Here is a 71,228-nt window from a genome sequence, read left to right on the forward strand (position 1 = left end):
ACACCTCTCGAGGTGACCGCCTTAGCCATGTGCCTCACCTTGCCACGACAAGGCGAGGGAGAGGGAGCAACCCCTGTTGCCTGAACCCCCCTCTTCGGGCTAGACCACGAGAGAGAGTGCAGGCGCCCCTCCAATAGGGGCGCCTACACTCTGGTCTGCACGCGACGCAGTCGCGGCTGCAGGCGCGACCTGCGCCACCTCCTTGGCGCGGACCAAAGAGATCAGTTCGCGCGCTCCTCCCACACACGCAGGATCCACACCACTATCCTCCAGGATCTCGCTCAGGTGGTCATCAGAGAAAGATTCCAAAACAGTGAAACGGGGGGGTGGATTACCTGAGATCTCCACGTTGTTCTAGGCCTGAAGGAGCTACGCCCGCTGCAGGGACGGCATGTTCCCCTTGGCACCCTTGGAGCGGGAGCTTGTGCGAATTGGAGCTACCATCACCATCTTGGTTCGCCTGGCCTTCGAGACTGGCCGTCTTGGTGGCCTCCTGTAGCAGTGGATCGACAAAAGGTGGCGCGATTGGGGCAGCCAGCGCCATGACGGTCTGACGCAGGGTAGCAGGCGCGCCCAGTGGCTCCATCAAGCGGACCGCCGACTTCTTCATCTGCTTCACCGAGCCGCTCAGGCTGTTGCAGAGCCCTCCCGACGCCAGAGACCTCGAAGAGAGGAGCTGCGAGGGGTTGGGGGACAGACCTCGCAGAGAGCAACCACCAGTCGCCCCACTTGAGCGTCAGAGGCCGCACGAACAGGTGGCGATGTCACCGAGCCCAGGTTGGAGCCGTACTGGTTTGGGATCGACAGCTCCACTCCCTCGGAAGCAGCCTCTGCCGCCGCCTCCGCCAGCCTGGACGTCGGCGCTGCTGGGACCGGCACGGAGATGCCCAGCTTGTCCCAAGCCGTAGTGTCAATGGACTCGTCGTCCATGCTAGCATCGTGATCATTGTCCATATCCTTGTCCTTAAACTTGTCGTGGTCGTCCGGCCCCTTGCCATTGCTGGGAGGAGGAGGGGGTGGGAGTGCAGGAGCTGCCTGACGAGGGGGGTCCAACTCCGGCTCCAGCTTGATGTTGTAGCCCGCCCCGTTGAACCAAATCTGCACCTCCCCACGGAGCTTGGCTGGCGTGCGGCAAGCAAAGCGCATACGCACCGGCCCCGAGCGGATCAGCGAGAGCTCGTCCACCACAAGGGGCCTGCCGATCATGGTAGTAGCCGCCATCAGACGATCCACTCGTCGTTGCTTCGGAGGAACGCCCCACATCTTGATCCACACCTCCGGCATGGTCATGGCCTTGGGCGCATCGAGGACCGCGTCACGGATGTCCGCCATGATATTGTTGATGGAGAGGAACAGCATGCCGCTGCGCGTCGCCATCCTCAGCATGGGTCGGTCGGTTCTTATAGCACACCTTAGCTCATTTTAGGACAATAATAATGCATGGCATCTCCTGTCCTAATCCGAGTAAACAGCCTCACTACCGGAATAACCTTATATGCCTACGGCCTTATCTATGCTGACGGCTGCCATAGGCATAGATGGAGCTATGCCGACGGTAGGCATAGTAAGGCCGTCGGCATACATCGATCTATGCCTACGGCAGCCGTAGGCATAGTTAGGCCGTCGGCACAGAGGTGGCCCTGTGGCCCAGGGACAGACGGCGGGCTGATGCCGTCAAATCTATGCCGACGGCCCTGACGGCGGCCGTCGGCATAAATATTATCTGTTTTTTTTTTCACTAGGAGCTGCCACATTGCAGAGCTATGCCGACGGCAAAGCCGTAGGCATAGTTTTCCATCTATGCCTACTAGGCATAGCCCCGCCACGTGGCGCCTCCTGGTAGCCCCGAGAACTATGCCTACGGCATGGCCGTAGGCATAGATATCATCTGTTTTTAATTTTTAATTTTTAAGTTAAAATTTGAATAATTTAAATCTAACTTATCTAAGCTTAAACATACACAAATTATACATCGACTTAGGGTAGAATTTTTCATAGATTATGAATATCCAGTTTGTTTTCGTTTTTGAGTATGTTAGAAATGTGACCTCATGTACTTTTGCATATAGGTCATTATACTTTGTTAAAATCATAACTAATTGATACTTGAATCGATTTTGACAAATTTTATATGGTTGTATATACTCTTCCTGGAGCTGGCAGAGCAGAGCAGGGCTGGTAGTTAATTAAACGGATCATGGATGCCTTCATTGATTTGATTAATCAACAGGAAAACAACACTGTTTTCAGATTTGGGGATCTAGAGGAATAGTATAACATTACACATAATGCATGCATATGCAGATGTCATGTTGCTACCTATTTTTTCATGTTGCTATAATTCAATGGGTCAGCCACACAATAACTATCTGCGGTATACATGGATGAGATGAAGTGTGATGATTGATTGTTAAACAAGAAGAACTATCCCAGTAAGTAAGTAAGTAAGTAAGTAATATATAGACAGGGCTCAACGCAACTCAAATAAAAATAGTCAGTGCTTGCCTAGAGCTAGTATTGACCAGCCTTGCCGACCGTCAATCAGAAAACGATGGACGTGGTCTGGTTGATCTGGACGTGTCTGCCCATCCATGCATTATTGCATCTCCTAGCCAGTAGCCCAGTATATGAGTGATTTGACCTGGATTAGTCAGATCATGCTCATCCAGCTAGCAGCTAGAAAAAACGAGTAGGCTCAAAAAACTAGTGCAATTTAGAATCAAAACCTATTTTCAGTTGTGTAAACTCAGCTCATGCGACTAGATGTTGCCCTGTAGTTCAGTCGCTAGCTCATTTCATTTTATCAGGATTTTGTAATCCATGTTGTAAACTGTTGTTGAGCTGAATATATACCGCCTTTGGCACCCTTCAACTTTCAAGAAAAAGAAGAGAAAAGGAAATATGATTTGTTTTCAGACAACAACAACAACAAAAGAACACACACTTTCTGGTAGCATGCATGCACGCTCATGTTATTGTTAATACTCCCTCCGTTCCTAAATATAAGTCTTTTTGGAGATTATAATATGAACTACATACGAAGCAAAATAAGTGAATTTACACTCTAAACTACGTCTATATACATCAGTATATAGTTTATATTGAAATCTGTAGATAGACTTATATTTAGAAACGGAGGCAGTAGTAGTTATTCCAAGTCTTTTGCGATGAACTACCTCATGTATGACTGTACGTCCTGTTACAAAAATATATAACTGTACGTATGTCGTATGGCGGCGTTACATAGAGTGTTTTTACAGACAAGCTGCAATGTGTCCCTCGCATCCCAGGCATGCATCTTTTTGTCGTCGGCAGAGAGATAAACAAAACTAATTCTCTGGATTTGGTCGGTTCTTACAGCGCGACCTCGCCCCTTAATCCACATCACAGGACCCTAATTAATCACCCTAGACTGGTCTTCCTGCAGCATCTAGCAGTACTACCAGCAGAGACAGTTAATTAATAATAATAATCAGTTGGTTATTAACAGATCACAAATGCCTCGATTGCTTAATTAATCAATCAACAGGAAAACAACAACAGCTTGAATATTTTTTCTGGCAGGGAACCGCTTGAAGATTTGGGGATCTAGATGAATGGATTAATAATGTTGCACCAAAACATTTTTTTCCTTCCACATGCATGCATGCATGGGGCAGTCAGACCCAGACAATAATGCAGACGCAGTGCAGTGCGCAGGTGAGATGATTGATTGTTGAATATGACCACGTACCCTTGTTAAAAATAGAACAACCATATGTGTACTTCATCTCCATGACATATGTATATATACAGTGTTGAACACTCTGGCTTGCCGGTTGATTGTTAACCAGGATTCAGGAACCATGGATGTGGTCTAGTCTAGCCAGTTAACATGTTGAGCCTGTCGAATGATTTGATTATGATTTTGATTTGACCGGTCTGAGTCCAGGCCCAATCACACTCTCAGCCAGCTAGCCACGAACGTGTGTGCATGTGTGTGTGCACTGCATTTCACTTCACACATCCAGCTGATTAACCAAACCGGCTCTGTCTAATACATCCAATTAATTACTGAAACCTTGCAATGCCCAATAGAGGAAAAAACAATTAAATAGTTAAGTAGAAGAGGTCAGAAGTAGACCGGGTGCAAAGCAAGGTACATACGTACGTAGCATTGTAGCCATGTTCCCAAGATTTGGTGCCCTTAAACAACTAGATTTGATCCGGGCCTAAACTTAATTAGCAGAGGAGGAGGCGGCCATGTGAGCGATGCCCTGCCTGCCAGGTCAGGCCTGCCTGCAGGTCAGTGAGACACTTCTGCATGCCATGCCACAACAGCTGATGATGATGATGATGATGATGATGATGAGATCCACAGATTAATTCCCTTGCGCTGTTGTTGGAGCAATTAAGAAAAACCAGCACAGGCTCTTTCTGCTCCTTGATTAAATAGCAAGCGATTAACCAAACATGGTGTCGTTTATATTTGTAGTGGTAGTGATTAGTGAAGAACAGATGGATCTCGATAATTTATTGTGGCTGGAGAGGAGGCATGAGCAGAGTGTTTTTATTTACTAACACAGTGTACTAGACTTTAATCTTAGGAATAAGTAACTTTTTTCACCAATGACTCTTGACTCTTGACATAAGTAACTTAATCTCAGGCATAAGTGGTTCAGTCTTGACTCTTGACTTCTTGGTTAGAGAATATTTATGCATAAGTACGTTTCCTTTTTCACCAATGAAGGCACTGGAAGATGAGCCCCCTTTGCCTTGTAGTCCAGATGAATGATGACTTTCTTGGATGTTAATTGTAGGTCAAGGATTAATCCAGTGCTTTGCATCATCAGCCTAAGCATGGAAATTAATGCCTACCCATTTGAATGAAGGGCAGGTAAGCAAGAAACAAAAAATGATTGAGGTGGCCAGGCTGTGTGGCTTGGTATACCTAAGCCCATGGAAATCTAGCTAGCCCCAAGAAGACACCCCACCAAGCATCAGCAGGAGCTGTCAAGCATGGCAAGAGCCAGGGAACAAGTGTGTGTTATTGGACAGTGGCTGCAGTGCAGGAGCATGTGAGCTACTAGCTTAGTGAGTGTTGAGCTTTCTTGAACATTAACATAAATGTTGTTGGGGGAACAATCCTGAACCCTAAAGGAGTGGAGAAAAGCAGGTGGGGGGTGCATGCACACCTGTCCTCCTTACTCAATGCACATATGCAGATCACTCACTCACTCACCACCCCACCTGTGATGGCACCATTATTTATTCTCCTCCAAGCTCAGATGCTTCACACACAGCCTTGGGAGCAGAGAGCCACACATAAACATTGCTTCCAACTCAAGGCCTGGCTGTACTTTGTAACCTGTGATGCATGCTCCACCAGCCAGCAAACCCATATTTTGTAATATAATCAAGCAGCCCTGCATGACCTCAGATGACACCAGCAGCATCATGTGATGGATTAATGTGCATCAGGATGCATGGAGGGTCAATTGGTTCTTAATTAACTGATATAAAATGCAAGGAAGGGGTAAGCCTCAAGACCATAAAACAAGGGTTGGGTCGTCTGTGGTGAGCTGGTTATCCTCTTGTTTAAATTTTGTTGTCACTGTCAGATGATTGGGCCTCAAGGGCCGTGCAGGGAAGGGGATCCGATGAAACACCGGAGCAAGATCATTGGCCACATCAGGATCAGATTAAAGGCTGCATCCTGCATGCATGTGCAGGTTCAGTCCGTGCTCAGTCACTAACTAGATTATATATCATTTATCTTGATCTTGCATCCAGTAGATGGAACCAAACTGAAGTACTGAACAAGGGCATAGGACATAGCATAAAAATCAGCAGGGACTAGTTAAAAGAACAAGTAAATATGGTTTGGGCTAATTACTCCCGGATTAGTTGCAGCTAGCTTTTCAGTTAGCATGTCATGTGTGGTACTGTACCTATCCATCAGGGCTGTGAATGTATTATGTATCATGGTGACATGACTTGCAAGCACTAGAATAAAATGCTGGGCAGCTATCAAGCAAGCTAGCTAGCTACCTCCAAGCCCCCAACTGGCTTGTCTGTCTTGTTGACATGTGCATATCGTAGTAAAGTGGCACACTGAAAGTTGGAGGCTTGGCCTTTTCCTACAGATCTAAGAACGGTCGACATGACATGTTCCTCTCTCCACTTTTATGTATGCCTTCTTCTTTTTTCCCTTCAGATTTCTTCCCTGAAGAGAAAGAAAGGCAGTGCAATTAATGCTCGGTGGCAAACACAGAAACCAACAATGGACGGCAGAGAGAAAATGAAAGAAAACATAATGCATATCTCATCAAGAAACTCTAGGGCGAAAAACTCTGTCAAAAAAGCAAGCGCAAGTCGTTCCGTATATGCATTATCAGGTCGCCTTCAATTCAGATATAATTCCAGGGCAAATAGGTAGACGGATAGGGTTGCTTTTGGGGCTGGTCATGTGCTGGGAGCGTGCGTGCGTGCGCTTTGATCTCAAGGTTAATCATGCATGCAAGCAAGCAAGCAAGCAATGGGCATTGCATTGGCACGTGACTGGGGCCACGTGCATGTGTTTTTCTTCATAAAACACTGCTTGTCATTGAAGCCTGAACCCTGCAGTGGTCAGAGAGAGAGAGGGGTTAGGCCATCTCCACCGCGCGACCCCAAACGGACGTCTGTTTTTTGTTCGGATTCTGTCCGTTTGGGTAGGGATTTGGGGTCGTGTCCGGACGTGTCCTGGGATGCGGTGGCCGTGCGCCCAGCGCGCGGCCGCATCCGTTTACCCCATCCTGTCCGTCAGGGCCAGAAATGCGCATATTCTCATCAAAACTAGTTTGCACATTTAAATATTAATTGTCTCAAATAAAAATAGTTTTACAACCCAATCGAAATTATCTCTAATAAAATAGTTTTACAACCAAATCAAAATTGTCTTGAATGAACATAAAATGAACCAATACATCTATTGGTTGCCAATGTGATCCCACACGTGTTCAACCAAGTCATTTTGAAGATTCAAATGGCTGTGCCAATCACGCATCTCACGGTAGAATTGCACAAATTGTTCAAATGTGGCCGGGTCTTGGTGCAGGGGCTCAACATTTTCACCTTGATAATCAAATCCTTGGTCGAAGATACTCTCATCACGCTCGTCCTCGACGATCATGTTATGCATGATCACACAAGCAGTCATCACCTTCCAAAGCTTCCTTTCATCCCATGACAGTGCAGGGTTTCGAACGATACCCCACCGGGATTGAAGCACACCGAAAGCACGTTCCACATCCTTTCTAGCACTCTCTTGCATTTGGGCAAATCTCTTTCTCTTCTCACATTGGGGTTTCGAGATTGTCTTCACAAAAGTTGACCACTGAGGATATATACCATCAGCTAGATAGTATCCCTTGTTGTACTGGTGGCCCTTGATCTCAAAGTTGACAGGTGGGGAGTGGCCTTCTGCAAGCCTTGCGAAGATTGGAGAACGCTGCAGCACGTTGATATAATTGTGAGAACCTGCCATGCCGAAGAAAGAATGCCATATCCAAAGATCCTGCGAAGCCACCGCTTCTAATATGACAGTGCACGCGTTGACATGCCCCTTGTACTGGCCCTGCCAAGCAAATGGACAGTTCTTCCACTCCCAGTGCATACAATCTATGCTGCCTGGCATGCCTGGAAAGCCTCTAGCTGCGTTGGTCGCCAACAATCTCTCTGTATCAGCGGCAGTTGGCTGCCTCAAGTGCTCTGGGCCAAACACCTCGATCACAGCCTGGCAAAACTTGTACATTGACATCAGACATGTTGTCTCACTCATACGCACATACTCATCCACCAGATCGCCTGGAATTCCATATGCAAGCATGCGGATAGCCGCGGTGCATTTCTGGTAAGAGGAGAATCCAAGCTTGCCAAGGGCATCCGTCTTGCACTCGAAGTATGGGTCATGAGCAACCACTCCCTCTCAGATACGATTGAACACATGCCTTGCCATACGAAAACGGCGACGAAATTTATCTGGCTTGAAGAGCGGGGTGTTGGCAAAGTAATCGGCATAGAGCAGGGCGTGACCTCTCTCCCTGTTGCGGTTCAGGTTGGGAGCACGGCCAGGGAGTGACCCCCTATACCGAGGAAGCTACCTTGAATATGGTCGTGAACGACCAGTGCAGCCACCACAAGATCTTCATCATCCGATTACGAATCGTCCGATGAACAAAGGAAGTGATGGAAGAAAAACTCGTCTCCACTGTCCATACGTTTGTTGGCAAAATGTCGAACACCTTGCGGTCGTGGTGGATCACCTCGACGCAGCAGGGGTGGTTGCCGGCCGGCTACTGGCCGCTCTGGAGCTCTCGTCGGAATCTGCCTCGGCCGCCGTGGTACGTCGCCGGCAGTCGTGTCCCCTCTGCCACCGGCAAGGACGGCGACGGCCAAACCTCCTCCGATCGACGGCCAAAACTACGGCGAAAGCGCGGGCGTGGTGGCGGCCATGTCGAGACGTGGTTTAGTATGGACGGCGGGGGGCTGCGCGGTGAGGAGGCGGCCGGAGAATAGCGGCGGCGCCGGCGGCGGGGCGGGGCAGGGAGAGAGGGTGAAGCGTTGGGAGCGGAGGGATTGCTAGTGTCCCCGACAGGCGGGCCACGGGGGGGGGGGGGGGACAAGGGCGTGCGTCCGTTTCACCCCAAACCGAGCGGAAGTTTGGGCCGGGGATGGGTCGAAAACGGACGGAATCCGGACATTTGTCCGTTTAAGGCCGCGCGTTGGGCCGCGCTATTCGTCCGTTTTACCCCAAACGGACGCACCCGGACAAGACAGGGTCGCGCGGTGGAGTTGGCCTTACTATAGCTAGATGAAAAGTGATCGATGTGGATGTGGTCAAGGGAGGAGGAGGATGAGAAGAAGATGACAAGGGAGGAGTGCCAGTGCAGTGCCTTTGCCTTTTCATTCACGCACGGGCACGGGACCCCCTACCCCTACCCCAACCCTTATCCACAACCCTTCTACCTTCCTATGCCCACTCTACTTTATCTATCCTGGCATGCATGCTCATGCTTGCAGACAGTCTCTCACTCACTCCAAGCTCATGATGCTGAAACTTATGTAGATATATGCATGGGCATTGATGTGTGTAGCTCCAAACTAACTGTACGTATTACTGCATCTCTGTGACTGCGTGTGTGCTTGCTTTGAAATCAGTACATTGTACGCAACAAGACTGATTTCCCATTACAACTAAGACGCACATCAGATGATCAGCAGTGCAAGTATGTACACTTGTACATGCTCATTGCCCTGCCCTGCACTGCATGCTATCTATGCATCTGTGCGTGTGTGAGCCGAGGTCACACCCCATACCTGACGATGGATTTGCACCGATCACTCGTCGCCATGTGACACGACAAACCAGCTCCTTGCCATGTTCGCCGTGTCTGTCACATGAAACCAATGCACTGCACACCAACAGCAACACACGTAGGTAGGCTTAGCTTAGCATCAGCTAGCTGGTTTCGTTTAGGTAGGCACAAAGGTCCTCTCGTCCCTCCGTAACCATAAGCCTTGTAGGTAGGAGGAGTAGAGTGGGCAGGGGCTGCACTGTAGCATGGTCAATGTCCCGCGTGCACAAGCAAACGATTCTCCAGCACAGTGCGCAATGCATGCACTGCACGCCCACCCTCGGCCACAACCCAAAACTCCATGTACGCTGGCCGCATTATTTGAATTATTATCTCCTTGCTCTCATCTCACACTCTCGTGTCTCTAGCTAGCACCATGCATGATGCATGGGATGTGAGGGCCGGCCATGCCATGCCATGCGTCCATCTCCATCCCGCTGTCCCTGTCCGGCCGGCCCGTGACAAATGGCTGGCTGGCCGGCCGGCCGGATCAATCATCCTCCCTGTGCCGTGGCCGCGAGGGCACTGCCTCCTACCAGCTCGACGAGGGGCCGCAGCCGTCGGTGACCCGACCGACGGCCCAGATCGGCCGACGGCAGCGTCCAGCAAGACCCTCATCGGGAGAAGAAACTCATTGGCAGCGTCATTGTTTGTTGCTATTCATCGTCTTAACGACACAGGGCATTTCTTTCTGGCCAGTGAAGAAAAATCGTCGTCGTCGACGATTCGATCAATCAGGGGCGGAGCCAGGATTTGGACATAGATCGGGTCAATGCGATCGAGGAGGCCCCGTTTGGAAGTTGGAACGCGGGAGCTTTCCGCGACCACTATGCCAAGTTAAGCTGGAGTATGGATCTGAACTACTCCTTAGCAAGATATGGACGCATACGCCCAGTTGCAACTTGCAAGGCAAGGTCAACCTCTCACATCAATGCAGACCTTGGCTAGATGCTGTGCCATGCCATGCCATATTGCCATGCATGGATCAAGGTGAAGACCTGCAGTGCTAGGAGTTTGACCATGTGTCCATATCTGATCTTAGTGAGGAAGAAGCTGGCTGCATGCTGCATGCACTTCCACTTGCACTAGAACTGCAGCCACAACATGGGCATCTTGCTTGGCCTTCTTTCTTCCCATGATGGTGGACTGGAGCAGAGCAGAGGAGAGGAGTGAGTGAGGTCCAGCCCTGCTTGGCCATCATCTTCCTCTCTGCATGCCCATCCCCCTTGGTTGCTTCTCATGAAAACTGGCACCAAGATTAGGAACTGCAGCCCTGCCCACCACAGGAGGATTGAGTGATCAAGTGACATATTTTGGTCATGTCATGTGCTCCACTGCGTAAGCCACACAACAGCAAGTGCTGCTGCCACATGTCGTCTTTTTTTTTTTGGCAGGACAACAGCATTACAAAAAACATAGTAGTTAAGATTGTCACAGGAATGAAGGAAACATTACTACATTCTAGGATAGAAACTCTTCAGTGATGAAGCAAAGCACCAAGCAGGTACCATCCATTGATGGGCACTCTCTGGTTACAGGCCTAATCAGCTTGTAACAAGGAAAGGTTTGGGCCTTGTACTTGGTATCTGAATGGATGAGTCCCATGGTACAGAGCAGTTGAGTGCTACAGGCTGTGATGTCCATACACATGACGCCCATTTGTTACAGGCTGCTCAATCCATCAATTTTCTGGAATCAACTGAACTGCCTTTGCAAACACAAGGCATCAGAAACATACAGAGAAACAAAGCCATTACTAAAAAAAAGTCCACAAATTTGAAGCCGCACTGGCCTAAACCACGCCGAGCTAAAAGAGGGGGCACGTAACACGATCACGCCTGCAAACCCGAAAAACCTATACAACACTCATCCAGGTCCAGTATCCTACCTAGCCCTAGCAACTGAAAAAAGTAAGCCCTTCTTTTAACACTGAGCAACCAAGGACTAAAACTGAGGGGAAAGAAAAACGAATCAACGTAACATTCTGCAAAGACCCTAGCACGTGCGACGAAATCTTTTCCTGTGAATCCCTTGACAACACCAATTTGCTAGCTACCTTAGCCCTAGCAAATTGCGCCTTGTAGCGAGCTTGTGGAGTAGATCCTACAAGATGTTGGGCACCTGCGCCGAGAGCCTTTCCTGCAGCTCTCTCATCTTCGAGCAGAGCTCCACCTTCTGCTCCTTGTAGCTCTGGAGCAGGAAGTCCTTCCCTTCTATCACCTCCTTCAGCTCGCCGACCTCTCTCTTGAGCATCTCCACCCTCTCTGCCTCACCATTCCTCTTCTCAACACCGATACAGTGCAGCTCAGGGTCATCAATGCTGCTATCAGCGTAGCCATTCGCATGCCCATTGGCAGCATCTGGTTGCCAGTTTCCAGCCTGCAAGGGCTTGTCGCGGGAGAGTGCTTCTGCCACACAATGGTCCGCGATGATCTTCCTTAGCTGCTGGATCTCCCTCTCGGATTCGAACAGATCTCGATTGGCACCATCCAGCTGGGACTGCAAATTGGCGGCCTGCGTTTCCTCGATGCTGAGAGAGTTCTTGAGATCAGCTATCTGTGCTTGCATCTCCATGATCATCTCATCACGTCTCCTGAGGTGCTGTCTCAACTTCTGTATGACCTCTCTCTTGATATAAATGTCAGATCCTGATTCTGAAACACAAGGAGAGCCAGAACTGTTTGAGTACTGCAATGGTCTGCGATGATCTTCAAGCCGGTCAGGAGATGATGTCCACATGACGCCACTGTTCTCTTTGCTTGATTCTGGCCCTGGTATCTTTGCAAGAGGAAGGGAGGGTTCATCAGGTTTCGATAAAGAACTTGCAGGTCCTTGCTTGATTTCCACTCCACCATCTGCAATTCCCGCACATAACAACCAACGGTTAACATTGTTTCTGCCTTTTTGCAACAACTGTTAAGTCATAAATAAAAATAGCAAGACAGCATCCTGTGTTAGCCCAGTCAAGGGTGTAACAGTGCAATTTAACAATGCTAAACTCGCTATATAGCCACTTTGTCAGTATACTGCCAGTTTGTGGATTAATTTTTTGCTTCATGGCTAGTACTCATGGATTATGTTCAAGGTATGGAAGATTACATAACTGTAATCTCATAATCCAATGACGCAATGATAGTTAATGACATCAACTGCGTTACTGTATTTACAATGCCAGCTGAAAAAACTCAAGACTGCAGACTGCAAAGTTTGCTGCAACCTCATGAATACTCGGCAACAGAGCATAAATTAAGCTGTAGTACAAGTTACCTGAGACACAGCAGTAGCAATTGGTTTCATCATCAAACCGGTACAGATTGGAGTGTAGTTCACAAGCTCCAGGTCTTCTTTTGGCTGCAAATTCAGATAGTCAGCACTCAGCAGACTGCACATATGACTGCAATTAGAACTAGAACTGCAAATGGGAGCATCAGACCTCTGGATGTACTATTTTGCTTCTTGGTATCAAACATCTGCTTCAGCTTGCACCCAAGTCTGACCGAGAGCGTGCTAACCAGAACTCCTCCTGCGACAAGAACCCAGCTCGGCCCTTCTCCCTGGGCATGGCTAACTCTCCCCGCCTTCTGCACGCTCCCATTAGTCTTGGAGGACCTCATCCTAAGAACAGCTTGACCTAGACAGACATGTACGCATCACAACATGTTCGGCATCATTATTTCCATGCAGTATAGGAAAAGGAGTGGTACATTTCGCCCACACAAATACAGGAAAGGAAGTGCGAAGGCCGCTATCCGATCTTAGTCTCGCCCATACAAATATGGATCACAGTGGCAAGAAAAGATCATGCTGCTGCTGCTACTTCAGCAGCAACAGCAATATGCAAATATGGATCACAGGGGTAAAACAGCATCAGCAACAGCAATTTTTGTTGCAGTGAACTGAATTACACGACCCAAGTGAGTGAACTGGGCAGATAACACGGGCATCTCGCTTGGCATTCAAGTCTGAGGGTGGCGTGTACATGAGTGAAATGGAGGACCACACCACACATGTACAAATGCATCCTAGGTTTCTTTTTTGGGTGCATCCTAGATTTCTGACCAAGAGGGGTTGCATCTAAGCAAGAGGAGTTGCATCTCCGTCGAGTCTGGCGGCTCGGGATCTCACTGCCACAGTAATAATCCATCCATCCATGGAGGGAGCTAGCTCGAGAAACGACGGCGGCGGCCAGCTAGCTCTAAGGATAATCACAGCCATCCCCGCGGTTCCTAGAACCCTAACGGCGCCGACTCCTGCTCCTCTCGGCGGCGCTAATGGCGCGCCCCGCGCATCAGCCGGCCATTTCCAGCCAGACGGGACCTGGCGCTACTGGATCTGGGGAGGTTACGGGGCGAGGAGGGGTCTCACCACTCACCAGACGGTCGGCCTATCGGTCGGCGGCTGCTCCGGCAGCTCCCGTGTGCCTGCCCGGTGCACAGACGCCGTGGACCTGCCCCGCCGATCGCCCGCCCGCCGCCGCCGACGCCGCCACCTGGCGAGAGTTGGGGGAGTGAGGGCTCTGAGCGGAGGGAGAGACGACTGGAGGGGCTGGTTGGGATTTCGGCCTGCGTTATGTTGGGCCTGGGCCGGGCTGAGGAGAACCATCGAGCCCTTCGCTGAAAAGTAGGTATCGGCTAGCTTTTAGGCACCACCCCTCAAAAAAAAAGGCTGGCTTTTAGGCCAGAGAAAGATACTAATCTCACTAAAAAAATAATGGTGCCTCACTAAAAAAATTAAAATATCCTAAAAAATTAATGCCCCTAAAAAATTAAAAAATAATTTTACTAAAAATTTAAAAGACATTAACCAAAAAGATGCAATTCTCTCAAAAAATAAAAGGCAAAATAATTCAATTCACTTGATAACAGAAGAAAAAGAATAGAATCATCAAAGAGTAGGCGAAAAGCGCCTTCCAAGAATGGATAATGGTTAATGATTGGTTAAATAAAATATATGTCTCTCTTTGTAGAGAACTTGTAAGAGAATCTTATATTGTACTCCCTCTGTCCCATAATGTAAGACGTTTTTTGACACTAGTGTAGTGTGAAAAAACATCTTACATTATGGGACGGAGGGAGTAGTACATTTGTACTACTATATGCGAGGCTATATATTGTCAATGCATGAAAATGCATGGTGATTTTTGTCTGTTCAGCTCAAATCATGGCAAAGAAAACACACAAGTTCGCAGTCTGTTACACATCATCACTTGACTGATCATCCACACAGAGGGGCCAAAAAAATAATGTAACCAGCCTACACAACACAAGAGCTCACAGCCTGTTACAGACACCATCACTTGACTGGTCATCATCCACAGAGGCCAACTAAAGCAAGACATCATCAGCATCAATGTAAGAACTCCATGCATGGATAAATGCTACCCTGCTGCCTGAGCTCAACAGTGCAGGTTCTTCAGGTGTCACCGCAGGGGAGCCCATCCTTGCAAGGCGAGTGAAGCTCCTTCATCCGGCCTGGGGGAACCCCGGGCTCCGTCGCCAAGTCCACCTCGGCTCGCCTCTCCACCGCCCTTCTCCTCGCGACCGCCGGCTTACGCAGCCCTCCTCCACCTCTTGTCCGTGAGCTTATCACGATCTCGAGCTCCTTCTTGCGGCCGTGCCACTTCGATCATGAAAAGAGAATAAGAGTTTGGAGTTGGTGTCAGGAAAAGATGAAGATAAAAAAAAATTGTGTAGCGTGCAGCAGCATGCTTCAATGGGTGTAAGGAGTAAGACCAAAGGGTGAATGGATCTACATTTTTGGGGCATTCTAATAAAACAAAAATAATTTAAATAATTATGACAGTGGCTGATGGACCTTTTTTCTAACAAAGGAATTCAGATTATGTCACCAACCATCTCTGTAAGGCGGGAGTACTGCAAGCAAAAAGTAACAAGCCTAAAGGCTTTAGGATCAATCAGAAATGTATTAGGATGTAAATGTCTATATAGGCTCGATCACAAAAGTATTAGGATGTAAACGTCTGTACTTATCACATTCTCATAAAACAGAACCGATCTAAATAGTTAAGAAAATGATGAACCTGTTCCAGATCAAAACAAAAATAGCTTCAGATTATGTAACTAACCATCACTGTAAACAGAGGGTCAGAATAGTATTAGGACATAAATGTCAGAAACGTATTAGGACGCAACGCAGACAAATATAGGAAATGTCCATTACCTTGGTTAGCCTCTCTTTAAGCTTTTGTCTTGTGGATGCCAACACCCGCCTTGGCTGAGCATCTGACTTTTGCAGCACCAGCTTCTCAGGTTTCGCCTTCTTTGTTCTTTTAGTCAGTAGCTCCATTTTCGCTGCTGCTTGAAGCTTCTTGGCAACAATTTTTGTCACCACCCTTTTAAGCTTGTTGGTTACCCGTTCTTTCTCTTTGTTCCATAGGAACACAGACATCATCTCAGACTGTATCTTGTCATAGCTGTCCCAGTCCAGCTTATCTTGCCCGTGGTCACCTTCTTTCGCTGCCTCAGCGATACTATCTGACCATATACGAAGGATCATCTGTTTTGACCTGACAGAAATCATTCTCCTCTCCCATACCTTTCTCAGCACAGCGCTTATTTTGTCTTTACTCGATTGTCTGAAATACGACCAAACAGAATTTCAGAGCTACATACCAGCTATTTATGTATACACCTTAAAATAACACAAACATGTATTTACGATTTACCTATGCAACTGACGGTGTCCTAGCATTTTCTTCTTAACCTGGGATAACAAAAGGAAAAAGGAGAGCAACTGGCTTGAATTTTCAGAGACTTCACAGACCATAACAAGAGTAGTTTTATTCTTTGTCAGATGCAAAAAACGGTGTCTTACATGACATCACCTTGGGATCTCTCAGAGCCTCGATAGTGCCCTGCTTGATGCGCTGCCTGTGCTCTACAACACAAGAGAGAATGTATTACTCCTCCAGATTGTACTGTCATGGCATATACTGCTTGTGCACCACATTGTCATGCACAACTGTTTCGCCGAGGTAAAAAATTCTTGTCAAGAGCGTGGCCGACATACCTTGGGTTAATTTCCTTCCTTTGGTCCAGGGAGCCTTCCCCTTGTTTGCAGCACTAATCTTTCGTCTTCTTTCGATTTCCTTCTCTGACAAACCACCGGGGTAGGCACTGCCTAATTCCAGATTTGATGGTGGACAATCGTCTTGCACTTGCCCCATCATATCGCCCTGCTTGGCTGAAAATGCAGAAGAACAAATATGGGCCCATCGTTCATCCATGTCACCAGATGGTCGTCCTGTGCAAGCCAGTGTTCTGAAGGATGGCCGGGGCGAAACAAGCCCTCGATGCTGTATTGGCCCATCAAGGCGCCGAATTCCTTTCTGCTCCGACGACACGCGGCGCTTGCGGCACGCAAGCTTGACTGTTTGGTACCAGGTAGCAGCAGCGCACTGGAAGGCCGTGGAACGCATGGTCGCCCTGTATGTGCCATTTGGTTCAGTAAGCATTCAGGTTTTTTGTTCACTGGAAAAATTCAGTAGAAAACAACAGCCTCGCCGTCGAGTTACAGTAGGAGGCTGAGCCGATGTCAATGTATTCATTCACAAAATCACAAACGCAGTGAAGAAGGGGAACTAACTAGGCAGCACCTGTACGTATGCACAATTTGGTGCAGTGAGCGTTCAGGTTCGTTGTTCACTGAAGAAATTCAGCAGGACTCTGACACGACAGCCGAGTTACTTACAGTAGGAAGATGAACTGATGTCAAGATATTCATTTACAAGGGCAGTGGGGAAGGCGAGCTACTATAAGTGCAGTACTAGGCAGCAACGAAGTAAATGGAACGGAGCCTGAGCATCCGAAGTGAGCAGTGTAGAGAAGAGAGAGAGAAACAAGGAGAAAGGGTAGGGGATGTTGGGAGTATACCTGGCACAATGCGCGGCCGCAGCCATGGATTTCGCGGGGAGGGAGGGCCTAGGTCAGTAGGAGCAAACAGTGCAGCCTGAGCCGGAGGGGAGAGCAGGCAGGCTAGAGGAACTCGCCGGCGGCGGCAGCGGCCTGAGCCGGAGGGGAGTGGAGGAACTGGTCGGGCAGTGGATAGGAATAGGATGCTCTTCGATGAGGCATCTTGGGCCTGTCGCCTGTGCGTATATGCATATGCGTCCATTCTGGGCTAACAAACTGGGCCTGTAATCCATAGCCAGACGACTCCTCGATTTCATCATATATGATGAGGAGTCTGTGTATATGCATATGCCTTCATTTGGATAGGATGCCCTTTGATTTTTCGATAAAGGGAGTTTTTAGTAACTCAAAATGTAGCATCAGGCGGATACAGAACATGATGACCGACACCCAGAACAAACTAAGAGACGATAAAAAGCTGAAATAACGACAATAGTAGAGTCATATAGGACCGATACTATGCCTATGTCGAATGAGGTGGTGGACCGATCCAGAGATTATGCTGCCACCCATGTTGGGTAAAACCTCCATGGCCACCCGCTCCAACCACATACATACCGGCTTGAACTGTGGATGACATTGCGTTCGGTATAGCGCAGACCACGTACGAAGCGAGTGCGTACAATAGAAAATAACCTATAAAGGGGGAAAATCCCCCCCCCCCACCCTAAAAAACCTAATAATTTCTACATAGCCAAAATCGCCCATAATACTGTTGAATTGTACGTTGGTTTACTGTCTGATGTGGGGAGGTGCAACAATGAATCTTTTCAATACCTCAAGGACTGAATATGGGCGAAGGCGCAAGGGTGGATTGATAAGTCTATGCCATTCTTGGGAAAATAAATTTTGATCAAGTCGGTAGTGCAAGAAATCCTCACGTACTCCATGTTATGCTTTATAATGCCAAGAGGTTTATGTAATCATATTAACACCACGCTCAAGAAAAATTATTGGGGATTTAAGGATGGCATGCGGAAAACTGTGTGGGTCTCATGGAAGGATGTGACAATGCCAAAATATATAGGCGGTTGGGGTTTTTGTAACACCGAGCTCTTTAGCTTGGCCATGCTGGCGAAGCATGGATGGAAAATTCTACAAGAGCCCAAGTCACTTGGTGCGAAGGTATTGAAAGTTTTTTGTTACCCCTTTGCAGATATTCTTGATTTAGAGCTTGGCAACCACCCTCGGCAAGCGTGTTGCGCTATTCATGCAGGGATGTCAGTACTTAAACATGGATTAATTAAGAGAATTAGTGATGGAGAGTCAGCAAATATCCTGAATCATAACTGTCTACCATGCGATAATATGATGTGGGCTTTATAACCGGTTTCTACTAATCACCAACAGTTGCTTCAGTGTTGATTGATGGTCCGTCAAGGCAATCGTATGGTGTTGTCATCAATTAATAACATATATGTCCCATGAATGCACAAACCATACTCAATATACCTATGAGGATGATTGCAACAGAAGACTGTTGGTATGAATAGTCATGTAACTTCTCGATGAAGTCGGCCAATAGCTATTTGGATACAAAGCGTCGGAGGGAAGATTGGTTAGAGAACCGGTCAAGTCATTCAGATACTAGAGGTTCTCCGAATCAATGGATCAAGTTGTGGAGGGCCAACATTCATGCTAAGACGCTAGTGTTTAGCAAAGAATTCTATCCCAACTGGAAGTCCAACCGTTGGCAAGCTCAGGGGTCCACGGTGAGGCGATGGCTAGGGCTCGCTCGAGTTGTGTGCTCGTCAGCAAGCTTCGGGTGTGGTCGTCCAGCTCGATTCCGAGCACTCCTGGACATGCAATTTGGTCAGGGTGTGTGGTCGGTCGTGAAGAAAACGAGGGTCACGACGGCAAGGTCAAATTGATGCTTACCTTGCCGGAATCAATGTCATAATGACGACGTGACTCGGGTGTCATCGTGGACATGTTCTGGGGCATCTCCAGACGTGCGCCTGGTATCCAGACAATGCGCTAATGAGAGGGGGACCGAATGGTGGTGAGGTCGGGGCTCGAGGTGGAGTAGCTCGCCGGAATTTCACCACCAGCTAAGATGAATCAATTCAATCAACTCCTAGTCACCAGAATTATTTTGAGCCACAATATTAATCAATTCCTAGTCACCGGAATTATTTTGAGCCACGGTATCAATCAATTCAATCAACTCCTAGTCACCACTAGCTAAGATGAATCAATCACAGAAATTCTAAATAATTTTTAATTCACTCTAAATTAATAGTTCACATTAAAAAAAATTGACAAATTTAGGATTTGGATTAATTTTTTAAGAAAAATTTTTAGGGTAATTTTTTTGAGAGATAAGGAAGAGCCAGTCTTGGGCTGGGCCTCTTCCACCAAGGCTGGCCTAGTAGAGTTTGCTGTCGGGGATCCTAGCCCAGCCCAGCCCAACCAACAAGGCTCCTCCTTTGGTTTCGTTTGGCTTATAGCCGAGGCGGAGGAGGCGGTCCCGCTTTGCTTCGCTTCGCTTCGAGGGAGGGAAAGCCGGCCACCTTCCCGCTGCCAGCGTCGGCGTCGGCGTCGGCGTCGGTCGCGTCTCCGCCCGCAGGTGAGACGCCGGCCTCCACCCGCCCCTCCCCTCCCCCTCCGCCCCCTCCGCCTAGGGTTTTGTGCTTCACCAACCGTTCCGTTCCGTTGAGCTGACCCCCGTTCCGTTGTTCGTCGCAGCCGCAGGCACCGCCGCCCCCTCGCTCCTCCTCTCCGGCGAGCTCGGCGACTCCCTCGCCGCGGAATCCGACGCTCCTCCCGCTTCCGCACGCCCGCAGGTGCAGGTGAGAAGCGCGCGCCCCCACCTCCCTCCCCCTCTCCGACTCCCGCAGCAGCGCCATCTCCTGCTCGTAGTCAGCAGTTAATCGGCGGGACGGAGGGCCCGCGTTTCCGGCCGGGCGCCGCACGCTCCGCGGCGGACTTTCGCATCTGGGGTCGGGATTTTGGCCGGGAAGGTTGTGCGGTGAACTGTTCTTGGCCGGGAATGTTTCTGCAAACTGCTCTTGGCCGGGATTTGGGATCGCTACGCTTCTGCAAATTTTGGATCGGGATTTTGGCCGGGATTCGCGTCCCGGGCTCCCGCCTCGTCTGTTCTTAGTTATTGGGTATCATATTACTCGAGTTCTTAAGTTATTGCTGTGATTCATGAATCATGCCAATGATGCTTGCTAGTGTATTCCGAGCAGATATTGGATGGATCAGGGGAGCTGCCCCGGCTGTATTGGTTTGTTACTTGTTAGTGTATTCCGTGCAGATATTGCAACTGATTACTTGACTTGTTCTTAGTGCGTTGCTTAGCCCAATTTGTGTGCACATTGCTGTAAGATGAGCTGTGCTGTATGATGTTCCTTTACGATGACAGGTTCTGTCTGCCTTGCAGTCGGATGCATTTGTATTTCAATCTTCTGCTGATGTTGAGATTCATTTGCTAATTGCTAGTTTACTCATGTTCTTACTTACTGGTGTGATTCATGAATGCTTGCTATAAGGGTGCCACCAACGGTTTTGTTTGTTAGCGTATCCTGAGCGAAAATTCCTTCTGATTTTCTTAGTTTCTGAGCAAAATTGGTTGCTGAACCCATTGTATATCTGTCAACCCTTGCCGAGTGTTAAGTACTAGGTGGTTTCTAGGATGCATATGCTTTCACAAAGTTAATTAGCTCCAATTCTCCAGGCAAGCATTCATCTTCTTTTGATTGACATTCATCTTGCATTGCGTCGAATATGCTGCATGCAACCTATTTCATACGCCAACCATGTAGATGGATGCATGTATTTTCTGCCTAGACAAGATTGCGTGCGTGTGTTCTCCCGAATTAGTTCTAGTTCATTGTTGACTATAGTTGTAAATTCCATGGGCATGGTGCATTTGGATCTATAATTAATGAACTATTTCATTTTATTAAAATTTCTTGGTTCCTGCTCTAAACCATATGTATTTATTGCACCTGCTGATGTTGAGATCCATCTGCTATAATATATAGTTTACTTGGGTTCTTAGTTACTTGTGTAATTCATCAATGATTGTTAATGGTGCCACCAACTCTTTGTTTGTTACCGTATTCTCAGCAAAAAAATCCTACCAACTGTTTTGTTTGTTAGTGCATTCTCAAAAAAAAATCCTTCTGATTTTCTTAGTTTCTGAGCAAAATTGGTTGCTGAACCCATTATATATCTGTCAACCCTTGCTGAGGGTGGTTTCTAGGATGCAGATGCTTTCACAAAGTTAATTAGCTCCAATTCTCCAGGCAAGCATTCATCTTCGTTTGATTGACATTCATCTTGCATTGCGTCGAAATATGCAGCATCCAACCTATTTCATCGCCAACCATGTAGATGGATGCATGCATTTGTTTCCTTGCGAAGATTCCCCGTGAGTTCTCCCAAATTAGTTCTAGTTCATTGTTAAGTATAGTCTGTAAATTCCATGCGCACGGTGCATTCAGATGCATAATTAATGAACTGTTTCATTTTATTAAATTTTCTTGGTTCCCGCTCTAAACCATATGTACTTATGGCAGTTGCTGATGTTGAGATCCATCTGCTACAATATATAGTTTACTTGGGCTCTTAGTTACTGGTGTACTTCATGAATGATTGCTACTGGTTTTTTTTTTGTTAGCGTATTCCCAGGAAAAAGTCCTACCAACTGTGTTTGTTACCGTATTCTCAGAAAAAAATCCTTCTGATTTTCTTTGTTTAGAGCAAAATTGGTTGCTGAACCCATTATATTTATCTCTCCCCTTGCTGAACCCATTATATTTATCTCTCCCCTTGCTCAGTGTCAATATTTTGTTGCTTCCACAAAGTTAATTAGTCAAGTACTAGTTGTTTCATCTGCTATGATGTATAGTTTACTTGAGTGTTAGTTACTGGTGTTGTTCATGAATGCTTGCTAATGGTGCCACGACTGTTTTGTTCGTTACTGATATTGCAACTGATTGCTTAAGCTCTGGTGATCGTCTTACTGAGTGGCATGCAATTTTACTTGACCTGTTCTTGGTGCGTTGCTTAGCCCAACTTGTATGCATACTGCTGTAAGATGAGCTGTGCTGTGGGATGTTCTGTTGGAATTAACTTACTGCATGGAGTATACAGAGGGAGTACTTACTGTTTCGTTTGTTCCCAAGAAAGATTCTTGATGTGCTTTCGATGTTTCGCTGCTTTATGATGATGAAAGCTGAACCTGAATGTCGGTGGCATGTGTCCTCCAGAATTAGTTCTAGTTAATTGTTTGAGTACGGTTGATCTCCTTTGCAATAACGAATTGTTGACAAGTTGGTGCCTCTTTCAAAAATTGTCTAGCTGAACAGAAACAGTTCTTTCCCTTCACTTTTGATCTGTACTAGTTTTGTTTTCCGAGCAAAAAAAAAAAAAGAAAAAGAAAAAAAGAGCCAAAACTGGTCGAATGCCTGAATTGATTTATCTCCCAATCAAGTCCTATCTGTTCGATACTACATACTTACAAATTCTGCATCACATTGCAGAGATACCTCATCATGTCAGCTGCTGCCGTGGACTCTGCTGCTGTGGCGGTGCGGAACACGTGTGGCTGCAAAAACACCGGATGCAAAACCAGGTATGCACAGACACACTTGTTGAATTGTATGAACCAGATCCATCCAATCAACTAGTAGTTAGTTCGTAGTGCTGCTATCTAACTGTTGCTTGTTGATATGCTACATGCAGAAAGTGCGCTTGTTTCAGGGATGGTTTGCCTTGCATTCGTGGGCGATGCAAGTGCGAGGGCTGCGCGAACAATTCGAGGGGGCTGGTAAGATATGCTTCTTCCTTAGAGCACACTTCATTAATGAACACCTTGCTGCTCTAGCCTCTGCCAAGAACCTGAAAGAAATGTGTTGCACGTATTCCAGGCTATAGATGTGTTGCCGACGAAGTGCAGCTGCAAAAGCACCAGATGCAAAACCAGGTATGCACAGACACACTGGTTGAATTATATGAACCAGATCCATCCAATCAACTATAGTAGTTAACTGGTGCTGCTGCTATCTAACTGTTACTTGTTGATATGCTGCGTGCAGGGTGTGTGCATGTTTCAGGGAGGATTCGCGTTGCACTGGTCTATGCAAGTGTGTCGGCTGTGAGAACAATCCGCGTGGGCTGGTAAGATATGCTTCTTCCTTAGAGCACACTACATTCATGAACACTGTGCTGCTCTTGCCTCTGCCAAGAATCTGAAAGAAATGTGTTGCACTTATTCCAGGTCAATGAGGCAGATAGCAGGCCGAAGAAGTGCAAATGCAAAAGAACCAAATGCAAAACCAAGTATGCGCAGGCACACTGGTTGAATTATATACTCCCTCCGTTCGAGAAAAAGCTTGTCCCTCAAATGGATGTATCTAGCACCAAGTTAGTGCTAGATACATCCATTTGAGGGACAAGCTTGGGACAAGCTTTTTCGGACGGAGGGAGTTTGAACCAGATCCATCCAATCAACTATAGTAGTTAATTTGTAGTGCTGCTATCTAACTGTTGCTTGCTGATATGCTGTGTGCAGCATGTGCACATGTTTCTGTGCGGATTCGCATTGCACTGGTCTATGCAAGTGTGAGGGCTGCGAAAACACTCCGCAGGGGCTGGTAAGATATGCTTCTTCCTTAGAGCACACTACATTCATGAACACCATGCTTCTCTTGCCTCTGCCAAGAATCTGAAAGAAATGTGTTGCACTTATTCCAGGTCAATGAGGGAGATAGCGGGCCGAAGAAGTGCAAATGCAAAAGAACCAAATGCAAAACCAAGTATGCGCAGGCACACTGGTTGAATTATACTCCCTCCGTCCGAAAAAGCTTGTCCCTCAAATGGATGTATCTAGCACCAAGTTAGTGGTAGATATATCCATGAGGGACAAGCTTTTTTGGACGGAGGGAGTTTGAACCAGATCCATCCAATCTACTATAGTAGTTAATTTGTAGTGTTGCTATCTAACTGTTGCTTGTTGATATGCTGTGTGCAGCATGTGCACATGTTTCAGTGCGGATTCGCGTTGCACTGGGCTATGCAAGTGTGAGGGCTGCGAGAACACTCCGGAGGGCCTGGTAAGATATGCTTCTTCCTTAGAGCACACTACGTTCATGAACGCCGTGCTGCTCTGGCCTCTGCCAAGAACCTGAAAGAAATGTGTTGCACTTCTTCCAGGCCAATGAGGGTGATAAGGGGTGCACCTGCAAGTTAATCAAATGCAAAACCAAGAACTGTGGTTGCCTGAATGTATGCGCTCTACATGCACGCTCCTTCTTTGTTCTGCATTCTTGTCTATTCAGAAACTAGACATGCTGCTGTTGCTTCTCTGATCTTGACTGGAATTCTTCTTTTCCTGAAGCGCGGGGCCAGGTGCACCTTAAAATGCAGTTGCCAAGGGTGCGAAAATGGAAAAGGGACCGGAGGGGGTGAGCAACCACATTCTCCTCTCTTTATGTGTGACTCCTTGTTTGCATGATGGATCACGCCTGTGTATTTCTCTCTGCTGTTCTGCATGTACAAAGCAGCTGATACGTCCCAGGATAGCAGGGAGGCTCAGGTTCCAACAAGCGAATAAGAATCGGGGTAAGTTTGTGCTTCCACTAGGGCAGTTTGTTGAGAGAAATCATAGGTTAATTCTGTGTATGTCTGCCCCAATCTGTTGAGGGATAAGCAACTAATCCTGGTGATCTGCTCCTTTTGTGCAGTGATGACAGTAGGCTTGAGACATACCAGAGCATGATGCAAGTCACCTTACATACTTACCATCCTTGTAATGATTACTCGAAGCAAGCACGGCGAGAACTCCATGATCTGCGATGTCGTTAACCTCAGCCTCAGGGGGCTCTTGATCAGACTGATAGATACTTGATGCTCCCTCTGTAACATTTTATAAGACGTTTTGAGTCCATGGCAGTGTCAAAAAACGTCTTATATCATGTCACCGAGGGAGTACATATATACTCCTGTAAGAATAGTTGCCCTCATCGGTTGCCGTCCATACTCGTTCTTATGCATACATACTTGCTGCAAATGATTTCTCTCTTATAAACTTTAGGAATTTTCTGATGGTGTTTGAAAATTGAAACCCACTAGTACTAGTATGCATGGACAAAGAGGCCCTGGTGGCATTATTTCTGCATTGCGTTACATACTCTGATGATATGCATGCTCTCATCAACTTGTGAATTCCTTGTTAGACTGTATATACGTAGCCTCTGTAATATACTGTAACATTGTATTGTACCCCTTGGGATATCTTCTATATAATGAGATAGCCACACCCCGGTTTAGGGTGTCGAGCAGTTCCCAACATATTACGTTTTACATGGTACCAGATTAGGTTAAGATGGCTTCCGCTGCCTCTACCGCCGCCGCCGCCGTCGTTGCGCCGACCTCTGTCGTCGCCCCCGCCATCGCTGCGCCGGCCCTTGGGTCGCCGTTCCTGGCCTCGCGCCCCCTTGCGATGGCCCATGGCGCTCCTCCATCGCCTGGTCCCCAGATCGGATCGGGCCTCCCTGGCGATCATGTCGCCCCGCCCAACGTCGTGGCGGGCGATCTGTACTCGTGCGGCGCTCCTGCAACGGCTCATGGTGGGCCGCCGCCGCCGTCGTCCTGGATGGCGCCGCCGTCCGGTGCGCCTCCTGTCCCGCACCACTACGGCGTCCAGTCATCCCATCCCTACGGCGCGCCGCCACACCAACCCTAACCGGCGATCTGTACTCATGTGGCTGCGGCTGCCTTGCAGTATGGGGCGCCAGCTGCGGCGTCCTACGGTGCCCCGACGGCTGGTTCTGTCGGGCCCTATCCGTCCTACTCGGGACCGGCTGCACATTCGTCGATGGGCTTCTACGCACCGCCGCATGCTCACGGTGATCAGGCCGCAGTGCCGTCGCCGTTTTACTTCTCACACCTGCTACCGGTGAAACTCACGCCAGACAACTACTTGTCCTGGCATGCCCAGGTGTTGCCTCTTCTGCGGAGTTGCTACCTGGAGGGCTACGTCGACGGGTCCATCCCGTGTCCGCCCCCTCAGCACCCGGCGTATCATGCATGGGTGGCCCAGGATCAAGCCATCCTCTCCGCCATCCAGTCCTCGCTCGCTCCGAGCGTCTCGTCGCTGGTCATCTTCGCCGCTACGTCACGAGAGGCATGGGCGGCTCTTCACACCAGCTTCGCCTCTCAGTCTCAGGCACGTGCCCACTCTATCCGCACCGAGCTAGGTGAGACCAAGCTTGGTGACCTCAGCATTACGAACTACTTCAACAAGATGAGGGGCCTCGCCGACACACTGGCTTCGATTGGCCAGTCTCTGCAGGACCAGGAGTTTACCACCTTCGTGCTTAACGGGCTTGATGATGATTATGACAATCTCGTTGAGAACGTTCATGGCCGTGATGATCCACTTCCACCTCGCGAGCTTTAGGCCCGACTCCTTGGCCGCGAACAGCGCATCAAGGCGCGTCGTGTCTCACCAGGTTTTGCCTCCGCCAATGCCGCGACTCGCGGCAAACCTCCGCGGTCATCATCTTCCGGTGGCAAGCCGGCACCGTCTTCACAGCCGGCCCCGCGTGGCAATGCGCCATCCATCACGGGTGGCAACCGGCCGGTTGCTTGCTGCTCCTCCTGCGGTGCCCCGCAGGCCTGCCAGCTGTGTGGCCTTGAGCGCCACATCGCCTCTCGCTGCCATCGTCGCTACAAGCAAGATTTCCTGGGCCTCAGCAACAATGGTAAAGGGAACGATAAGCAGGCCGCCGCCGCCGTGACGAGTCATGATCATGGTCGCACTCCGCCCTACTCCATTGATCCGACATGGTATATGGACACCGGAGCTACTAACCACCTCACCGGCGAGATGGGCAAGCTCTCTACTCAGGAGCCATATCGTGGTCATGATCAGGTGCACACCGCCAGTGGAGCAGGTATGCGCATCTCTCATGTTGGTCAGGCTTCTCTCCTTGCACACAATTTTCGCAAACTACATCTTTCCAATGTCCTTCGTGTTCCCTCTGCTACGCGTAGTTTGTTGTCTATTCCTCAACTTACACGTGATAATAATGTCCTTGCCGAGTTTCACCCTTTTCGTTTCTTTATCAAGGATCGGGACACGAGGGCCGTTCTGCTTAGCGGTCGTCTTCGCCATGGCTTGTACGCACTTGATGCATCACGCACACCCTCCATGCAGTCTTCTCCTCAGGCGTTCAGTGGTGTCCGTGTGTCGCCCACTCACTGGCATGCGCGCCTTGGTCATCCTGCAGCTCCCATAGTTCGTCATGTGTTGCATCGTTATGAGCTACCAGTTGTGTCCAATAAAACTGCTGAAACTTTCTGTGATGCCTGTCAGCAGGGAAAGAGTCACCAACTTCCGTTTTCAGAGTCTAGTCGTGTTGTGAAACATCCTCTTGAGCTTGTGTTTTCTGATGTCTGGGGTCATGCCCAGACATCCGTTAGTGGTCACAATTATTATGTCAGTTTTATTGATGCCTATAGTCGGTTTACTTGGTTATATCTTATTAAGCGTAAGTCTGATGTGTTCGATGGTTTTATTCAGTTTCAAGCACACGTTGAGCGTCTCCTTAAACAGAAAATCATCCATGTCCAATCCGACTGGGGTGGTGAATACCACAACCTCAACTCGTTTTTTAACAAACTTGGGATTTCGCATCGCGTGTCATGTCCTCATACACATCATCAGAACGGAACTGCCGAACGTAAGCATCGTCACCTCGTTGAAACTGGCCTAACCTTACTAGCTCATGCATCCGTTCCGTTTCGGTTCTGGAGTGATGCTTTCTCCACAGCCTGTTTTCTTATTAATAGGCTTCCCTCACGACTTCTGAAAATGCAAACCCGCTTGAACTCTTACTCAATGAAATCCCAGACTACACGTTCTTCAAAGTGTTTGGGTGTGCATGTTGGCCTCACCTTCGTCCATATAACAAGCGTAAGATAGAGTTTCGGTCTAAGAAGTGTGTTTTTCTCGGGTATAGTTCCCTCCACAAAGGGTACAAGTGCCTACATGTTCCAACAAACCGCGTCTACATTTCTCGTGACGTTGTGTTTGATGAAAATGTGTTCCCCTTTCGTGCACTTCCGACTCACTCTACCACTCCTATGTCATCAGTGCCTGTGTCTATACCTTCGCCTGATCAATTTGTGGATGTTGCATATGCCCCTGCGTTGCTTCCTAATCATGCTGCAGGTATTGGACGCGGCGCCCGTCTCGAGCTTCTTGATGAACAGGTCGTGGATGTGACTCGCGCTCCGGACGTGCATGCGCCATGCATGACGGGTGGCGCCTGTCAACCCGCTACCGCCTCACCTGTGGAGGCTGCCTCGCGGGTGCCCGGCTCGCCCGACACACGTGCGCCCGCGCCTGGCTCGCGGGTCGCCGTCTCGACTGGGCCGACGCTGGCCTCGCCCGACGCACATGCACCCGCCTCGCCTGGCTCGCCTGGGCCGGCTTTGGCCTCGCCCGACTCGCGGGCCTCTGTCTCGCCTGGGTCAGTGCTGGGCTCGCCGGCCGCCGCCTCACTTGGACTGGTGCTGGGCTCGCTGGCCCCTGCCTCGACTGGCCCGATAGTGCTGTCACCTGCCCCGACCAGCTCTGCTTCGGTCTCCAGTTCGCCGACAGGCTCTGTCTCGGCCTCCTCCGAGTCGGACTCGCCTGGTCCCACGCCGGCCTCGCCACCGCAGCCTACAGTTGCTCTTCGTCCTCGAACACGGAGCCAACACAACATTTTTCGTCCAAAGGAGCGCACGGATGGTACGGTTGCGTGGCTTGCTGCGTGCATGGCCCATACTACTGCCGATCCCACTGCAGAGCCTCGTCACTTTTCAGGCTGCACCGAGCATCCCTCACTGGCGTGCCGCCATGGAACAGGAAGTTCAGGCTCTTCACAAGAATGACACCTGGCGTCTTGTTCCTCCAGTACCTGGTGTCAACATCATTGATTCTAAGTGGGTATTTAAAGTCAAGAGACATGCTAATGGTTCCATCGAACAATACAAGGCACGGCTAGTCGCCAAGGGTTTCAAACAGAGGTATGGTCTTGATTATGAAGACACGTTCAGTCCAGTCATCAAGCCTACTACCATTCGATTATTGCTGTCTCTTGCTGTTATTCGTGGGTGGTTCCTTCGTCAGCTTGATGTGCAGAACACTTTTCTCCATGGCATTCTAGAGGAGGAGGTTTATATGCGTCAGCCGCCTGGTTTCATTGATCCGGCACGTCCTCACCATCTCCGTCGACTGGGCGCTATATGGACTCAAGCAGGCCCCTCGAGCATGGCATGCTCGCCTTGGGTCTGTTCTTCGGGCCCTTGGGTTTACTCCCTCCACTGTTGATACGTCATTGTTTCTCCTACAGCATCCTGAGGTTACGATGTATCTCCTGGTTTATGTTGATGACATCATTCTCATCAGTTCCTCTGACGCTGCTGCTGATCGCCTTGTGACTGCTCTCAGTGATAACTTTGCTGTCAAGGATTTAGGTGCACTGCATTTCTTCCTTGGTCTGGAGGTTTCCCGCTCTTCTGCTGGGCTGACTCTTACTCAGAAAAAGTACTCCCTGGACTTGTTGCGGCGTGCTGGAATGCTTCAGTGCAAACATGCTGTCACTCCGATGTCTGCCACTGATCGGTTGTCTGCCCTTGATGGAGACTCTCTCTCGTCTGATGATGCTACTGAGTATCGTAGTCTTGTTGGTGGTCTGCAATACCTTACTATTACCAGGCCTGATATCTCTTATGCAGTCAATCATGTGTGTCAATTTCTGCATGCCCCCAGGACATCTTATTGGTTAGCTGTGAAGCGTATTTTGCGCTATGTCTGTCTTACTGCCTCCTATGGTTTGCTTCTTCAGCCTGCACCGTCGTGTGAGCTCTCAGCTTTCTCTGATGCAGACTGGGCTGTTAGTCCTGATGACAGGCGATCCACGGGGGGATATGCGGTATTCCTTGGTTCTAACTTGATCGCCTGGAATGCTCGTAAGCAGGCCACAGTCTCTCGCAGTAGTACTGAAGCTGAGTACAAAGCTGTTGCTAATGCAACTGCTGAGATCATATGGGTACAGTCTCTATTGAAAGAGTTGCGTGTCTTTCCGGCTCAGCCTCCAGTTTTGTCATGTGACAACACCGGTGCTACATATCTCTCTTCTAACCCGGTGTTTCATGCTCGGACAAAACACATTGAGGTTGACTATCATTTTGTTGGGGAACATGTTGCACAGAAGCTACTCTGTATCAAGTTTATCTCATCCAAGGATCAACTTGCTGACATCTTCACGAAGCCTCTTCCACAACCACAGTTTGTAGGCTGTAGGCGCAATCTTAACTTGCTTTGTACTTCAGGCCATAGTTAAGATTGAGGGAGGGTGTTAGACTGTATATACGTAGCCTCTGTAATATACTGTAACATTGTATTGTACCCCTTGGGGTATCCTCTATATAATGAGATAGCCACACCCCGGTTTAGGGTGTCGAGCAGTTCCCAACATATTACGTTTTACATGGTATCAGATTAGGTTAAGATGGCTTCCGTTGCCTCTACCGCCGCCGCCGCCGTCGTTGCGCCGACCTCTGTCGTCGCCCCCGCCATCGCTGCGCCGGCCCTTGGGTCGCCGTTCCTGGCCTCGCGCCCCCTTGCGATGGCCCATGGCGCTCCTCCATCGCCTGGTCCCCAGATCGGATCGGGCCTCCCTGGAGATCATGTCGCCCCGCCCAACGTCGTGGCGGGCGATCTGTACTCGTGCGGCGCTCCTGCAACGGCTCATGGTGGGCCGCCGCCGCCGTCGTCCTGGATGGCGCCGCCGTCCGGTGCGCCTCCTGTCCCGCACCACTACGGCGTCCAGTCGTCCCATCCCTACGGCGCGCCGCCACACCAACCCTAACCGGCGATCTGTACTCATGTGGCTGCGGCTGCCTTGCAGTATGGGGCGCCAGCTGCGGCGTCCTACGGTGCCCCGACGGCTGGTTCTGTCGGGCCCTATCCGTCCTACTCGGGACCGGCTGCACATTCGTCGATGGGCTTCTACGCACCGCCGCATGCTCACGGTGATCAGGCCGCAGTGCCGTCGCCGTTTTACTTCTCACACCTGCTACCGGTGAAACTCACGCCAGACAACTACTTGTCCTGGCGTGCCCAGGTGTTGCCTCTTCTGCGGAGTCGCTACCTGGAGGGCTACGTCGACGGGTCCATCCCGTGTCCGCCCCCTCAGCACCCGGCGTATCATGCATGGGTGGCCCAGGATCAAGCCATCCTCTCCGCCATCCAGTCCTCGCTTGCTCCGAGCGTCTCGTCGCTGGTCATCTTCGCCGCTACGTCACGAGAGGCGTGGGCGGCTCTTCACACCAGCTTCGCCTCTCAGTCTCAGGCGCGTGCCCACTCTATCCGCACCGAGCTAGGTGAGACCAAGCTTGGTGACCTCAGCATTACGGACTACTTCAACAAGATGAGGGGCCTCGCCGACACACTGGCTTCGATTGGCCAGTCTCTGCAGGACCAGGAGTTCACCACCTTCGTGCTTAACGGGCTTGATGATGATTATGACAATCTCGTTGAGAACGTTCATGGCCGTGATGATCCACTTCCACCTCGCGAGCTTTACGCCCGACTCCTTGGCCGCGAACAGCGCATCAAGGCGCGTCGTGTCTCACCAGGTTTTGCCTCCGCCAATGCCGCGACTCGCGGCAAACCTCCGCGGTCAACATCTTCCGGTGGCAAGCCGGCACCGTCTTCACAGCCGGCCCCGCATGGCAATGCGCCATCCATCACGGGGGGCAACCGGCCGGTTGCTTGCTGCTCCTCCTGCGGTGCCCCGCAGGCCTGCCAGCTGTGTGGCCTTGAGCGCCACATCGCCTCTCGCTGCCTCGTCGCTACAAGCAAGATTTCCTGGGCCTCAGCAACAATGGTAAAGGGAATGATAAGCAGGCCGCCGCCGCCGTGACGAGTCATGATCATGGTCGCACTCCGTCCTACTCCATTGATCCGACATGGTATATGGACACCGGAGCTACTAACCACCTCACCGGCGAGATGGGCAAGCTCTCTACTCAGGAGCCATATCGTGGTCATGATCAGGTGCACACCGCCAGTGGAGCAGGTATGCGCATCTCTCATGTTGGTCAGGCTTCTCTCCTTGCACACAATTTTCGCAAACTACATCTTTCCAATGTCCTTCGTGTTCCCTCTGCTACGCGTAGTTTGTTGTCTATTCCTCAACTTACACGTGATAATAATGTCCTTGCCGAGTTTCACCCTTTTCGTTTCTTTATCAAGGATCGGGACACGAGGGCCGTTCTGCTTAGCGGTCGTCTTCGCCATGGCTTGTACGCACTTGATGCATCACGCACACCCTCCATGCAGTCTTCTCCTCAGGCGTTCAGTGGTGTCCGTGTGTCGCCCACTCACTGGCATGCGCGCCTTGGTCATCCTGCAGCTCCCATAGTTCGTCATGTGTTGCATCGTTATGAGCTACCAGTTGTGTCCAATAAAACTGCTGAAACTTTCTGTGATGCCTGTCAGCAGGGCAAGAGTCACCAACTTGTTTTCAGAGTCTAGTCGTGTTGTGAAACATCCTCTTGAGCTTGTGTTTTCTGATGTCTGGGGTCATGCCCAGACATCCGTTAGTGGTCACAATTATTATGTCAGTTTTATTGATGCCTATAGTCGGTTTACTTGGTTATATCTTATTAAGCGTAAGTCTGATGTGTTCGATGGTTTTATTCAGTTTCAAGCACACGTTGAGCGTCTCCTTAAATAGAAAATCATCCATGTCCAATCCGACTGGGGTGGTGAATACCACAACCTCAACTCGTTTTTTAACAAACTTGGGATTTTGCATCGCGTGTCATGTCCTCATACACATCATCAGAACGGAACTGCCGATCGTAAGCATCATCACCTCGTTGAAACTGGCCTAACCTTACTAGCTCATGCATCCGTTCCGTTTCGGTTCTGGAGTGATGCTTTCTCCACAGCCTGTTTTCTTATTAATAGGCTTCCCTCACGACTTCTGAAAATGCAAAACCCGCTTGAACTCTTACTCAATGAAATCCCAGACTACACGTTCTTCAAAGTGTTTGGGTGTGCATGTTGGCCTCACCTTCATCCATATAACAAGCGTAAGCTAGAGTTTCGGTCTAAGAAGTGTGTTTTTCTCGGGTATAGTTCCCTCCACAAAGGGTACAAGTGCCTACATGTTCCAACAAACCGCGTCTACATTTCTTGTGACGTTGTGTTTGATGAAAATGTGTTCCCCTTTCGTGCACTTCCGACTCACTCTACCACTCCTATGTCATCAGTCCCTGTGTCTATACCTTCGCCTGATCAATTTGTGGATGTTGCATATGCCCCTGCGTTGCTTCCTAATCATGCTGCAGGTATTGGACGCGGCGCCCGTCTCGAGCTTCTTGATGAACAGGTCGTGGATGTGACTCGCGCTCCGGACGTGCATGCGCCATGCATGACGGGTGGCGCCTGTCAACCCGCTACCGCCTCACCTGTGGAGGCTGCCTCGCGGGTGCCCGGCTCGCCCGACACACGTGCGCCCGCGCCTGGCTCGCGGGTCGCCGTCTCGACTGGGCCGACGCTGGCCTCGCCCGACGCACGTGCACCCGCCTCGCCTGGCTCGCCTAGGCCGGCTTTGGCCTCGCCCGACTCGCGGGCCTCTGTCTCGCCTGGGTCGGTGCTGGGCTTGCCGGCCCCCGCCTCACTTGGACTGGTGCTGGGCTCGCTGGCCGCTGCCTCGACTGGCCCGATAGTGCTGTCACTTGCCCCGACCAGCTCTGCTTCGGTCTCCAGTTCGCCGACAGGCTTTGTCTTGGCCTCCTCCGAGTCGGACTCGCCAGGTCCCACGCCGGCCTCGCCGCCGCAGCCTGCAGTTGCTCTTCGTCCTCGAACACGGAGCCAGCACGACATTTTTCGTCCAAAGGAGCGCACGGATGGTACGGTTGCGTGGCTTGCTGCGTGCATGGCCCATACTACTGCCGATCCCACTGCAGAGCCTCGTCACTTTTCAGGCTGCACTGAGCATCCCTCACTGGCGTGCCGCCATGGAACAGGAAGTTCAGGCTCTTCACAAGAATGACACCTGGCGTCTTGTTCCTCCAGTATCTGGTGTCAACATCATTGATTCTAAGTGGGTATTTAAAGTCAAGAGACATGCTAATGGTTCCATCGAACAATACAAGGCACGGCTAGTCGCCAAGGGTTTCAAACAGAGGTATGGTCTTGATTATGAAGACACGTTCAGTCCAGTCATCAAGCCTACTACCATTCGATTATTGCTGTCTCTTGCTATTATTCGTGGGTGGTTCCTTCGTCAGCTTGATGTGCAGAACACTTTTCTCCATGGCATTATAGAGGAGGAGGTTTATATGCGTCAGCCGCCTGGTTTCATTGATCCGGCACGTCCTCACCATCTCTGTCGACTGGTTAAGGCGCTATATGGACTCAAGCAGGCCCCTCGAGCATGGCATGCTCGCCTTGGGTCTGTTCTTCGGGCCCTTGGGTTTACTCCCTCCACTGCTGATACGTCATTGTTTCTCCTACAACGTCCTGAGGTTACGATGTATCTCCTGGTTTATGTTGATGACATCATTCTCATCAGTTCCTCTGACGCTGCTGCTGATCGCCTTGTGACTGCTCTCAGTGATAACTTTGCTGTCAAGGATTTAGGTGCGCTGCATTTCTTCCTTGGTCTGGAGGTTTCCCGCTCTTCTGCTGGGCTGACTCTTACTCAGAAAAAGTACTCCCTAGACTTGTTGCGGCGTGCTGGAATGCTTCAGTGCAAACATGCTGTCACTCCGATGTCTGCCACTGATCGGTTGTCTGCCCTTGATGGAGACTCTCTCTCGTCTGATGATGCTACTGAGTATCGCAGTCTTGTTGGTGGTCTGCAATACCTTACTATTACCAGGCCAGATATCTCTTATGCAGTCAATCGTGTGTGTCAATTTCTGCATGCCCCCAGGACATCTTATTGGTCAGCTGTGAAGCGTATTTTGCGCTATGTCTGTCTTACTGCCTCCTATGGTTTGCTTCTTCAGCCTGCACCGTCGTGTGAGCTCTCAGCTTTCTCTGATGCAGACTGGGCTGGTAGTCCTGATGACAGGCGATCCACGGGGGGATATGCGGTATTCCTTGGTTCTAACTTGATCGCCTGGAATGCTCGTAAGCAGGCCACAGTCTCTCGCAGTAGTACTGAAGCTGAGTACAAAGCTGTTGCTAATGCAACTGCTGAGATCATATGGGTACAGTCTCTATTGAGAGAGTTGCGTGTCTCTCCGGCTCAGCCTCCAGTTTTGTGGTGTGACAACATCGGTGCTACATATCTCTCTTCTAACCCGGTCTTTCATGCTCGGACAAAACACATTGAGGTTGACTATCATTTTGTTGGGGAACATGTTGCACAGAAGCTACTCTGTACCAAGTTTATCTCATCCAAGGATCAACTTGCTGACATCTTCACGAAGCCTCTTCCACAACCACAGTTTGTAGGCTATATGCGCAATCTTAACTTGCTTTGTACTTCAGGCCATAGTTAAGATTGAGGGAGGGTGTTAGACTGTATATACGTAGCCTCTGTAATATACTGTAACATTGTATTGTACCCCTTGGGGTACCCCCTATATAATGAGAGAGCCACACCCCGGTTTAGGGTGTCGAGCAGTTCCCAACATATTACGTTTTACATTCCTTCATTGATGGCTCTGCTTGAAAATTGCCTGCAAGCTCTACTCTGAAGGAGGCAACCATGTCCAACTGATACACACGACATTTGTAGCACAAGAGCTTGGCTTAAAACTTGTCGACCAACTCAGAGGCCATAGGACATAGCACCCTCTTCTTTTACATACATACGCGCAAACTGATGATCAAGGTTAAGACACTTATTTTGGGACGGAGTGAGTATTACCTTAGTAGAACTATATTGCCGGAGTGAGTTTCTTTTTACAGAAAGGGCCAAGTCTATATGTTGATAAACTAGCCCTTATAAGAACATCACTAAAAAGGGAAAATTATAGGCAAGTTCTTGATGAAATCAGCACTGTCCTCATTCTACATCCACAGCTTGTTGCCGCCTATGGACCTCCATCTCATCGGAGCAACCTTGTTGAAACCGAGGAGCTTGAAGAAGCAGCGGTCGGGAAGTCGTGTTCCTTTTCCTACAAGGCTGCTCCGATGAGATCTAGATTATTATATTTCTACAACTTCAAAAATAAGCAGTGTTCCTTTTCCTACAAGGCAGAACTCTTCGGTAATCGGTTTCTCCCTCCCATCACGTCCCTTTATCGATTTTTTTAGAGTGGATTTTCTACTCTCGGGTGTATTACACCCAAGTTGTCAAAAAAATTGAAAACTGATATCAAACAACATCGAAAAAATCTAAAATTTTGCGACATCAAACTCTATCGAATGTTTGAGGTTCTTGCAAAATTTCATCCAAAAATAACATCCGAGGACCTCCCACAAAAAAATCGCTGCTCAAATAGTGCATAGAACTTTGAACTGCGATTTTGATTTTTTGGTCAGAGCTCAAGTATGAAAGAATTATGGAAGCGTCTCAATCTCCATATAGGGAGACCCGCGTTGTATATATTCATAGATGATGGTGCGTACAATGTGCGGCAGCCCCTGTCTAACCATCGAGAGAATATACAGGAGAGGTTACGTGGGAAAGAGGGTAGAGAGAAGAGAGGACTCCTAACAACTCTAACCTCCTGGCAAATATTCTACGTACATGACTCTTACGTATATTGTGACAGCACACAATACCACATATTGCATGTCTAACACTCCTAATCTGAACTTCTCAAGTTAAGATTATGTTTGAACTCTTCAAATTGTCTTGTAGCCAAGGCCTTTGTAAACCCATCTGCAACTTGGTCTTTTGAAGGAATAAATCGAATATCCAACTCCTTGCTCGCAAACCTTTCTCTAACAAAATGGTAATCAATCTCAATGTGTTTAGTCCTCGCATGAAACACAGGATTAGCAGAAAGATATGTGGCACCAAGATTGTCACACCAAAGACATGGTGTCTGAGCATATATTCCAAGTTCCTTGAGCATGGACTTAACCCATATGATCTCTACTGTTGCATTAGCCAGTGCTTTGTACTCTGCCTCGATACTAGATCGTGACACTGTTGCTTGCTTCTTGGCACACCAAGAAATAAGATTAGGTCCAAAGAAAACTGCAAAACCACCCGTGGACCTCCTGTCATCCAGGCATCCTGCCCAGTCAGAATCAGAGAAAGCACTAACAAGAGTAGATGAGGACTTGTTGAAGGTGAGTCCAACACTTAAAGTGTTCTTTACATATCGCAAAATACGCTTAGCAGCAGTCCAGTGAGCTGAGGTAGGTGCATGAAGAAACTGACACACTTTGTTGACTGCAAAGGAAATATCAGGCCGTGTAAGTGTCAAGTATTGAAGTGCACCAACCAGACTTCTATACTTGGTGCCATCCTCTTGACTCAAGAGTACACCCTCTGCAAGAGACAGTTTTTCTGCACTGGAAAGCTGAGTTGGGGATGGTTTACAGCCTTGCATCCCAGCCTTGCTCAAAAGGTCAGTTGCATATTTTTCCTGAGAAAGATGAAGTCCACCTTCATGGTTTATCTTTACCTCAATACCAAGAAAGAAGTGAAGATCTCCTAGATCCTTGAGAGCAAAATCTAAGTGCAAATCTTGCAACAAAGCGGTGACAGCCTTATCAAAGGAATTGGTAACAATAATATCATCGATATAAATAAGAACAAAAATGATGGTATGTGACTTATTATAAATGCACAAGGATGTGTCTGACTTGGAGGGAATGAAACCAAGTGTTTGCAGTTTGGAGCTCAAGCGGGAATACCATGCTCTGGGGGCTTGCTTTAAACCATAGAGGGATTTGTCAAGCCGACAGATATGGAACGGTTTGTTTTTATCCTCAAACCCAGGAGGTTGTTTCATGTAAACTTCCTCTTCCAGAACACCATGAAGGAACACATTCTGCACATCTAGCTGAGGAAGACTCCAGCCTCTGGACACAACAATGGACAAAACAAGACGAATGGTGGCAGCTTTAGCAACATGAGTGAAAGTGTCCTCATAGTCAAGTCCATACCTTTGCTTAAACCCCTTAGCAACAAGCCTTGCTTTTATCAATAGTGCCATCATACCGACGTTTGATGCGGTACTCCCACTTGCAATCAATGACATTCTTGCGTGGATGATACATAACAAGGTGCCAAGTATGATTTTCCTGAAGAGCATGAAACTCGTCATCCATAGCCTGCTTCAACCGAGGATCAACAAGAGCATCATTAACATTATGTGGTTCACCTATGGAATCAAAAGAAATAGCCAAACAATATTTAGTTTTGTAATTGACAGGCTGAAGGATCCCTGTCTGAAGCCGCGTGCGGGGTGGCATTGGTGGAGTTGTAGAAGATCCAGGCGAGGCGGCAGGCTGTTGCAGAGGAGATCCTGCCGATCCCGAGGGAGCAGATCCGGCATGCAGTGCGGGATCATTTGTGGTCGAGGACGTGGAGGGAGGAGCAGAAGCGGTTGCAGAGGATTCGTGCAGGCGAGGAGCACGGAGCGGATCTGGCACAGATCCCGCGTCTGGCCCGATTGACGCAGCCGCAGGGGCTCGCCTAGAGTAGACTTGCGGGGCCGACGCGTACCGCCCGGTCGGTTGGTCCCCTAGCTCTGATTGGTGCGTCGCGCCCAGGGTGGCCAACTCGGGGAAGGAGCACGACGTGGCGGAGAGAGGTTGGCACGGAGTGGAGTGCGGGCTGCCCAATCCCACCAGGAGGGGCGCTGATCCTGAGGGGGATACGGTCGGCCCTGACGCAGTCAGGGGCTCCGATCCCGAGGGATATCCCCCCCTGATCGCTTGTGTCCTCTTTTGTACCTTCTGGTACATTATTTTCTGCACTGTGTTCTGTCACGTTTGTTTCTGCAACATAAAACTCAGATGCAGTAGGAGAGATATTAGTCAAAGTTGGGTATATACAATTATCAACACCCTCACACGGAACGCCGGAGAGATGAGGGGGAAGGAGAAGAATTTCCTTCCAGAGTAGAGCGCCGGCATTTGAATGAAGTTTTTCAAAGGGAAATTGAGTTTCACCAAAAACGACGTCACGTGAGATATAAACACGCCTGGTGGAAACATCTAAACACTGGACGCCCTTATGTTGAGCACTATACCCAAGGAAAACACATTGCTTAGAACGAAAACTGAGCTTACAAGTGTTATAGGGACGAAGATTTGGCCAACATGCACACCCAAAGACTCGAAGAGTGGTGTAATCTGGTGTGACATGAAGGAGGCGTTCAGTGGGGGTTTCATTGAAGATAGTACGACTGGGCCACATGTTAATGAGATGTACGACAGTGAGAAAAGCTTCGTCCCAAAATTTGAGTGGCATAGAAGCAGAAGCTAAAATAGTGAGACCTACTTCAACAATGTGTCTATGCTTACGTTCAGCGGAACCATTTTTTTGGTGAGCATGTGGACAAGAGACATGGTGAGAGATACCTATCTTCTAAAAGAAAGAATACAATTTCTCATACTCACCATCCCAATCTGGTTGCACAGAAATTATTTTGCTATCAAATTTACGTTCAACAAGGGCTTGGAAATTGTGGAAAACTTGAAACACATCAGCACGTTTCTTAAGAAGATATATCCACGTATACTTGCTATAGTCATCAATGAAGCTCACATAATAAGAATATCTACCAACAGAGGTGGGGGCAGGACCCCAGACATCAGAAAAAATAAGTTGCAATGGCTTAGTAGACATACTAGTAGACACAGGATAGGGTAATTGATGACTTTCTGCTCTTTGACATGAATCACAAACGGTTTCTAAATTTCTCTCACCAACAACTGGGAGGTTATTTCTACTAAGAATCTGATGAACAGTTAAAAAGGATGGGTGACCTAAGCGATTGTGCCACCTTTCAGCAGAAAGCTTGATGGCACCATACACTTGTTTACTGTACTGGTAATGCTTGGGAAGTAGAGCATAGAGACCTTCGACACAAACACCCCTATGGAGAATTTCCTTCGTGACCTGATCCTTGATCAAAAAGAAGAATGGGTGAAATTCTAGAAACACATTATTGTCAAGAGCAATACGATGGACAGATAGCAAAGTTTTGGAAGCATTAGGAACATACAAGATATCATTGAGTTCAAGATTTTTGTGTGGGGTTTTGATAAAAGATTGACCAACATGACTTATCTCCATACCTGCATCGTTTGTTGCAATGTAGACTTGATCATGGCCATGGTATTTTTCATGCATTGTCAACTTCTCCAGTTCTCTAGTGATGTGATTTGTGGCACCTGTGTCCATATACCAGTTGGTATCTACTCCATATGACATGTCAGCTGCAGCTGCAATTTTCTTTTTTCTGGGCATTGTTGTCATCGGCATAGCGCCAATCACAATATTTTGCAATATGATTTGTTTTCTTGCAAATTTGGCACTTGTTTTCATAACCTTCATACCCTTGGAAGTTGCTCCCCCGATTGTTGTTGCCAGGGAAGGGGGGGGGGCGCCGATTGTTGTTGTTGCCACCACCGTAGTTGTTCTGATGGTAGTGGCCACCACCACCACCACCACCACCTTGATAGCCCCCACCATTGTTCTGTTGGAAGCCATAACCCCCGCCAGAACTAGGGTTAGGGTTTTGGTAGCCACCGCCACCTCCTGTGCCGTAGCCGCCGCCAGCGCCGTGGCCGCTGCCACCACCAGCGCTGTAGCCGCCGCCGCTGCTTGTGCCATAGTCGCCACCGCTACCTGGGCCATAGCCGCCGCCGCTGCGAGGGCCACCAGAACCCCCGCCCTTGCGGTAGCCACCCTTGCCACCACCACCACAGCCGTGCAAGGCAGCGTTGGCGGCCGACTTGAAACTGGTGGTGCCATGAAACATCTCAACCCGCTGCTCATAGTTGGCCACGAGATAGAAAAGGCCGTCGACGGTGATGGGCTCGGTGCAGACATCCAGCACGGAGAGATGGGTTGATAGTCCATGTCGAGGCTGGCGATAATGAAGGAGATGAGCTCGCCGTCCCCGAGTGGTTTGTCCGCCGCCGTGAGCTCATCGGAGAGGGGGAGCATATGGCCGAAGTACTCTGTGGCCGACAGGGAGCCCTTCTGGGCGTTCGTGGGCACGACGCGAAGATTGTTGGCACAGGATAGCGACACCGCAAAGAACATGGTGGCCAAGCACTACAAAAAAAGACACATCCGTGACATTTTGGGTCGAACGAAAATCTTTTCTGTCATACTTATGACACTTTTATGACGATAATTGTGACAAAACCCAGTATCATCATAGGTGTGGTGGGGTCCTACTTCTATGACAAAAACTCATGACAGAAAATGGGCTTTTCGTCCTGGGTGGGCCGGAGACGCAGCTGCATGACATTCTTTGGGTCGTCCATGACAGAAAAAACCGTGGTAGAAGCGAGGGCGAGGAAAATATCGGGGTGTTCCCGGTTACGGTGGGTGGTCGGGGCCGAGCGATGCGCGTTTCTCTCGTACACACACGCGCGTGGGTGCGAGGCGTTGGGCTCTAACTGAACCCGAGCGAGGCGTTGGGCTCTAACTGAACCCAAGCGATTGCACTGCAGGCTACGCGTTACTGAACCCGAGCGGTCGATCGATGGCTGTTAACTGAACCCGACCGAGCGATTCCTTCGCTACTGCTGCTAACTGAAGCCGATCGATGCTGCCTCTGGATGAACAGTGAGCGTTGCTGGGGGGGTTTGGATGAACAGTTCCCGGTGGGGGTGGATGAACAGGACCCTGTGGTGTTGCCTCTGGATGAACAGGACCCCGATCGATCGAGCCGGTTGGGGCTGGATGAACAGGACCCCGTGGAGGGCAGGATGAACAGGACCACCCCGTGGAGGGCAGGATGAACAGTAGACGGTGGAGGGCTGGATGAACAGTAGACCGTGGAGGGGTGGTTGAACAGGAGCCCGTGGAGAAGGCTGGTTGAACAGTAGCCGGTGGAGTAGCGCGCGGTGGAGGCTGGATGAACAGGAGCCCGTGGATGAACAGTCGCAGGTGGAGGCTGGAGGAGGTCGACGGTGGATGAAAAACAGTAGCCCGTGGAGGCCGGAGGGGGTCGACGGTGGAGATGAATAGTATCTCGTGAAGTCCCGTTTTGCGGTACGCCACACCCCTCCCGATGAACAGGACCCCCGTTTCGACCGTAGCGCTCCAACACAAGTCCGTTTCCTCCGTTTTGCGGTACGCCACACCCCTCCCGATCAACAGGACCCCCGTTTCGACCGTAGGAGGTCCGTTTCCTCCGTTTTGTGGTACGCCAGACCCCTCCCGATGAACAGGATCCCGTTTCGAACATGGCCGGTCGAACACAAGGCCGTTTCCTCCATTCCGCGGTACGCCAAGCCTCGTTTCCATCGGCTGTTCCGTCCAAGCCCTCCCGATGAACACGACGACGCATTCCGTTCCGACCCAGCCGGTTGGCTCCCCATGAACACGACGACGACGCTGTTTCTCCGTTCCGACCCAGCCATGTACACGACCCCTGGCCGTACGTACGCGCGAGTAGGCGTTCGAGACCCCGCTCGTATGTACGTACGTGGCCGTATTTACTTTCTTGCACCCTGGCCGCTGTACGTACGTGTACATGCTACGTGCGCGCCTCTACTACGACACGTGTGTGCCTCTACATCGACCAGTATGCACGTACACGTTCGCGACCAGAATGACAACGCTACGTACGCTTCGACCAGGTGGGTCCCGACTGTCAGGCAGTTCCTTGTGTGCGAAGATGTAGCTCGTGGGTCCCAGCAGTCAGGGGGGCGAATCGTTTTTTTTTGCCCGGACGCACTTCCTTGCGTGCGAAGATGTAGCTGGTGGGTCCCAGCAGTCAGGGGGAAACATTTTTTTCGCGAAAAACGGTGGCCCGTCCGGTGGGTCCCCGCTGTCAGGTGGAGGAATATTTATTTTGCGCGTAATAAGGAGGCACTTCCTTGCTGCGGCCGTGGACCCAGCTGTCAGCCTCTCCATGTACTCTTCCGATGGAAGTCGGTCGTTGACCACATTGACCACGCCGCGCCGAGTGCACCAAGGCGGTGGACGATGGCGAGGCCTAGGAAGGGGACGACGCGGAGCCAGGGAGGATGCGGCAGTGGAAGCACACGCGAAGAGGAGTACGAGGGTTCACTGGTTCGGCTGCGGTGTGAGGCTGCCGTCGCCGCAGGGCCTGGTCAGCAGTGGGAATAGTAGGGGGCGGTGAGGCCTCCGCGGCAGCACAGCCGGCCACGGGAGGCAGGAGCATGCGGCACGACCGGCGCTGCTTTTGGCGGCTGGAGCAAGAAGACCAGAGGTTGAAGAAGCACAACGGCCGTTGGATGGACATCGTACGGTCACTAGAGCTAGAATCATTCATATTGACTAAGTTGACAAAGCACTCCTCCCCGTCAACTTAGTAGGTGCACAAGTCAGCCACCCACCAAGGTGGGTCCCAACTAGCAGGGGGAGTATTCAATTTTTTGTGCGTAATAAGGCGACACTTCCGGTGGGTCCAAGCTGACAGCGGGGGGAACGTTTTTTTCGTGAAATACGGTGGCCCGTCCAGTGGGTCCCAGCAGTCAGGGGGGAAACTTTTTTTGCCAAATACATTGGTCCGTCCGGTGGGTCCCTGTTGTCAGGTGGAGGAATAATTATTTTCCGCGTAATAAGGAGGCACTTCCTTGCGGCTGCCGTGGACCCAGCTGTCAGCCTCTCCACGTACAATACTCTTCTGATGGAAGTCGTTCCTGGACCACGTTGACCACGCTGTGCCGAGAGCACCAGGGCGGTAGACGACGGCGAGGCCTAGGAAGGGGACAACGCGGAGCCGGGGAAGATGCGGCAGTGGATGCCCACGCGTAGAGGAGTATGAGGGTTCACTGGTTCGCTGCGGTGTGAGGCTGCCGTCGCCGCAGAATAACAGGGGGTGTGGGTGAGTACAGGGATGGCCTGGCCAGTGGTGGGAGTAGTAGGGGCGGTGAGGCCTCGGCCGCATCGCAGCCGGCCACGGGAGGCAGGAGCACGAGGCACGACCGGCGCTGGTTTGGGCGGCTGGAGCAAGAAGACCAAAGGTTGAAGAAGCACTACAGCCGTTGGATGGACATCGTACGGTCACTGGAGCTAGAATCGTGCATATTGACTAAGTTGATAAAACCCTCCGTCCCCGTCAACTTAGTAGGCCCACAAGTCAGCCTGCCACTATACTGGGTCCCAGCTAGCAGGGGGAGTATTCATTTTTTGCGCGTAATAAGGACACACTTCCTTGCGTGCGAAGATATAGCTGGTGGGTCCGAGCTGTCAGCGGCGGTAACGTTTTTTTCGCGAAATACAGAGGCCCTTTCGGTGGGTCCCAGATGTCAGGTGGAGGAATCATTATTTTGCGCGTAATAAGGAGGCATTTCCTTGCGTGCGGCCGTGGACCCAGCTGTCAGCCTCTCCATGTACAGTCCACTTCAGATGCATGTCGGTCGTTGACCATGTTGACCAGGCCGCGCCGAGAGCACCAGGGCGGTGGACGACGGCGAGGCCTAGGAAGGGAACGACACGGAGGCAGGGAAGACTCGGCAGTTGTTTCCCACGCGGAGGGGAGTACGACTGTACGAGGGTTTACTGGTTCGTCTGCCGTCGCCGGAGAATAACAGCAGGTGTGGGTGAGTAGAGGGATGGCTAGGCCAGCGACGGGAGTACGGTGGGGCGGTGAGGCCTGCGCGGCAGCACAGCCGGCCGCGGGGAGGAGGGAGCAGGCAGTCCCGCCGGCGCTTGTTTGAGCGGCTGGAGCAGGAAGAGCGGAGATTGAAGAAGCACGACGGCCGTTGGATGGACATCCAACAGTCACTGCTTCTGCGTGAACCTTTTTTTAGGAAAGCCTCAAATCTGTGGAAAACAGCATACAGCCCATCTGCCATTATTTCTAATAATTTACAGCCCATTTGCTAATTCTTAAGGTTTTTTTTGGAGCCCATATTCTTTTTCATAGCATTACAGCCCATATTGTGGCCACGGTTAAAAAATTATACGAAATGTTGCATATTTCGGTGCGGTCCGAACTGTTTTAATCCCGAAATTTCGAGTCACATTCAAACTGATTTTAAAAATAAATGTCTATCAATATAAAATCCAACAAATTGTCCACGCATAAAAAATAATGCAATTCAAAATCTTGAAATGAAAAAAAGAAATTTGAAAGTAATCGCCGGTTTGATGTGTTTTAAAAATGTACAACCCATTTCTCATTACTGATAGGCCATTTTCTCGTCCAGCCGAATGAAACTCTCCTCGTCTTGAAAGATTTGCAGCCCAACAGGCCTGACAAAGCGACTTACTTGGCAAATGACAAAAAAAACTGGGCTAGCCATTTTCAGAAAGAAAAAAAAACTAGGCTGGTCTGTGGTAAACATAAAAGAGAAGGCTGTCTAGACAGGCCAGAGTGCCCCGCACAACCCAGTTGACACCCTGCTTCCGTCTCAAAAACAAATTAGATAAATGCCACAACAAATATGGCGATTCATAAAAATACCACTGCAATTTCCAAACTTTGAAAAATGCCACTGCAATTTTTGCAAACTTTGGAAAACGCCACTGCAATTTGCAAACTTTGAAAAACGCCACTCTAGACTTCGAAAAATGCCACTGGAAATGGCATGAAATGGCATTTTTCAAAGTTTGGAAATTGCAGTGGCATTTCTCAGAAACACCAGATTTGGAGTGGCATTTATCAAATTAACCCAAAACAAAAATAACTGGGCGAGCTGCTGGGTCTCTGGTGTCAGCCGCTCGTTGTGCAACTCTCTCGTTTATTGACTACGTTGACAATGGCATGGGACCCAGATGTCAGAAATCCATTAGGAGGAGCCATTTTTTTTTGGATTGAAATAAGGAGGCACTTGCTTGCGTACTGCCATGACCTTGGCGGGTCCCTGCTGTCATCCTCTCCACATACAATCATCTCCTGATTGCGTACGCGTCAACTTGGTAGGCCCACAAGTCAGCCTCTAAACCCGTGGAGGACAAATACAACCCATAAAAAAATAACAGCCCATTCCATACGTTCAAACGGAAAGTTCAACATTCAGAGCAAAGTAACAGGTCTGATCCACATATAGAGTACTGAACTTCCACGTTGACAACCATCATAGCCAAGTTAACTATCTACTCCCACTAATACTCTAGTAGCGTACAAGTATTAACTTACTCTTAGCTAACTAGACGATGTCGGACGCCATCTACGGTACACGCTAAACGCCGGCACCGGCGTCCTCCGCCTCGCCTCGGACTTGCCAGAGGTGCGATAGGGCGCGTTGCTCGCGCGCGTTGGCCCTTTCCATGCCGGCGTGGTCCACCGAAGCTTCGGCTTCTAAGCGGGAAACCCACTTGACGAGCTGGTAGTAAAAATCAGCGTCGCGAACGCGTGCGTGCCCGACAGCCTCCAGGGCTATTTGGCGGGCGCCGGCCTCCACGTAGTCGGCCCAGGTGCGGGCGCTCTGCTCACGACTCAGAGTGTTGGTGCGCTGCTGCTCCATGTCCCGCTGGCGGCGCAAATCGGTGATACGCTGCTCCTCCGCCAAGCGGTCGCGCTCCAACAACTCCTGCTCCTCCGCCAGGCGGTCGCGCTCCAACATGTCCTCGATCTCTGCATTGCCATCTAAAGACCGATAGAATGCCTCCTCCCTCCGTCCGCCTTTCGGTGAAAAACCGAACACTAGTTTCGGCGGTGACCGCCTCTGGCCTCGCCTATCGCGGACGGGCGGGGGCATGGAGGACGTGGCGAGAGCGAGGATAAGTGGCGAGCGACGTCTGGCCGGTGGGGGCTTATGAGGATAGGGCGAGTTTGGTCACGGTGCCACCATAGAAGGCCGGGAAACAGTACTTATAGGCGGAAGGTAGCGCGACGGTCATCGGAATTCAATGCATAATTAAGCAGGCATGGTTTAGCGCGCCAGCTTGCCGTGGAAAACTAGAGATCCGTGCTGTCCCGTCCCGTCCGTGCTGGGTCGCACGCCGGCATGACGGTCAAACGAGTGCACTCGAATCATCTCCCTCGTCAATAATGGTTCCATGGATTTAAAAGGTCCGCAACAATTAAAGCGCATCTTTTTTTGCATCAGTTAGCTGCCTTAATTACGGCCGGCTGCATGGAGGCACTCAAAATCGCTCGCAGCCAGTACGCGGAGCAGCATGCAACGAGTCACAGCCGAGGGCATTAGTTGATGAACTTTAGCTGGGAGATAAGGCATTTGCGAACATTTTCGCTGGCAGTTTCTTCATATTTGCATGGCATTTTCTTCAGAGCAGCTTGTCAGTTTCTTCAAAGGTAGGCATTTTAATTCAAAAAACTGCCACTTTGGATCTTGCGTCGCAACTAAAACAGCCAGGAGCAAATTAGTAGGCTAGCTAGCGATCGACCAGTAACTTGTAAACACTGAGAGAATAGATATAAGGAATTGTTAATGCATCTCAATGATTCACAGATCATATACAATATGTAGCTCCAAAAGCAAAGATCAGCCACAACTAAAACCAACTAGTATGATTCCCATACATAAGATCAACATGTTAATGCATCTCAATGATTCACAGATCATATACAAATATGTAGCTCCAAAAGCAAAGATCTAGAAAAAACATATGTTCTTCCTACTAACATGGATGCTTCTCTTGGCCAACATTCAGTACAGACTGAAAGATAATTTTTTTTGTGAACTCTATAATTCCTCTTGCAAACGTAAGTGGTTTCACCAACAGCTGGAACCATGAGAATGAACCACACATGATGGAGGAACATCCACTGCAATATGATTTGGTCTTCTCTTGATCACACGACGAGACTATTTTCGGAATACAAACTTTAACTTAGGAAAAATGATGCCCATTGTATAATCAGACCAAAGCAATGAAGCACCTAGTGTTGGCCAATAAATAGTACAGTACTACTTTTCTGCAGTCCATGAAGTGACTATCCAATCTTTCTGTGTCTATTTTCAAATGGCACTACATGCAGTGACTATACTATTCTCTTGTGCAGTTCAACCAAAATTGCGGTCACTTTGTGTGTTTGCCAAATAGCAACGGGCAGACATCTCTGTCTGCACAAATATCAAGTAGCTAGTAAACATATACCCCACCTTGTATTTTTGGTTTAAACATGTCTCTTCCGCTTAGCATCTGTCATGTTTTGCACGGGACAATTTGATACAGTCATGTTTTGCCCTGGACAATTTCATACTGAATTGATTTGCTTGTTCAGAGCAGAAATATAGTGCCTATTCTTCATCAAACCAAGGATATCCATGTTCGCAGTGATGGAAGAGGTGAAATCGATACAACCGAAATTGAGCATCCGATCATTGAATCCTGTCCTGCACCTCCAATGTAGGTCCACCCTGCCAATAAGTTCACATGCAAACCACTAGTATTACTATCTAATGATAGTACAAAAAGACTAGCAAGATAGTAGCAAACCATGTACCTTCTTAATGAACAGCTCATAGTGCCACCAATTGGATATAAAGGTTTGGAAGAAAACATGCTCCTAATGTTGAACCAGTTGGACTTTTTGTGCAGTTCCACTAAAATCGAGCATCCCTGTTTGCATAGATATTGAAAGTGTGATTACTATAAAAGTGGCACTAGTTGAAGCATAGACTCACAAATATAAGCATTCCAATTTCTTAATGGAAAAAGGTAGCAAGACTGTCGTGGGTTTGTAACGGCAGATGTCCTAGCGAAAGGATTAGTCATGGAGCCATCGCAATGGGTTAGCTTGAAGGGGTTAAAGCGGACAAGGGATGCAAGAGAGTTTTATACTAGTTCGGCCCCTTCGAGGAAGGTAAAAGCCTATGTCTAGTTGTGATGGAATTGATGGGGTTTCGATGACAGCGAATACGCTTTGCCTGAGTCTCGAGTTGTTGTTTGTTGTCCTTGAACCGCCGCCGGGTCGTGCCTTTATATACACAGGTCGACGCCCGCTGGCTTACAGAGTCCCGATGCCGGTTTATAACCATACCGGCTTGGTCTCTACTTTGTCATACCTTACAATACAAGTCATGTACTACATGGCGGTTTATAGCTATAGGCCTTAATCTACCTTTGGGCCTTGGGCCTTCGAGTCTCTATAGTAAACCGCTTTATTCCTTGTCTTCATGGGCTTTTAAGTATAAACAATCCATTATGGGAATAACCCGGCTTCCTTGGCCGGTTTACACCTAGTAGTAATATCCCCAACATTAGGCCCCAGATTGATTTGAACTGGTTCATGTCAATCTCCAAAACCTTGAGAAAATTTCTTCTTCCATATCTTCGCATAAATCTTGTAAACCACCATGACGTCATCATCCAGAATCATAATAAACTGCCATGACGTCATCATCCAGAATCATAATAAACCGCCATGACGTCATTTGTTATTTTAAATGGTATATTCCTCACCTTCATTAATGAGCCTCCGACAATCGAGGCGACAAATCTGTCACATATCCATTTGTTTGGCTCCTCAATTCTTGCGCTTGACCCTTATCCTTTCGTCTTTATAAATACGGCCGAGGGTCCTTTCCATTTCCCCCCTTTCTCTTCGTCTCCTTCTTCTTCCTCGCGACGTCTCAGAACCCGAGCTCTGCCGCCGCCGTCGACCTTCGTATCTGCATCAACCAAGGCCACTGCATCAACCTAATCGAACCAGAGCAACGCGGCGCTCCTCCGCTGTTCCGCAGCACCGGTGAGTTCATTTCTTTTTCAACCTCAGATCTGCATTAGGGTTCCGCCGTTCGTCGGTGTTCTTCCCTGTTCGTCTTCTTTCTGTTCTTAGATGTCATAACTTGATTTGCAACTGATAGTAGAAGTAGGCGATGATAGTCTAGCGTCCTTTACCAACCTCAGAAAACACCTTTTACTGCCTGAGATCCAATCAAACAAACGTGTTCTTCCACTACCACCATTTTAGGTTAAATTTATTTCCTCCTTTTAGAACTGTGGCAAATCCAAATTTATACCACCGATCTGTGAAATCTATTTGCGCCATACTTAGAAATTTTTGTAAATCTGTAGCCTCTATACCATTGTGGGCGGTTTATCCTTTAAACTTTGATAACTCATCATATACCCTTAGCCCACTGTTAAACCGCCAACCTGCTTTAAATGCTGAAATCCGGTTTAGTACACCCAAATGCTTGAAATATCATCGTCTTCCATCATTGCACCGATTTGTAAGTTGTAACCATGAACTTTAACCCGGATACCGTGCTTTTTTCCAGCTTGTCACCAGAAATGGCCAAACAATTCTGTTCCTGTAATTGGGTTCCTTCTCGGGTTACGGAAGCGCAGCTGGCTGGTTGTGTTGCAACGGGCGCTTTAGCAAATAAGGACACTATGCATTGGCGAGTCCCCGGTCCAGAATTTCCTCCTGAACCCCAAGACGGAGAAGTTATCGTATTTACTGATCACCTGAGCCGAGGCTTCACTCCTCCCGGATCAAAATTTTTACGTGAGGTGCTCGCCGACTTTCAAATCCATCCCCAAGATATCGGTCCAAACTCCATATCCAATATTTGTGACTGGCAAGTATTCTGTGAAGTGTACCTGCAAGAGGAGCCTACTGTTGATCTGTTCCGGGATTTCTTTTATCTAAACCGCCGTACTAAGTTTACGGATGGCCCCAATACTGAACTAGGCGGGGTTTCAATTCAGAAGAGGAGAGATGTTGATTTCCCTCATGCCAAGCTTCATAGTCATCCTAAGGACTGGAATCAGACTTGGTTCTACTGCCGCAACACAGCCCCAGCCAATGAAAATCCTTTGCCAGGTTACCGTCCACATCGGCTTACCCAAGCTCATCCCTTTCCTCAACGGTTGACCGCCCAGGAGCGAGCAAAATATGCCCCTCAACTGGCAAAGCTCAGAGCCTTTGTTGCAAATGGGCTGACAGGCGTGGATTTTGTCTGATGCTGGGTTTCATGGAGCGTTTTACCTTTAAGCCAGCGGCCCGGTTTAATGTGTGAATACACAGGGGATCTGAAAGACCCGCAACGCCATATTGACATCCAGCTGACTGATGATGAAGTCACCGAAGCTATTAAAAAGATGCTTAATGAGCCAATAGATGTATGCAGCAAAACCGGGCTCAGTCCTTTCTATGCTGCCAATAAACCGCCAAAGGTATAATCTACCGTATTTCTGCCTTTATCCATCCTTTGTTAAATTTCTCCTTTGATGACTTACTATTTGTCTATGCAGGCCGACGATCCATTCTGGAAGAAAAAATCACAAGATAAACCGGTAAAGAATCCTCGGCTTAAGACCAAGGCTTCAAAAAAGCCTATGAAAAGAAGGAACGTTGAACCGTCCGAGCCCATTATTGATGATGATCTGGATATTCCGGATTCAGAGGTAGAACTTGACTATCTCGGTTCATTTTTTATACACCTTATTGACAATGATCATTATCAGGATGAAGCGGAAGCCAGCCATGCTGATGAGGTAACTATTCTTTCTTCTGATTCTGATCCTGTGCCAGTACCAAGAATCCGTTGAGCCATTTAGAAAGTAAAATTTTCATGCCCTCTTTCTTATTTGGACCCGCACTTTCTTTTAAAGACGCATCAGCATGAAGCTCGCCGCACAACTCGACATAGTGGCCAAGTGGTGACCTCCTCCGGTTTACCAAATTCGCTGGTTTGCAAATGCCGCCAAGAGGTTGCTTATACTCCTGACACCCTTTGTCACGACCAGATTTTCGGGATATCAATTTCCCAGAAAACGGCCTTTGTGCTCACCAGCCCCAGGATTACTGTTAGCTCATGAGACACTAACTTGATACAAGAATTCCAAGCAAGGTAAAAAAATATGTAGTACAAGACCATGGTGGCCTAGGAGTACAACACTGGGTTTCTAGTGGTTGATGGCGGAAGCGGTTTGAGGTACACCTGCGTCTATGGGACTCCATCTCCCACAAGAACAGCTGACCAGGATAACTCCTATCTTCGCGAGGCTGCTATCGTCAGAATGCAGGTTCTGGGGCTGTCGTCGCGATGCTTATCTCCAGGCAAGGAATCTGGCCAAGACAATAGCCAGGGACAAGCCAGTGAGTACGTTTGAATGTACTCGCAAACATTGAGAACACGAGTATAACATACTAAGAGGTAATCATACTCCGAAACATTTTTATGATGATAAGTCTGCCATGAATTTAATGAAAAAAAATCTGCGATGCACGTGCGCAGAGAAAATATCGACATGCAATACGGAGGTAAAAGAAATGCACTGAGCGAGTGTCTAAAATGACTCCTCGAGAGGTTGCAAATAACATAACAATGCCGCAGTCGGGCGTCTGAGCGACACCACAGAAAGGGCTTATAAAAGATAAATAAACAACAAGCATGCCGCAGTCGGGCGTCTGAGCGACACCACATAAAGGGCTTATAAAAGATAAATAAACAACAAGCATGCCGCAGTCGGGCGTCTGAGCGACACCACATAAAGGGCTTATAAAAGAATAATCACAGTGAATATCCAGGAGGTAGAACCATCCCAGGGATACTCAATAAAGTACATAATGTAAATGGTTGGTCCATAATAACAATAATAATAAAACATGATCCTCAGATGTCACAGGTCATAAACAAAAATCTAGTTTAGCCGTTTCTCCATCCGAAGACCGTCACTGAGTTCTAGCTAATTCGTTCTCCATCCGAAGACCGTCACTGAGTTCTAGCTAATTCGTTCTCCATCCGAAGACCGTCACTGAGTTCTAGCTAATTCGTTCTCCACCCGAAAACCGTTACTATGATCTATCTCAGACTGAAGTCCTTACTCATGAACATGGCTATCCAAATGGATATGACCTCTACAGAGGGTGTACTTTCCACCCACGAGTAACGGATTTATTTAGTCCTTCAGGACTAATCCCGTCTACGGCCTTTTAATTGAAAACACGCCTGACCTGCACACACCAGCTTAACTTACCGGTGTCTGGAATCACCCACGACACCCGTCAAGCAAACTCTAAGTGGGGAGGCTACAACCTCGACGTAGCATGGGATCAAATTTATATACGCGCGCTCTAAGGGGTGCCCCCCTCTCGGTCCCAACCGGAAACACCCATGCCCCCGGACCAGGTGGCATGCCTACCGGATGCACCCGGTATCTTCCACCATGGCCTCTCTGTACGGTGTGTGCTTTGGTAAGGGGTTGACAACTTACTGAACCATACCCCGTCTGCGATAGGGACAAGTGGCAGTACAAACAATTTGGGAAGATACTGATCAAGACTCGACCTACGACCGACTCAGGTGGTCCAAGTATTCTCCGAATGACCAGCCTAACCAACAATGTTACCACTAAAGGAATAAATCACCACTCATCAAGCCTCACCATGCCATACCGGACATACTCGTCTCGATGAGGAACTAGGGACAAGCTCGTGCCTACCCAAGACCACGACTTTCCCGGCTTCCTTCTGGTATGCATGAGGAGCTCACGAGGATGATCCAAAACACTAGCGTATCCATTGCTGACCACAAAATATCTCCAAAAAAAGCACTCATGCACGAGACTTTATCGTTACATAAAGTTAACGCATACTCCAAGTCAAACGGTGTTGTAATCGTATCAGAACACCACAACAAAATATTATGCCAGAGTTCAGAAATGCTTGCCTTCAAGAGTATGCAAAGGATGCACTTTTTGAAAGCCTTCCCTCTCCCCAAAATCCTATTTTGAGAAATATTCAAATAACAATTATTTCAAACATAGTATAAGAAGTTGTCTCAAATATTTTTGAAATAAATCTTAAAATGAACTAGACGAAATTTGAGAGAGGTAGGAAAAGGAATCAACTCATTTGGAGTTTTATTTTAAAAGTTATAGCCAGTCAAAGCTTGGTCAAATCTCTGTTTTTAAATAAAACCAGAAAAGAAAAACGTTCGGGAGAGAATACGCTTTCGCAGCAGAGGAGACGTACTCGGGACTTATGCGCCTTCACTTAAAACAGAGAAGACGGCGCGCGGGTCACTGACAGTGGGTCCAGAGGGCCCACTGGTCAGGTTTGACCATTCTTCCCTCTCCCTCCTCTTCTCTGTCCGACGGGAGCGGGACTCCGGCGATCGCCGTCGACGAACGGCAGCTCCTCACGGGCATCCGAGGGCGGGGATGGAACGGCCAGACTGGGGTGGTCCTCTTGGTGGTAGATGGGTCGCCGGAGGTGGAAGGAGTCGCCGGCGGCGAGCTCCGCGGCGGAGGGGGCTACGGGTGAGAAGTGCGATTTGGGCTCTGGTGGTCTCCGATTGAGGTTGGGTTGCTGGGCAGCTCCGCAAGGACAAGGGGAAGCTACTGGTGGTGTCGGTTGGGCGAGAGAGTGGCTGGCTGCGATGTATTTCATCGGAGTTCGGCGGCGGCCGAACCGGCCGGAGTTGGGGAAGATGGCCCTGATCGGTCAATCTACGGCTAGGGGAGAACCAGGGGAAAGGTATGAGGTCGCTTGAGGTCTTGCATGAGCTCGGGGGTCCCTTAAATAGGCGCTCGGGATTGGGCCGCGGCGGCTGAGGATAAGATCGCCGGCGACAGCCGTGCTGTAGCTGCAGGGCGGCGTGGCGGCGACGAGCGCGTGCCGACGAGCTTCGGGATAAGACTGAGCTGTTCACGGGGGCAGCTGGCGCGCTGGGGTGGCTTGGGCGGCGCCGTCCATGTCAGAGGTTCGCTGCCGACGCCGGCATGCCGCCAAGAGCTCTGCCAGCGGCGCTGCAGGGCGCCAGAGGTGGCGTGGAGAGTGGGCGAGCTAGTGCGCGGTTCAGCGGGTGAGAAGGGGCCAGGGACGGGTCGCGTCGAGTGTGGCAGTGCGGCGCGGCGGCTCAGTGCGCGCGCGTGCAAAACGTGCGCTCTGGGCGTGCCCAGAGCACGCACGGAACCTGCTCGACGAAATGCCAGGGCGGCCTAGCGCGCGATGGTGGAGCTGGCAATTGACAGGACTAGGCTAAAGATAGCTGGGAGTTCAGTGGACATGGTTGTTGGGTCATGGGAGCAAGATCACAGTGCAAACTAGGAAACATGCCCAAAATTGACTGTGCACCCCAGGTGTTCGACAGAATGCCAAAAGCATCTAGGCAACTCTTGGAGTGGCCAAAATCTCCAGATCAGGGTCTCTTTAGGTGTGGATGATGAAGGCAAGATCATATGGGCAAAACCAGAAACTTGTTAGTGCAAGTTTTGCAAAACCATAGTTTTGGACAGAAAGAAAAAGGGTTTATAGCATGCACTTAAAAACCTCCAATGAGTCCACTCTCCTGGACTTAAGGGTTTTGAAGGAAGGGTTAAAAGCAGGAAAAAGGTCATGGGCATTGAAGCAAAATAAAATAGAGTTGCTGTAGAAACCACCAAATTGGGCCAGAATGAAAAAGAGGGTGATTCACTCAAATTTTTCAAAGAACATCACTGGGTTTTTGCATGAAGATGAATTGTATGCATCCACTGACATCTCCAAACACTTGGAAGGATTTTTAAAGAGATATTTAAATGGGTTGTAGTGCAAAAGTGCCCACTGGACCAGATTGGAAAAGTTGGTGTAGAGCTCAAAATCTCCAATGGCCAACAGATATTTTTGCATAAGAGTGATGTGGAAACATCACATGACATCCCTAAATTTTGGTGGAATATTTAAAGGCATTTGTCAAATGGTTGCAGTGCAAAACAGGCTCTAAATTTTCTGAAAGATCATTTTTAAAAGGATAAAGCTCGGAGAAACAATTATGCAAATAAATCCCCTGATAAAGAATTGTTTTTATAAAGAGGGCACATAAGTCCAACAATACCTTTTGAAAGTTTTTTTTTCACTAGAGGTAAAAATCCAAAATAACAAACGGGTAAATCTTGACAAATGGAAAAGTTTTATTTCCTGGCCAAATTTTAATAAATAAAAACAAGGTCAAAATTTTGGGGTGTCACACCCTTTACCCTAAGTCGGGTTACATCCGATATCCTCTTAATCCGTCTGACTCAAATTATCAGGGAACTTCCCATTCATCGTCCGGTGAGTCGTCAGCGACACAACTTCCTCTGAAAACCGTCCCTGGGTAAGCATAACATACTTTTAACTTTTTGGTCTTGTATTATATTGTCATATCAATCTTCGTGTCTGCTCTTTTTCAGTGCTAAAGCCAGACCAAGGAAGAAGGCTAGATTGAATAGGCCAACCGACCATGAACCGGCTACCGAGCCGGAGAAAACCCCAGAGGCTATTGACCCGGAGGCTAACACTGTTATTGATAATCCGGAACCTCAAGCAACCGATGCGCTTGTTGAACAGGTAGAAAATAATCCAACAAGCCAGTCAGCTGATCCACTAAGTCCAACTGTTGATCCGCCGAGTCCGGCTAAAGCATCCGATAAACCGCCAAGCTCTGCCAAAACTACGGACGACGATGTTGTCGTAACTGGCCTTGGTTTCAGCTCCCCTGGTTGTCCTGTCGCGTTATCAAAGCATAGCACCAAAGAAGAAATTTCTGCTATGGACAAAGGGAAATGGAAATCCGAGTTATCCAATTATACCAACCTCAGCGCTGAAGACCTTCATTCTGGTTTTTTAAACCGCCTGTATACAAGCCGTGACTTTGAAGCCGGTTTAGTAGGCCTGATGAAGGAGCGGTATGAGGTAAATGTCACTTTCCCTTTGCATAAATATTCCAATAGTCCTTCTGTTAGGACTGGTCTAACGTATCAACTCCAGTAGCCCCCAAGGGCCGGTGCATAACATTGGTTCGAACCGGGTCTTGAATCAATATTTGCATTTTGCTGGTGTAGCCCCCATGAACCGGCTTCTATCTTTTTAGAATGAACCGGTACATCCTATTAATCTCACCACTTATAATGATGACAATCCATCTGAATCTGAACAAATACGCATTAGCCCCCAAGTGTCAAGTAGATAACTTGTTATGTGCTTGAGACTTTAAATTAATAGCTGATAAGAAGCAATACGCATTAGCCCCCAAGTGTCAAGTAGATAACTTGTTATGTGGTTGGGACTTCAATGTTGTAATGCTAACTTATTATCTGTATTTTGCAGGCTGAGTTGTCCAAAAAAGACTCCCAAATCACTGATCTCCAAGGAAACATCAAGTCTCAGCAAGACGAAACTTGCAAAGTTAAGAGCGAGCTGACCACCGCTTTAACAACCATGGAGCAGCTGAAGGAATTCTTCAAAGGCGAACGGGCAGATTGGGAAACTGAAAAAACCACCTTGTTAAAGCGGGCAGAAGATGCGGAAAACGCCCTTAAACCGGCCACAGAAGAGCTGAGCAGCCTGAAGCGGCAGATTGATGCCATGACCTCTGCCATCTTTGGTGACAATCTCTTCACCAATATGTAACAACACTAGTTATAAAAACTTCCGGTTTAATAATAATATGATCCTTTTGCAGGTAGCCGTGTTACTCATCTTGGCGCAGATATGCGCAAAAAATTGAAGGCCGTCTATACTTTGGTAGAGCAACTTTATACCGACGCGCAACGAGCCATCTGCACAGCTTCCAATAACCATCCGCCCCCGTCACTAATCAAGGAAACGCTGGAAAAATTGTCTATGATGCCTGCCCGGATTGTGGAATTGAAGAAATCCGCTGCTAGGTTCGGTGCCCTTACTGCACTGACGCGTGCCAAGGCCTGGATCTCTGACCTTGATCTGGAAGATGTTGGAAATGGTTACCCAAGCCAAAAAGAGGACGGTTCAGAATTTAACAATGACGATCTCCGGGCTATCACAAGAGAGATGCGACCACTGGCAAGTAAGTTGGCTGAAGATACTAACTTGTCAATTTACCAGAATGTATATGACGCCAGTGGCAAGCGAATAAGTGCTCCAACTTATGACGTGGAAAATCTGATCTCGCCGATTCGTAAGCACACTTACGCTCCAGATGTTGAACCGTCTGATCTTATACACGACGAAGCTGTCTTTCAAGCCTTATCAGGAATTGATTGGACAACTATTGACTTCCAGCCACTGGGTGGAGAGAAGGAGGATGAACCGGCGCAGGAAGATCCGCAACCTTCACATCAACCTGAGGCAGAATCATAATCCGGAAGCCAATTCAACTTGTGCCTATTGTCATCCTTGTGAAAAACAATCATTCTTATGGGCAGTCGAAACGCCTTGTAATAGGCTAGCTTGAACAGCTGATCTGATATGCCATCGTGCATACTTGTTGCACACAATATTGTTAATCCGTCATGCTATATTTTCTTATGATCTTTATCGATTTTATACAGCCCTGTTTCTGCATAAAACAAAGTGAAAACTGTCCTGGCGGTTTACCGCCGGACGGGTCATAATGCCCAATATATAGCCAAGGTTGATAACCATAGCTTTAAATAATGAAATATGAAACATATCATACCTGTGATATTGAATCACTTTGTTGGTTTACCATCATTCTTGTAATAAGGGTGAAGACCCAAATACTGAGTATTGATAACTCAAACCATGTTATGCTGGTATATAATAAGTGATGCCGGGTTATGATAAACACTGGATGATCATCCTGGCAACTTATAGTTAACTCCAGGCTGAGTTAAATAAACACCAGTTTATACGGATGACTTATAATCAGGCCGGGCCATTGGACGCCGGTTTAGCTCAAAACTTTAATCAAGGGAGAAAAACAAAACTGACCAATAAAAACCAGAGAAAAAAAACTTGTAGTCGAGGCTTTTCAAGGGCTGCCAGGCCCAAATGCGAGGCTTTTCATGGGCTGCCAAGCCACTGAGTTAAACCGTTTTACAAAGCCTTTTAAGATGGTCCTCAATCCTTAACCAATCGCCGGTCTATCATTGACAAGTTCAGGGTCATATGCAATTGACTTGTCAAGTTGGCGGGTCATACCAGGCTTACCTGGGCGGAGTGACTTACTTAATGAAGGCAGGTTAACCCGGGGTTTTAGGTGTATATACCAGGCTTCCAAGCCATAGCTTGATAGCCTATTGCAAATGTAGATTTCTTTGTTCATTGTGATAGCAAAGAATCCCCAAGCAACATTTTGAGCTATGCTCAATGGGTGCCTATGTTTGAGTTGTTCTTGACAACACTCTTTGGCCCCTAAGTAATGGCATTGCGCCAGCCAAAAGGTGTAGCTATGGTTGAACACAACCAAGCCCCCAAGTGACTTACTGTCGTGGCTTTTGAGCCAGCCAAGAGGTGTAGCTATGGTTCGAATACAACCAAGCCCCCAAGTGACTTTCTTTTGTGGCCTTGAGCCAGCCAAGAGGTGTAGCTATGGTTCAAATACGACCAAGCCCCCAAGTGACTTATATTGATAGATAGCTGTAAAGCTGATTCAAAGGGTAAACCGGATGTCGCTTTACGAACGGAAACCTCCGTGTAACCACTCATGATATGAGAAGAACAGCAGATACCCCGCTTTAGCTGGGGCTCCGGTTTATTATATTGATCATAATATATACATCGTCAAAATATGTACATGATAGGAGCCTATGGCTCAGGTGTAGTACGGCCGTAGATGAGCTATGTTCCACGGCCGGATCGTCTCCTCCTCTGACTTGCGTGAGTCTTTATGCTCTCGAACATCAATGAGGTAATATGATCCGTTGTTTAGATTCTTGCTGACCACAAAGGGCCCTTCCCAAGGCGGGGATAACTTGTGCATATCGGTCTGATCTTGGATAAGCCGGAGCACCAGATCACCTTCTTGAAAAGTTCTGGTTTTAACCCGACGACTGTGATAACGCCGCAGGTCTTGCTGATAAATCGCCGAGCGAGCCGCCGCTACGTCCCGTTTCTCATCCAACAGGTCCAACGCATCCTGGCGTGCTCTTTCATTATCTGCTTCAACATAAGCTGCCACTCGTGGTGAGTCATGACGAATATCACTTGGAAGGACAGCTTCCGCTCCATAAACCATGAAGAAGGGTGTATAACCCGTAGATCTATTGGGGGTGGTGTTAATGCTCCATAAAATGGAAGGCAACTCTTTAACCCAACAACCCGGTGTCCTCTGCAAAGGAACCATAAGCCGTGGCTTGATCCCCTTCAAGATTTCCTGATTAGCTCTCTCCGCTTGACCATTAGACTGGTGGTGGGCCACTGAAGACACATCAAGACGGATGTGCTCTCTTTGACAGAACTCCTCCATAGCACCCTTGGAAAGATTCGTGCCATTGTCTGTTATAATGCTGTGTGGAAAACCAAAACGGAATATCACCTTCTTCATAAATTGAACCGCCGTGGTTGCATCACATTTGCTAACTGGCTCTGCCTCCACCCACTTGGTAAATTTATCAACCGCCACCAAGAGGTGGGTCTTCTTATCCTTAGACCTCTTAAAGGGTCCAACCATATCAAGCCCCCAGGTTGCAAACGGCCAGGTAATTGGAATCATCCTCAGTTCCTGAGCCGGAACATGAGCCCGGCGTGCAAACTTCTGACAGCCATCGCACCTTTTGACCAAGTCCTCAGCATCAGCATGAGCCGTCAGCCAATAGAAACCGTGATGAAAAGCCTTAGCCACCAGGGACTTTGAATCGACATGATGACCACAATCACCTTCGTGAATTTCGCGTAAAATTTCACGACCTTCTTCAGGAGAAACACAACGTTGAAAAGCCCCTGAGACACTGCAATGATGTAGCTCGCCATTGACAATAGTCATGGACTTGGAACGCCGGATTATCTGCCTGGCCAGAACTTCATCCTCTGGTAACTCACCCCGGTTCATATACACCAAATATGGGATCGTCCAATCCGGGATGACATGAAGCGCCGCCACCAACTGAGCCTCTGGATCAGGAATAGCTAAGTCCTCCGTGGGTAGCTTGACCGACGGGTTATGCAAACATCAAGAAAAACATTGGGCGGCACCGGTTTACGCTGGGAGCCCAACCGGCTTAAAGCGTCCGCCGCTTCATTCTTTCGCCGGTCTACATGATCAACCTGATAACCCTTGAAATAACCTGCAACAATACCCACCTCTCGACGATACGCTGCCATGAGGGGGTCCTTGGAATCCCAAGTACCAAAAACTTGTTGAGCCACTAGGTCCGAGTCACCAAAACATTTAACCCGGCTCAGGTTCATCTCCTTAGCCATCCGAAGACCATGGAGCAGGGCCTCGTACTCAGCTGCATTATTAGTACAAGGAAACATCAAGCGGAGAACATAACAAAAATTTTCACCTCGAGGGGAAGTAAGAACCACTCCAGCCCCCGAGCCCTCCGATTGCCTGGATCCGTCGAAATGAATCGTCCAGTATGTGTTATCCGGTCTATCCTCCGGCACTTGCAACTCTGTCCAGTCATTGATGAAATCCACGAGTGCTTGAAACTTGATGGCCGTGCGAGGCATATATTTTAATCCGTGAGGCCCAAGCTCAATAGCCCACTTAGCAACCCGGCCAGTCGCTTATCTGTTCTGGATGATATCTCCCAAAGGAGCAGAACTGACCATAGTAATGGGATGGCCCTGAAAGTATTGCTTCAGCTTCCGGCTCGCCATAAAAACCCCATATACAAGCTTTTGCCAATGTGGATATCTCTGTTTTGACTCAATGAGCACCTCACTGATGTAATAAACCGACCGTTGAACCGGATACTCCTTTCCTGCCTCCTTGCGCTCCACCACAATAGCCACGCTGACAGCCCGAGCATTAGCAGCCACATATAACAGCAATGGTTCCATGTCCATGGGAGCAGCAAGAACAGGTGGTTCGGCAAGCTGCCGCTTTAGAGCCTCAAACGCTTCATTAGCCGCATCACTCGAGACAAAGTTGTCCGTTTTCTTCAGCATTTGATATAAAGGGATGGCCTTCTCCCCGAGACGACTTATAAACTGGCTCAATGCTGCAATCCGGCCTGCCAGTCGCTGAACATCATTGATGCACTTCGGTTTAGCCAGTGAAGTAATAGCCTTGATCTTCTCCGGATTAGCTTCAATGCCCCTGTTAGACACCAGAAAACCCAAAAGCTTGCCTGCTGGCACACCAAAAACACACTTGGCCGGGTTGAGCATCATCTTATGAACCCGGAGGTTATCAAAGGTCTCCTTTAAGTCATCTATTAATGTTTCCTCCTTCCCGGACTTCACCACAATATCATCCACATAAGCATGAACGTTGCGCCCAATCTGGTTATGAAGACAATTCTGAACACAACGCTGATAAGTTGCCTGGGCACTCTTGAGCCCAAAGGGCATAGACACATAGCAGAAGGCTCCAAAGGGAGTTATAAAAGCTGTCTTCTCCTGGTCCTTAACTGCCATCTTAATCTGATGATAACCTGAATAAGCATCCAGAAAACTCAAACGCTCACAGCCCGCCGTAGCATCAATGATTTGATCGATACGGGGGAGGGCAAAAGGATCAGCCAGACATGCTTTGTTCAAATCCGTGTAATCCACACACATACGCCAGGTGCCATTCTTCTTAAGCACCAGCACCGGATTAGCCAACCACTCCGGATGAAAAACTTCAACAATGAACCCTGCCGCCAAGAGCCGGGCTACCTCCTCACCAATAGCCTTGCGCCTCTCTTCATTGAACCGGCGAAGGAATTGTCGGACCGGTTTAAACTTGGGATCAATATTAAGGGTGTGCTCAGCGAGTTCCCTCGGTACACCTGGCATGTTAGAAGGCTTCCATGCAAAGATATCCCAATTCTCACGGATGAACTCGATGAGCGCGCTTTCCTATTTCGGATCCAGATTTGCACTGATGATGAACTGTTTGGATGAATCGCCGGGCACAAAATCAACCATCTTAGTCTCATCAGCCGATTTAAACTACAAGGCCGGATCATGCTCCGTGGTTGGATTCTTCAAAGAAGTCATGTCTGCCGGATCAACATTGTCCTTATAGAACTTCAACTCCTCTGCTGCACAAACCGACTCAGCATAGGCCGCATCACCTTCCTCACACTCCAAAGCGATCTTGCGGCTTCCATGTACTGTGATAGTCCCTTTATGACCCGGCATCTTGAGCTGCAGATAAACATAACAGGGTCGTGCCATGAACTTAGCATAAGCCGACCGTCCAAACAAGGCATGATACGGGCTTCGGATTTTCACCACTTTGAAAGTCAATGTCTCTGATCTTTAGTCATACTCATCTCCAAAAGCGACTTCCAGAGCTATTTTACCAACCGGATAGGCTGATTTGCCAGGCACCACACCATGGAAAACAGTGTTCGACGGTTTAAGATTCTTATCTGTCAACCCCATACGAAGGAAGGTGTCATAATATAAGATGTTGATACTGCTGCCTCCGTCCATGAGCACCTTAGTGAACTTATAACCTCCAACCTGAGGCGCCACCACCAACGCCAAATGACCCGGATTGTCAACCCGGGGTGGGTGATCCTCTCGGCTCCAGACAATAGGATGCTCAAACCATCGCAAATAACGAGGCACTGCCGGTTCAACCGAGTTCACCGCTCGTTTATGAAGCTCCTGATCGCGTTTGCATAAGCTGGTGGTGAAAATGTGGTACTGTCCACTATTCAACTGCTTTGGGTGACTTTGGTACCCTGACTGTTGCTGCTGCGGTCCTTGTTGGTTATAACCACCCTGGTTGCTTTGATTGCCTTGATTGCCATGTCCACCCTGATTGCCTTGGAATCCTGAACCGGAGTTGCCTCCTCCATAACCCGGCCCATAGGACCCGGATCCTGAACCGCCAGATGGTCCATGATCATTCTGGAAGAAATCTGAATTTTTGAATTCTCGCATGATATAACAATCTTTCCAGAGGTGCGTGGCCGGTTTGTCCTGCGTTCCATGCTTCGGGCAGGGCTGGTTCAACCGGTAATTCAGGCGCTCCGGATTAGGACTGGGCTCTGCCCTTCTTGGGGGTGGCTTTCCTTTACGACGCTGACCATTACCCTGTGTATTGGTGTTAGCCACAAAATCTGAATTATGATCTGCTTTCCGCTTACCATTATTATTGTGGCCCGTCGGGTTATGTTGCTGCCCCTTGGCATTGCCGCTCTTCTTTCCCTTCCCCGGTTTGTCATCGTCAGACTCGGGGTCCTTGGTACTATCAGAATCAACATACTTAACCAGAGCGGCCATAAGTGTTCCCATGTCATTGTAGTGATGCTTGAGCCGTCCCAACATCAACTTTAAAGGCTGAAACGACAATTCCCCTGCAATGTTAATCGCCGAGTCGGCATTGATGCGATCCGAAGAATGTAAGATCTCTGAAACCCGGCGCACCCAATGGGTTGTTGACTCGCCTTCTCCCTGGATGCAGGCGGCTAAGTCCGCAATTGACATAGGTTGCTTGCACGTGTCTTTGAAGTTTGCTATAAACCGGGCTTTTAACTCAGCCCATGTCCCAATGGAATTAACTGGTAAGCTTTTCAACCATGTGCGAGCTGTTCCATCCAACATCATAGCGAAATATTTCGCGCAGGCCGCTTCATCCACATCTAACATCTCCATAGCCATCTCATAACTCTCAATCCATGACTCGGGAGGCACATCAGCGGTGTATTAGGCACCTTACGGGGGCCCTTGAAATCCTTGGGCAGCCGTACATTGCGCAAAGCCGGGACGAGGCAGGGCACCCCCCAAGAGCTGAAAGTAAGGCCTTGCTCTACGGAAGCCACCGCATGAACCGGAGTGAGCTGACGGTCCTGCGCTGCTAACTCGGCTTCTCGACGTGCTCCGTTGTTCACCACATCCTGAGCATTTGCCCCACCACGCGCCGGATCAGGTCCTCGAGGAGCGTCTCGGTTCCGCGCACTGCTTGACACAGCCGGTTCATCGATGTGCCTGCTATAAATCCGGCTCGGGCGTGGGGTTGAATGAATTCTGTCTCGGCTGTATGAATAAGCCTGCTGCTGCACCATAGCCGTCTAAAGAAGATCCCTAGCATGCCGCGTCTCAACCGCCGCTGGGGATTCACCCTCCATTGGAATAGCGGCTAATTGTGATGCGACAGCGATCATATTATCCAAAGGGGTGGAGAAGTGTCCCGGTGGCACCGGTACATACTGCAACGGGTTATGGGTCCGTCGAGGGGGATCCATCACCCGTGGCTGATCCGGTGCTCCGGTCCTCGGCGTCTCAATCCGGTTCACCGCTGCCGGATTACTGGTTCCTGCTCCTGGCGTGCCAAAGAGATTCATTGCCTCATAAACCAGTGGTAGTCGTGACCGATGCCTTCTCCTTAACACGTCGTTTGAATCGTTCTGATCCAACAGCAGTCGATAATTCTCCGCCTGAATCCGCTGTGCTTGTGCCTCTAAAGCGACCCGCTCCTCAGCCATCCTGGTTTCTTCAGCCGCTAAGTCCTCCTTAGCTTGAGTTATCTAATCCTACAGCTTAGCCACCTCCGCATTATGCTAATCTTGGGTGTCGGCGGTAACTTGTGTGGCCAGTAAGGTCGTCCAAGCGTCCAATAAATCAGACAAGATTTGGGTCGGCCGGCGCGCGGGGCCTCCCGCCCCAGCTGCCGATCCGGAAATTATTGCTGCCGCGGTTGAAGATTGCAACGTGGGCTGAGTTCCAGCCATGAAGATCACAACCTGGTTCGACGATTCAAAGGGGTCCGGAATACTGTCGCCATCGGAATAGCCCCCAAACTGGCCATCTTGGAGTTGGTACAGTGACCCGGTCTCCCCGGTGGACGACTCGTCATCTGAGTAGACGACGGTCTCGCCATCGGACGCCGGTTCAAGTTCCGCACCATTGATGAATCCTACGAAGCACGCTTCACGGCGGGCTGAACCCGGGCAGGGCTTGCACGCTGAGCCATCTCGACGAGGTCGGTGCAGATGTCCGGCTCAGGGCCCGGTTCGCCGATCTTGCCGATGAAGACGTGAATTCCTCCAAAGGGGACCCGGTACCCATACTCGATTGAGCCGGCCTCAGGGCCCCAGCCTGCATCATCAATGTAGAGCTTGCCGCGACGACTCTTGGTCATCCGGCCCACGGCGTATCCCTTGAGCCCTTCAAAATTGCCCTTCAAGAACTCAAAACCATCGCGCGATAGCCCCATGATGGGCGCCAACTGTCGTGGGTTTGTCACGGCAGATGTCCTAGCGAAAGGACTTAGTCGTGGAGCCATCGCAATGGGTTAGCTTGAAGGGGTTAAAGCGGACAAGGGACGCAAGAGAGTTTTATACTATTTCGGCCCCTTCGAGGAAGGTAAAAGCCTACGTCTAGTTGTGATGGAATTGATGGGGTTTTGTTGACCAGGGAGCGAATACGCTTTGCCTGAGTCTCGAGTTGTTGTTTGTTGTCCTTGAACCGCCGCCGGGTCGTGCCTTTATATACACAGGTCGACGCCCGCTGGCTTACAGAGTCCCGATGCCGGTTTATACCCATACCGGCTCAGTCTCTACTTTGTCATACCTTACAATACAAGTCATGTACTACATGGCGGTTTATAGCTACATGCCTTAATCTACCTTTGGGCCTTGGGCCTTCGAGTCTCTGTAGTAAACCGCTTTATTCCTTGTCTTCATGGGCTTTTAAGTATAAAAAATCCATTATGGGGATAACCCGGCTTCCTTTTCCGGTTTACACCTAGTAGTAATATCCCCAAGAAAGACTGTTTCTAACCACCTGTTTGAAGGAATAAATAAGGCAACAGAGGCTGATGTCAGAAAGGCATATATAGTTCTTTCTGAAAGAATGATCGATTCCTGATCCTTCCTCTTCTTTTAAGCATATTTTGTGCAGTTCAATTAAAATAAAATGCCATCACCGCCTTAACAATTCAGTGACACTGTACAAAAGGAAATGACTTAACATTACATCATGATGTCAGGTATGTAGTCGACAGGCATTAGAGACAAACTTATAGACCTCCTCCGATAACATAATGAACATTAATTTTAACAAAGGTGTGACTAGCTTTACCGGGATAATTTGAGTGAACTCTACACCCTCTGTTCCTTAACATAAGACGTTTTCGTGGTTCAGTTTAAAGTACCCAAACGTCTACTAGTATTTAGAAAAACAGGTAGTAGTTTTCTTGAGCACATATCTGGGAAAGCTTGCCACACTTTATTTATGTCCATACGCCTAATGCAACACCATTCGAAATTTCGAATACTACAAATATACACTAATCCAGTGGCTAGTGCAACAGTAGAGTAGTTATTTTATTACAGGGTACAATACAATGGTTTTACTGAACAGATATCAATAAACTCTGGTACTGGAAGATTTCTATAAGAATTAACAATACAAAATGTAAAGGTTACACGTTTCAGCATTGGTATACTAGCTGTGCATGAGCATTAAACCGAATACAAAAGTCTGAAGGTAACTAGCATTATTAACTAATGACAGTATAAAAAATTGCAAACCATGTACCTCCAAGGTAAATATCATTTCGAACTCGGGGGGGGGGGGCTTAAAAATTGCTATCCCAATCTTGATAATCGATCAAACATAAAAACTTGATCGAACGAGTCAAGAGAACAGTCGGAGGAGGAGGTGCCCACTCTTGACCTTTCCTCTTGTCTTCATAATTTTTTGTGCAATTTAACCAAAATAAAATGACATCAGCGCCTTGGCATTTCGGTGACACTGTACAAAAAAATAAACTTATCTCATGAAAGTGAGGTATGTAATCTATAAGCATTAACAGTGCAAAAATCTGAAGGTAGTAACAAGTTTCATCATTGGTATACTGGCTATGCAACAGCATTAGAATGCCTTAGCTGAAAAATCTTTAATACATCCACAATCAACAGCTAACCCTGAAATAATCCAGTGACATTAAATGGCATTGCTTAAATTTATCGGTGGCATTAGACTGAGTGCGGCATTAGTTAAATGTGGCATCACTTTAGCAGTAGCATTGCTTGACTTGACTGCTGGCGTTATACTAACATAAAAAAAGTGACACTAAGAGCATGGGAGGCCCATTCGGACAGTGGGCACACCAGTACGATGTACCTCCACGGACGCATAGAGTGGTGAGGGAGGTATGGTTGCCTAGAGCAACAAATATCCATGCAGCATATGTGGATTACGTCCCATTTTTGTTATGTTTAGCTACCCTTTTCCTATGTGAGGACAACAAACCGATTGACCTGGTCATTCTCTATTGCGTTGTCATGCCTTTCTACCCTTCTTCAACCAAGAGACACGAGACTCGTTCCTTAGCTACTGATTTCCCCTTTTCAACCTAGATGCGGGTTCGATGCCTACTCTTTTGGACAGTACAGTCTCCCTTCCTTTCCTTATTCAACCCAGACATGGATTAGTCTGCATGAAGTAGGGTTTCCTTTAATAGTGCAAATTAAGGTTTTCATCTGCGTGACCAGCAGAGCAGAGGATAGCAAATTGGGAAGATGGTGGAGTGGAAAAAGATCCACATGCAGTGACATGGTAGATGGGGCAATAGAACAAGGGTATGGTTCGAAAAGAGGTAGAATACCTGAGGGCCGGCGGGAAGTGGCTTCGCTCGTGGTCGTCGTCCTCCGCACGCACTACGACAGCGAGCTTGGGGACGGAGGCCATCCCGCGCGGGCGCTAGGTCTGAGAGGACGGCCTTGTCGTCAGTGCGTGACCTCGCTCGCCGACGACGAGTGTGTCAACGCTGCACGTCCTTTTCTTCCCCGGCGGATCTGTGACCACCGGTGAGGAGGAAGAGAGAGGCCGTCTTTTTTAGATCTGGAGAGAGGGTGATAGTGTGAGAAGCAAGTGGGCAGCCCTTAGCAAGAAAGCTCTGAAGCTCCAGCCTATATATCTTTTTTATACTAGTAGTACTAGATGTGGAGTAGTGGTAGAGTAGTTTATATTTTCTCTGCAAATAGTACCAGTTAGTCGTGCTTCAAAACTGAACGACACGCCATTAAAAAAATAAAGTTGAGAAATAATGCGGCACCTCGGGCCAACGCGGCCAGATCGCATTTTGCACGAGAAATTACACACCATGTTTCGTTGACATGTGGTCCCGTTCCAACATGTCAGTGAGACGATGGCGAGTCCTTTTGTACAATTTCTGAAAGGACGTGTAGGCCGGGGCGACTCTTCGTGTACCGTGGCAAACTGGCAACCGTCCACCGACTCTTCGCCTTTCCCTCTCGATTTGGAATTGCCGTCGCACGGTCTTCCTCCCTCCTCCATTTTCCTTCATCCTTCCTTCTGCCATTGTTCGATCGTCTTCTCCATGGAGGGAACAAGCCGGAAATGACCCCGTTATTCTTGCCCCGATCTGAAAGATGACGTGGTGGGGGAACTCATTGATCGGTGCGACGTCATCACCTCGGCTAGCATGGCAGGTTCGTTCAAGCCCATTCTCGACTCAACTAATAACATCATTACTAAGAACCCAAGGGTCCAGGAGCGGTTTGATCTCCCTTATCTTCTTCGCTATAAGCCTGTTCGCATAGGCGCGGACGACGGAGGCCTCGCATTGTGCAAGTTGATGCCGCTTGATAATGATACGTGTGATGTCAAGATGCCATCGCTTAAGGGTAAGTCCTGGGCTAGCGCAAATGGAGATTGGGTTGTTTATATTGGGTACAATTGTGAGTGGGAACTTGTGAATGTGTACACTCGTCAGCGGATTCCACATCCAAAAATCTCAGAGTGCCCTGAGGTTGAGCACACAGATGATCTACGTACGTTCAAATACGATCATGGTGACTGTCGTCTACTGAAGATAGCAATTTTGTCGAGTTCCCGACCGCTCTTGGAATTACAAGAACTATCAAGTTGTTGCTATCTTTGACAAGCTGGTTGTCGTCCTTCGTGGTTTGACTGGATGGATATTGCTCAAAAATCAGTTTCTATACACAGATGTGTACTGTGATGCAATTGAATACGAGGATCTTGTGTTTGCTGCCACCACTCGTGGCACTGTTTTTGCATGGGATCCTCGTAGTTTCGATACGTTTGTCTTCCACCGTAATTATGATTGTTTCATCCACATGCGTGCGGGTTAGCAAGTTTCCCTTTACTAATTAACCTTCTTCTTGTGTTTCCAAGGTCCTGTGAACATTCCACCACCTATACTTGAAAAATTTTATAAGCAAGGGGGAGATGACGATGGTGATTATCATGAGCATGAGGAGGAGCATAACTTTTATACTCAGTGGCGCCTGGCAACTAATTCCGATGGATCACCTCTTCTTGTCTGTATACGGTGCACTCAGACTGTTACTACTGAGGAAGCAGGTGTTGTCTCCCATGGTCGCCCTCTCCTGACCTATTCCAACACCCGTTGCATGGTATTCAGGACGGATACTAGTGTGCTAGCGCCAACACCTTCTCCCTGGTTCAATATTGATAGTCTTGGAGCAAACTCGCTCTTCCTTGGACCAAACTATCCAATGATGGTGAAAGACAATCCAGCTGCTATTGACACAACGTTACTACCATTTATGAGAAGCAACTGTATCTATACCTCGGACATTTCGGTGGTTCCCTACCCTCGTCCTGATATATGCCGCTTTAGCCTGGATGATCAGTCCTGCATTGCTCTCGATATTGACAATAGCTGGCCCTTCCCAGAGCACCTATGGTTCAAAGCAAGTGTTTCCAACGCCGAGGATTGGTTGAGTTGAAGTTCATTTCATTGCTTGTTATTTGTTGTGTGATGAAAACTTTAGTATCTGCTAGAATGTTTTGTTGGAAATAATCTATAATCCAACATGTATCCTCGTTGTCGTTGTGTGTTGATGACTTGTTGTATTTAATGAATGGTACATTTCAGTTGCAAATGCATGTCATAGACTCAATTTATGAATGGTTTTCGAGTCACTTCTTGGAGTGTGAGTACCGTAGTAGTATAGCCAGCATCCGGTTAGTGTATGAAGTTGCCACATCACATAGAGCCAACCTAATATTGGAGTATGCTAGCCCTCCACCGGCGCACCGCTTCAAATGGTGGAGGAAGTGAGAGGTCGCGTCACCT

The 71,228-nt window shown here is 48.7% G+C and overlaps 3 protein-coding genes across 4 annotated transcripts; 1 reads left to right on the plus strand and 2 right to left on the minus strand.

Annotated features, from left to right (window-relative positions):
• Positions 1–11,112: 11,112 nt before the first annotated feature.
• Positions 11,113–13,959, minus strand: LOC123183320 (uncharacterized). 2 transcript variants are annotated; one of them, XM_044596104.1, is made up of 4 exons: positions 13,743–13,959; positions 12,811–13,008; positions 12,645–12,728; positions 11,113–12,232 (listed from the first exon to the last, which is right to left on the minus strand). In XM_044596104.1, exons 2-4 carry the CDS (start codon positions 12,989–12,991, stop codon positions 11,481–11,483), a joined length of 1,017 nt encoding a protein of 338 aa, XP_044452039.1. In that variant the 5' UTR covers positions 12,992–13,008; positions 13,743–13,959; the 3' UTR covers positions 11,113–11,480. The 2 variants fall into 2 exon arrangements, with proteins under 2 accessions (XP_044452039.1, XP_044452038.1); XM_044596103.1 differs by having other exon boundaries at positions 13,750–13,950.
• Positions 13,960–14,485: 526 nt separating this feature from the next.
• LOC123183321 (uncharacterized) lies at positions 14,486–17,473 on the minus strand. The gene is made up of 6 exons (XM_044596105.1): positions 17,270–17,473; positions 16,407–16,822; positions 16,222–16,274; positions 16,063–16,100; positions 15,558–15,972; positions 14,486–14,996 (listed from the first exon to the last, which is right to left on the minus strand). The coding sequence occupies exons 1-6, from the start codon at positions 17,293–17,295 to the stop codon at positions 14,790–14,792; spliced, it is 1,155 nt and encodes a 384-aa protein (XP_044452040.1). The 5' UTR covers positions 17,296–17,473; the 3' UTR covers positions 14,486–14,789.
• Positions 17,474–18,389: 916 nt separating this feature from the next.
• On the plus strand, positions 18,390–25,435 carry LOC123161325 (uncharacterized). The gene is made up of 15 exons (XM_044579165.1): positions 18,390–18,433; positions 19,759–19,877; positions 19,997–20,100; positions 22,804–22,895; positions 23,006–23,090; positions 23,191–23,246; positions 23,359–23,440; positions 23,541–23,602; positions 23,835–23,916; positions 24,017–24,078; positions 24,294–24,375; positions 24,476–24,547; positions 24,660–24,726; positions 24,823–24,883; positions 25,006–25,435. The coding sequence occupies exons 1-14, from the start codon at positions 18,390–18,392 to the stop codon at positions 24,873–24,875; spliced, it is 1,062 nt and encodes a 353-aa protein (XP_044435100.1). The 3' UTR covers positions 24,876–24,883; positions 25,006–25,435.
• Positions 25,436–71,228: the final 45,793 nt, after the last annotated feature.

The sequence above is a fragment of the Triticum aestivum genome, chromosome 1D (assembly GCF_018294505.1).
Source record: "Triticum aestivum cultivar Chinese Spring chromosome 1D, IWGSC CS RefSeq v2.1, whole genome shotgun sequence".
NCBI classification, from domain to species: Eukaryota; Viridiplantae; Streptophyta; class Magnoliopsida; order Poales; family Poaceae; genus Triticum; species Triticum aestivum.

Excerpts from the sequence above, each read along its gene's own strand:
- LOC123161325 (XM_044579165.1), top strand. The coding sequence starts at position 18,390 with ATGGATGGAAAATTCTACAAGAGCCCAAGTCACTTGGTGCGAAG. Across the intron at positions 23,247-23,358 it reads AGCACCAGATGCAAAACCAG|GGTGTGTGCATGTTTCAGGG; the intron begins GTATGCACAGAC and ends TGCTGCGTGCAG. Across the intron at positions 24,548-24,659 it reads AGAACTGTGGTTGCCTGAAT|CGCGGGGCCAGGTGCACCTT; the intron begins GTATGCGCTCTA and ends CTTTTCCTGAAG.
- LOC123183321 (XM_044596105.1), bottom strand. The coding sequence starts at position 17,295 with ATGGCTGCGGCCGCGCATTGTGCCAG. Across the intron at positions 16,823-17,269 it reads GCGGCCGCGCATTGTGCCAG|GGCGACCATGCGTTCCACGG; the intron begins GTATACTCCCAA and ends TGGCACATACAG. Across the intron at positions 16,101-16,221 it reads AGGCTCTGAGAGATCCCAAG|GTTAAGAAGAAAATGCTAGG; the intron begins GTGATGTCATGT and ends TTGTTATCCCAG.
- LOC123183320 (XM_044596104.1), bottom strand. The coding sequence starts at position 12,991 with ATGAGGTCCTCCAAGACTAATGGGAGCGTGCAGAAGGCGGGGAGAGTT. Across the intron at positions 12,729-12,810 it reads GCAAAATAGTACATCCAGAG|CCAAAAGAAGACCTGGAGCT; the intron begins GTCTGATGCTCC and ends CTGAATTTGCAG. Across the intron at positions 12,233-12,644 it reads TTGCTACTGCTGTGTCTCAG|ATGGTGGAGTGGAAATCAAG; the intron begins GTAACTTGTACT and ends CGGGAATTGCAG.